Source organism: Tubulanus polymorphus, chromosome 4, assembly GCF_964204645.1.
Source record: "Tubulanus polymorphus chromosome 4, tnTubPoly1.2, whole genome shotgun sequence".
Taxonomy (NCBI): domain Eukaryota; kingdom Metazoa; phylum Nemertea; class Palaeonemertea; order Tubulaniformes; family Tubulanidae; genus Tubulanus; species Tubulanus polymorphus.
The window spans coordinates 10,017,079-10,089,167 of NC_134028.1; positions in this window are offsets into that span (position 1 = coordinate 10,017,079).

The window sequence follows — 72,089 nt, forward strand, 5'->3', positions numbered from 1 at the left end:
TGACATTCTGTGCTTTAGTTTCTGATGATTTTGATCTTAACTCTTTTATTGACTTCATTCATCAACTCTCAATATCCATCTTTGAAATTCACATTTGAATGGGAACAAAATGACCAAATCCCGTTTTTAGATGTTCTAATTCACAATAAATACTCTCATTTGTTTTTTTCAAGGCCTCTTTCTCCGTGCACTGCGGATTTGCGATGAAACCTTCCTTTCGGATGAATTTGACCACATATACAACTCTCTTAAAAAATTGGCTTACCCTGATCACATTTTGAAAATCGCTATTTCTAAGGCTAAACGTACTTTCTTTAATTCTAAACCTCAAGAAAATAAAAAAAAAACACATTTCAGAATTCATTGTAGTTCCGTATGTACCTGTTTTGGAAAAGTTTCGACTCTCTCTCTTTATTGGATAGACAAATCATTTTCACGTATGAAAACCAAATTAGCAAGACTTTGGTAAAAAACAATCAATCTAAACCTTTGGAATGCGGAGTTTACAAAATTCCTCGTTTTGGCTGTGATAAAATGTACTTTGGAGAAACTGGTCGTGATTTAAAAACTCGATTTTCGGAACACAAAAAGGATATAATAAATCAAAAACCGGCTAGTGGTGTAGCCAATCATGTTTGGAACACTGGTCATCGTTTTAATTTTGATAAAGCCGAAATTATTTATACTTCCAGCAATTACACTAAACGCCACACAGTTGAGTCTGTCCTAATTACTCGTCACTCAGATAGTTCCAATTTAAATAATGGCTTTTCTCCTCATAATTCCCTTCTTTCTAAGTATATTACTTCATGCCTTGCCAAACACTAATTAGTTACTCACTCACCAATTTACTCAAATAACCTTAATTCTCCTCTTTATATATACCCTTGTTTTTAGTCAATATCTCACACCTGACGATGGTCTCTAGTGTGAGATCGAAACGCCATGTTCTTACATTTTAGATTATTTCAATAAATAATTCTCGATTTTAGATTTCTTTTAATTTTTAAATAGTGGGTTTTATCTTACATCTGATAATATCATCATTTTTTATGCATGTTGCTTGCTAAAAGTCACGAATTATGTCATCTTAAATGTAGGTACGCAGCTTAGTAAAAGTCACAGATTATTCAAGATGAATATTGGGAAAGACAACACGGAAAATTTGAAATTTTTGAAACGATTTAAGCTTTATATATAGCAGAATATTGAAGTATTTTATTAAATGTTGCTGTTAGCAAGGGGGACATTTACCTAGAGGAGATTTTTATATATTCATATATTTCACATCCTCAAAGAGCATATTCAGAATATTTTAACTGCCCTGAAAACTATATAGCGTTTGCATACAGTTTTGCACTACTGTTTATACGCTGTTTATATTGTCACGTATCACTGCAAATCTGAAGCATATGTCGCTATTTATAACAGGGAATCTGGCAAGCGAATCCAAACTGAAAAGAAGACGCTTTTGGAGAGTGGCATGATCGCGGGGGGGGGGCAGACTTGAAATAAATGCCATTGAGTAATTCAGTAAAATGTTCCAGAATCTAGCTTTTGGAGAAAGGGCCACAGGTGCATAAGGCACAAAAGGGGTGTGGTCTTTGAAGAATGAGATGCGTTTAGGTGCTTTCTGAGCACTTTCTTAGTTGAAATTAGGAATGGTATATGCTCACAATTTCAGGCATGTTTTATGTGAAAAAGGATAATAACGATTACAATAGATTCAATGAGGCTAAGATTATCTAAAGTATAAAATGAAGGTTAAAATCTATAAGCCCACGAACCGTTGAGGAATTTCAGAATGTAACGCTATGCAGAAATACGACAATAACGGTTATACACTGGTATCCTTTAACAGCAGGCGATGAAAAAAATTATGTTCAAGCGTCAGAAAAATGGATGAGGGCCTGGCCCCATGTCTATGTATTGTTCTCTGAATCCAAGAACGTCTATCGCACATTTGAGCCTAAACGTCTACTTTTATTTAGTAGCCACTTAAGATTTGCGGTGATACGTGACAACATGAACACATTGAGAAACTAGTGGAAAATTCTATACCCACGCTATAGTTTGGGATATAGTAGTATTTTGAGTGTCTCAGTTAAGCTCTGAAGATAGTCTAACCAATAAAAATCGAGATTGGAGTAAATTAGTTTACAAATTGTCATTGGTTATGGCGTTTTACGATGAATCGAAACTTCCTTCTTTTTATGGCGATATTAGTGTAATGCAGAATTCGATTTTAACAAATGCAGCTATTTTCAAGCATGTCTGCATTCATATTTTGATTAAATTAGAAGCGTAATCATAAATTCAGGCTAACCTCTCATTATTGAAATGGTGGTTTATTTTCAACGGGGGTATGGATGTCTTTGCATCATAAATTTAGATGTGCATTTTGGAGTGTTCGAACCTCCCATGATTTTATATTAATTTCGCTGAGATGTTGATTTAAAAAAATAAAATATGCTGTATCTTTAATAGATTTTTGTGGATCTATCAATGCATTCTAAAGAAATCTTCCGAACTGAGGCCGAATTTAATAGAAATAAGAAATTTCGTATAGTATTCAAGATTTCATTTGGATTACAGTTACGGCCTATGGTGATCTTCACCGTGAGGTCATGAATGAAGAAATACCGTAATAGAACTCTTAATATGATAACATGTATTGAGATGAAACCGCAACGTTTTGACTGTTGACTAACAGCCATCATCAGGTGGAATGTAGACATTCCAGTGATTTGAGCTTTAAGTCAGATGGCAGTCACTGAAAATCCGAAAGTTGTTGCGGTTTAATTTTGATAATTAAATGTCATCGTATAAAATTTTATTGCAGAATTTCTTCATTTATCGGATTAGTGTTCTATTCGACTACTTCGGGTCATGTAGTCGTTTAGATAGAAAATTATTACTTGTCGCCACGGAAGGTATATGCAACCGTGTCAGTCGCTACGGGAGAGATTCTCTGTATATCGGCATCTTAAATCGGCACCTTTGTTGGTCCTAGCCTACATTCACTTCCAATCTAACGAATTGGTAATTTTATTCTTACCATGAATGCCTTTTTGTCGTAGAATATGGTGCCACTGATATAAAAGTAGTTTTTATTCTACGATAATTTGAGAAAATGAGTTATATTGGAAAAAAAACTGATAAAGTACCTTAAAATTCAGCGATTCATTGGGATTTTATTTCATTGGCATCTTCAAATAGAGTTTTGAGGTGCTAAGTTTATTACTATTAAGAGGTCATTATTTTTGGTGGTCAGTGCAGTTTGTTTATTCGTTCATCAATCACTGTCTCGTTAGCCAGTGTAATTCACCTGTTGACTGATAGCTGCTGCTGGGCTTTTGATAACCTATACAAACAATTTACTCAACAAAGTAGGAAAGCATGTGAAACTGAAATTTCAGCCTTGCATTCTTTTACTTAGACCAGAAGCGTTTTTTATCAAATTGGAATAACTGATTTCAAAACTACGTGAACACCTCAACTGAATTTATTTCAGTATTTATTCAATCAATAATGACAATTGTTAGGCTTATTCTCACTAGCATACCCTCAGTGAGTAATGGGTATTAGATTATAATATAATGCATTATTATTTTGATCTTATATTAGAAGTTGTAATATCATTTCAACCAAACTGTATAACTATGAAATGAAATTTCGGTTAAGGTATCAATTCTAACAAGCATTAAAGGGTTCAATATTCATAAACGAACATTAAGCAGAGAACAGCGTGACAAAGTGAACATCACATGGATTACTTAAAAATTGATTGTATCGAAATAAACAATAATTGTAGGTTAATTCTAAGTATTTTAGATACATTTTTTGGGAAAATTTTTTGTAGTCTTTCATCCAAGTAAAGAGATCTAAAGACATAATCCATTTCATGAACATATGATTTTATTTGTATTTTCGTCTCTCATATATCCTTGAAGACAAATGAAGCCAAATTCAAAAAAGACAAATTCATTTCTACAGAATCAAAGATTTATGACAGTATGAATGCACCAGCATGTTTTATAATCGCAAATATAAAACAAAAATCATAAAATTCTAAATTAGATCTGGCACAATACTTGTTTTAACGGATTGAATCCATAATGATGTTACATAAATCAATAGTTTTCCTATTGGTTATTCCCATTTTGTTGAGCGTGATATAATTTAGGGGGTTCTTAGCAACTCGGAAACTAGGATTTCTATTGACAGAACTGTATTCAAAGCATACAGAGTTCTGTATACAAAGCATATGGGGTTTAACAGTACCTTTGACCCTGTCACGTATCACTGCAAATCTTTAACAGATGTGGCTATTTTGAACAAGAAATTACTGTGCCATCTCAAAATGGTCAATTTTTCACTAGCTGACTTTTAGAAACGATGTGTTTTGAGAGTAGCTATTGTGGTAGGAGTTACTATCACTAAGTCGCTGTTTACAATCGGTTGGTTACAGTCACATCTACTGCCAGTGTGCACTATCAAAATGCTAGCACACTAGCACATCAGATGTTTTACAACAGCCACTTTTCAGCAGTAGACTCTTTCAAAAAGCTACTGTGGAAAACCAACTGAATTGAAAGGTAGACTATTTCGGCGTCATTTATTTGTTATTTGTGATTACATCCAGCAGTCAAATGAATTCATTTCAATCGTTGCCTCAACGTCACGATTTTTTGTATATTTTTCTGTCATATCTGAAACTCGGGTCCCCAGGGCGAATCACTATTAAAGCCGTGAGACTACATCGATGTACCAATGACGTAAGCCGAAAGCCGTTACCGCTCTCCGCAAAATACATTCGTTACCGTAATCCAACTGAATTTTTATATAATATATGTAATGAAATTTATCAATGAATCGGTCAAATGAAACATTTTCTTAAGAATATGTAAAATGTGCATGGATACAGCGTAAATTCAAATCAGCGAAATTAATATAATAATCAACGATTCAGTGATTCAGCGAAGTTCGGAACACCCCCAAAACAATGCACATCTGACTCCAATTCTATATAAATTGTCATCCGATTCTAGAAACGTTTTCGTATCAATCATGGCAATTGCGCAATATAAGTATAAGGCTCGCACTTAAACTTCTTTTAAACCCTTAATTTGGAATGTGTACGATGTACATTCCTAACTGTTCAAGTCATTCCTCAATGATAGGAGACGTTTGACTGAAACACTTTTGGATTCCTCGTTAGTCAAAACTACAAATCAACCGACTGATATCGGACCAGCAATAACTTCAAAAACTGATCAAGTTAACTGACTGATCTTAATCTTGGATTAGTGAATACTGCAAATATAATGCAGTAAACCGACCTAGGTTACAATATTGTAGCCTCGGTCAGTGTATGCAGATAAATCCGCGCAGGTCAACCGACCTAGGTTACAATATTGTAGCCTCGGTCAGTGTATGCAGATAAATCCGCGCAACTCAACCGACCTAGGTTACAATATTGTAGCCTCGGTCAGTGTTCCACTGATGAATCATACATTTGCCTCAACCTAGTCTGCCAGGTTACTTATTGCTTTGTCTTTATCCTGACCCAATCATAACCGTATTTCTTTTTTCAGCTTTACAACTGATTCCACGAATTTAATAATTCCATTTTCGAATAATAATGTGTTTAAACCCGAAAATCATATTCATACAGAAAAGTTAATGGTAACTCAAGAAGATAAATATAATTATGTAGTACATTATAGAATGTTAAAGTTTTATTTGAATCAAGGAATGATTCTAAAAAAGTACATAGATATATTTCATTCAGCCAATCTAAGTGGTTAGAAAAATATATAGATTTTAACACCAAACAGAGAACTGAAGCTAAAACTGATTTCGAGAAAGATTTCTTCAAGTTAATGAATAATGCATTCTATGGTAAGACTTGTGAAAATATTAGAAATAGAAATGATATTGAGTTAGTTAGTAATGGTAAAAGAATTAGACATTTACAAACATATCCTAAATTTATGGGTAACAGAATATTTGATGAAAATTTAGCCGCAGTTAAGATGAGAAGAACATCAATGAAATTAAATAAACCAATCTATGTTGGCGCTTCAGTTTTAGAATTATCAAAATTACTAATGTATGAATTCTATTATAATGTATTACAACCACTTTTTGGAGAAAAACATATAGAAATATTATATTTTGATTCTGTTACAGCTGACACCCCAATATTTTTAAAATATAATAATCAAATGTTAATTAGAAGAATTTCAGAAATAATTCCAAAACAAAATGAACTTTATATTTCGTATGGTGAAAAAGAATTAATACAAATAAATGGATTAATGGATGTTTGAACAAAAATGGATGGGTGAAATTAAAGAATATAATTAGACATAAAACGAATAAGAAAATCTATAGAGTTAGAACTAAATTAGGATTTGTTGATGTTACTGAAGATCATAGTTTAATTAAACAAAATGGTGATGAAATAAAACCAACTGATATAAAAATTGGAGACGAATTATTACATAAAAGATTTTTCCAAAGAATGAATCATATGTCATTTGATAAAATAATTGATAATGTTTATAATATAGAACCCGAAACATTGGAAGAAAAAGAATATTTTATCAAAGGATTTTTTATGGGCGATGGTTCAGCAGGTGTGTATAAATATGTTAGTGGAACTAAATATTGTTGGTATTTATGCAATCAAGATTTGAAATTATTAGAAAGAATTAAAAAATACTGTGAACAAGTTAATTCACATAAAACATTTAGAATCGGGGATTATATGAAATCATCACAATGTTATAGAATACATGTGAATAATCTAAAGATTTTGCAATTAAATATAATGATGAATTCTATATTCATGCAATAGTGAAAAGTAATACTTCAACTAAAGAAAAGATAGTTCCAGATTATGTAATAAATGCAAAAGATAATTTTAGAAAATGGTTCTTCATTGGATTTTATGCTGCAGATGGTTCAAAAAACTATACAAAACAGACAACTATATCTTTGACACAAAAAGGAAAAGTTGCTATATCAGGATTAAATATATTATGCAATTCATTAGGATTTAATATGTTAGTTAATATTAGAAAAGATAAACCAAATGTATTTCAATTAACGCATGTAGAAAATGAACTAACTGAAGAAGCTAGAGATTTATTTGAAATATCCAATCCTACAGAATATGTTTATGATTTAACAACTGAAGATGGTACATTTAATTGTGGATTTCCATTAATCATAAAAAATACAGATTCTTACATATTAAAGATAAAAACTGATAACATAACTGATGATTTAAAAAAATTAAAACATCATTTTGATTTTAGTAACTATCCTAAAGATCATGAATTGTTTAGCAATGATAATAAAAAAGTTCCTGGTAAATTCAAAGATGAATTAGGTGGTGAAGGAATGATTGAATTCATCGGTATTAGATCTAAAATGTATTCATATAAAACTAAAGAACATGAAGCTAAAAAGTTAAAAGGAATAACCAAAAGTGTAGTAGAAAAGAATATTCATTTCAAAGATTACATCAATTGATTATTCAATGAAGAAGTTAGAAAACATAAGATGAGATGTTTAAGATCTGAGTACCACGAAATGTTTATTGAAGAAATTGAAAAGATAAGTCTAAACCCATTTGATGATAAAAGATATATTCTGGATGATGGAATTCATACAGTTGCTTATGGTTGTAATTTAGATGAATACTTAAAATTTAAAAGAGAAGAAACAAAAGAGAACGAGATAATGAAAAGAATTCTAACGTGTTAATCAAATTTTAATAAAAATATGTATTATAAATGGAGAGTAAACAAACACACAGTGAGAAAAACAATTTATTTCTAGATAGAATTAAAGATATAACACATGGAAATCAGTAGATTATAAATTTAAGAAGTTAAAAGAATTAATAATCCATAAGAAATATCTAATTACAAATATTGATACAGTTACTAACAAATATGGAGATAAATTAGTTATACACTTAGAATATGAAGGATTAAAAGGAAATACATATAAATTCAGAACATATTTACCAGATAGATTTCATAGATTATCAAGTGAAGATCTAGAAGAATTATGTTCTGGTGATTTCTATTTCGTATACAAAGGTAAGAATGAAAAAGGGCACCATGAAATAGATTTCGAATAAGAAAATATGTAAAATAAATGGTAGAATTGAAAGAATACAGATTATTTGTTGATTCAAGAAAACTTACAAATTATAAATCTCATAATTTACTAGTTCAATTAGATAGAGAATTTAAGAATTGTGTAGATTTAAAATTAGTTAATATAACTTTATGTAATTCTTATTATAATATATCAGATAAAACTTTTGAAAATAGAGGGTTTATGATTTATATGAGAAATAAAGATAAATGGTTTCATATATTTTTAAAACCAGGATTATATAATTTAGAATCATTAGCGCAGGAAATTAATAGAAGAGCTCGGTTGAAAATCGGGGGCACTTCTGTATTCCAAATTAAATTTAATAAAATTGATAGTACTAATAAAATAAGAATAAAGATATCTAATGAACAACATAAATTTATGGTAAACAAACCACTGGCTAAAATGTTAGGAATTAAACCGCTTACAGTTACTGGAAACGCAGAGGGCAGCTCAAATATAATACCTTTTACACACTTTTATATTTATTGCAATTTAATCGAGCCTACAAAAACTTTCGAAGCAACTAAAGAAACAATTTGTAGTTCTAGTATACTAAATATTTTACCGCTAAAAAATGTTAAACAATTTGGAACTCAAATAAATTATAATTTAACTGAATGTGATTTCAAACCTTGTATTCCACATTTCAATAATTTTAAATTAGAAATAAGAAATCATAATGGTTATTTAATTGATTTGAATAACTTTCCTGTAATATATGAATTAGTTATAAGATGTAAAGAGAAATTTTTTCATTATATAAATGAATATAACTGTTGGGCCGAGTATATGTTTTGGGTTTGATTTTAAACATGAGAAAGAAATGAAATTTAACATTAATGATGTAATTACACATATCAAAAATATTACATTTTCTAATGAAACAACATTTGAGTATGAAAAAACAATAGATAAAGAAACTCTGAATGTAGAAAAGATTACTAATTTAATTAGAGAATCTTTAAGATTTTATGAATTAGATGAAGATTTTATCATCGATGATATTAAAAAAATAATAATTGAAATATATACAAATGAAACTAGTAATGAAATAAATGTTGATTTAATCATCACTAAGATAACTAAATATTTTGATGATAGTAATTTTTTTGATAAATAAATGAGTGATAATAAGTGGATAATAACTGGATTATATAATGGCGCATTACTATCAGTTGGAACTGTTGGTTATTCAATGGTATTAAAAAAAGTATTCAAGATGGGAAGTGCTAATGTTGATAGATTTGATATAAATGATATTTTAAAATTAACATTAGCAGTTACTTTATCTAATTTAACTATTGATTATTTGGAAAAACAAAAATATATTCCTCCCATATAAATGCATAATTTTTTTGCTAAATAAATGGCTTCTGCAATTATAACTATTATAGGATCGGCAATTGTTAACGCTTTAGCATTTACTGGTGGCGGTTTAAGCATATTGATGAAAATAGTTCATTAGGAGAACGAAGGAGACATAACTTAGCATTAGAGAAATACAATAAAGCAGCAGAAGAATATAGAGAAAAGAGACAAAACTATATGGATTACATCAATAAAGAATTATATGATCAGAAGATTTCACATAGAGATTTTTTATCAGTTGATGATGCAATGAGTTTATATAACGCAGTAACAAATAAAGAAAAATTACATCTATACAAACGTAAATTATCAGATTATTATACCCCAAGTAATGAACAACAGAAATATGAAATAATTTGGATTTTAGGTGGAACAGTTATTGTTATATTTGTTGCTTATAAGTTTACTAATTAGTATTTTTTTTTCTAAATAAATGGAAGATAAAGTTGATAAATATTGATATTATTCCTCATGATATAAATAAAACTAAATTAAAAACATATTTAGAAAAAACAAATATTAGAATTTGAAAGTGACTTAAAGATAAAAAAGAAAAAATATTTGAAAAGTAAAATTATATATTATCTTATTATCAGTGGTTCGGTTACAATTAGTTCTGTAATAACATTTCTAGCAATATTCAGTCCATTAACACCTTAGGCTATATCAATTGGTGTATTAGGATTAAGTTCAAGCGTTTTAACTGGTATAAGTTCAAAATTAAATATAAAAAGTAATAAAGAAAAAATTAAAACTAATATAAAAGAAATTAATAAATTGAAGAATACACTAGATTATATAATAAGTTTAAATGGTTATATAACAGTTGAAGAACAAGATAAATTATTAAAAGAATAAATAAATTATTAATTTTTTAATTAAATAAATGGTAGATAGTTTTCCAAAAGCTTTCCAATATAATAAATCAATTAAATATAATATTCCAGCAATAGATTTCAATAAAGATATTACATATAGAAATGAAGTTTTAGATTCATTAACTTATTTAGAAATTTATGTTACTGAAACTAATAATTTTAATGCAAAGATGGAAAATATATTTCATGTATATCTAATTAATTCTGAAAAATTGAAAGATGAAAACAATGGTTATTAAAATCTAATATGAAGTATTGGCAGAACCAATTAAATTTTGCTGTTTATTGCGCAACAACAGGATGCGGAATTAGTTGGAATGATCATTTGAATAATTCTAAATATAAATTAATTCAAAGTTTATTTAGATTTCATACATACTTTCAAATCAGAATAATATTAAATGAATTAGAGTGCGCTTTAACAGGATCTAGGTATTTTAAAGAATTAGATAATAATATTAATTTATCAAAGTTTTATAAAATTTGCAATGAATTTAATATAGATATAAATAATTCTGATTTTAGAACAAAAATTGGAACAATAAGATCACTTCCTTGCCCTAAAAAGATTGCAGAATATTGTGCACTTCCCATACCATCTAATAGTTTTTATAATATCTATAGTAATAAATTAGGTTATGGTAAAATAGAAACTAAGGATTTAGAAACATTAAATTTCAATAAATTACCGACATTTTATGATAATTTAAAACAAGAAAACAATAATGGTTGGGTTTATTTCATTTTAGAAAATAATGAAGGTTTTACAAAATCAGGTATACAAAGAATAAATCAATCTATTAGAACTTATTTGATATATATTTTAGGTGCGCAAGTTGAAACAAGATCCCCAATAATTGGAAATTTAAATACATCTTTTATATACATCAAAATTTGATACACAGAAACAATTCAAAGTATTATTTGAAGATTCTATTCATAATGATAAAAATAGATCGATTCCGGAAAACATTGTAAGATATCAAAATTATTTAGATAAATCACATATTAGATTAAATTATTGTATAGGCCCTAATCTATTAATTATTTCTAATGATTTAGTATTAAAGATGGGAAATATAATTGGTTATAATAATCTAATTAAAACTGCAACAATAAATAATTCATTTGGATTGAATGATATAAATAAAAAGATTATTACTGCTCCAAAATCAATGGAAGGTGAAAAAAATAAAACATATTCAATCAACAGAAACTAAAACTAATAATATTAAATTAAATAATGATTCTAAAATAAAAGATTACAATACATCAGAAGATACAAAAACTGATAATGGTGCCGTATGACACCCACACGGTGATATTCAACATGAAATAATTAAACTAAATGATGATAATAAATCCCATGAAAATACTAAATTAGCTATAACTTGTATAGGAATTGTAATCGGAGGAATATTATATTTTAAATTTTAATTTTTTTATTATGTAAATGGATGTAGAAGGTTGCGAAGATATTCCAATGGATCCTTTAGATGAACCTGGTATAAGTGATGAACAACCACCTGATTTTGATGAAACAAGTTTTAGTAATGATAATAAAACAGAATATAATACTAATTTAGGTGAAGATGATGATTATGATGATGAAACGCGTAAAGAATTTAAAGAATATATGACAGCTACCGAAAGGATAGTTATTTGAACCGCAACATCTAGAAAGGATTTAATGAAAAGATTAGTAAATACAACTGATCCTCTTATGAAATCTCAATTAAAATTAATGAAAAATAGAGTAATATATACAATTGTTAACGTATTATTACCAAAAGATGTAATAGATGAAATTGGTTCAGAAGGTGTTGTAGAACAAATTTTAAAAGATGACCCATTTTTCATGAATAATTTAGAATTTAAAAATGATTCATGGTATTATAATCTTGAATTAAATAGGAATACTGTATCAATTCAATTATCTAGAATGGGTCAAGAAAATATTTTTGAACCTGGAATGCGAGCATTATCTACAATTGAACGTTCAAAAGGTGGTAGAGAATTTCTCAGAATTATATGGAATGCAATCGATAGAATAAATGAAGAAGAACCAATTCCTAGAATTGATATTAACAAATATTCACCATTTAAAAATCCAAATTTAAATCCTAATGATGTTGATCCAGAAATGGAAGATCATAGAGATCGATTAGATAAATTAAGATCTTCAACGCCCGAAACATCGAGAAGAGACACTCAGCCAATTGATAATGATTCAAGTCAATTACAATTAGTATTAGAAAAACAAATTGATAGATTAAGAGATTCAGAAGAAGAGATGAATAGTACTGGAATAAATCGAATACAATCTTTACTAGAAAAAGGATTACTTGATTTAACTGATGATGAATTAGAAGCATTTCCTGAACAAACACGTAGAGAAATTAAAGGTATGCAAGAATCATCTGGTGAAATTGCTAATATAAAGATGAGATTTTCTAAAATAACCATGTTAGAAAAAGAATTAACTAATGCAAATGAAGAATTAAAACAATTAGAATTAAATAGAGATCTTCAATTAATCGAGGAAGCTGATTATGAAAGCAGAAAGTTAGCTTTAGAAAAAGAAATAGATGATTTAAAATATAACAAAGAATTACAGGAAAAAGAAAGAGATACATTATTAAAATCATATGATCTTAATCATATTAAAAAATTAAAAGTTATTTTTAAAGTTATTACTTAAATTAGAAGGAATAACAATTCTTTCAATTCTAACAGCTGTAACTATGTTATTTACAACAATTGGTTTAGCAATATCAAATGCTTTAAAATCTACTCCTACTCCAAATAAACCGGATAAACCCCCGAATGATAATAATTCTATACAAGATAAAGTTAAAGATGGTTTAAAGAAATTAGCAAAATATTTATGGGAACTATCTAAAAAATCTGCTGCAGCATTGCCAGGAATTATTGCATCAATTGTTGGTTTTATATTGAAATCTGCAGGAAACATTATTAACTTTGCTGCTGAACATATTATTTTATTTTTAATTACAGTTGTAAGTGCAATTATTTTTGGGTTAGTAAATATGATATCAAAAAATATCAAGCAAACATGATAAAAAATAAATAATTAATTTTTTTGTTAAATAAATGAGTGGGAGTTATATCAATCCTTCTAAGAATCATAGAATATCTAATGCTATTAAAGCAGAAAGATCACATCATATAATTACTCATAACCCTTCTAATATTAATCCCGATGAAACTTTATATGTTAGAATCCCTCGATTTACACAAAATACTTTTTATGTTCCAAATAGTATTTATTTATCAGCCGATATAAAAGTAATCGGTAATAATAATAATTATGTTGTTGATAATGTTGGAAGATATTTGATTAAAAAGTTAACAATAAAGATTGGTCCAGAAACAGTTTTCTCATTCGATGATTATAATTTATTTATGCATTATAAAGATTTATGGTTAACTAAAGAAAATAGAAATAATATGATATTTCAAGGAATCCAATCAGAAAACCAAAATAAATTAAGATCAGAAGCACATAATGCAATATTAACTAATTCTGTAGATAAATTGATAAAAAGTATATATGGACGCAAATATAAAATTCCATTAGACTTTGAATTGATAAATATTAATGCGCCTTTATATAAATACGCAATTCAAGAAGACGTTATATTCGAAATAACATTTGCTCCTGTTAATGAAATTGTAATAGCTAGCGTTAATAAAGATATGAGTTATAAATTATCGAATATATGTTTAGAATATGATACAGTAACTGATGAAAATATTTCAAGTATAATTCAAACTAAATACAATCAAGGATTTTCATTATTATATGATTATATTGATAAATTTAAAACTGTAACTATTGATGCAAATGATGAAATAATTAATGAGAATATTAACTTCCCAAGAAGATCTATTAAAGGTATATTAATATTTTTTACCATTGCAACATTTACTAATGGTGCAATAAATGTTGATAATTATTATAATCCTGAAATAACAAAAGTAGAAATAACTATCGAAGGAATAGCAAATAAAATATTTTGTCAAGGAATGAGAATGATTGATCAATGGCCAGAAATTAGAAAACATTTTATGAATGAAAAAGTGAAATCATCTGAAAATTGTAATATTAATCAAATTGATTATTATACCGGCAATAAATATGCATTATGGTTAGATTTTAGAACAACAGAGGATAATTCATTACATGGTTCTGGGAAAAAACTACAGAACACTAAAGATGGAATACAATTATTCATGACAAAGAATAAAGGAATCAAAAATTTTAAAATGCATATCTATATTATATCTGACGCACAATTAAATATTGTAAATTCTCTCTTGTAAATAGTGTTATGTATTAAAATTTTAACTTTAATAAAAATTTATATAATAAATGGAAGGAGGTAAAGTATATAAACATATTCCATACATCGATACACATGAAAATAATGATGGTTTATATTATGTAATACCTTGTAATATAGCTTTGATATTTGATCCTATTTTCAAAATTTATAAAACTAAACTAATAGAAATCGATAATAATAAAAGTGGTGTTGTTGATAATTTAATGTAATTGATAATAATGTAATACCTTCTACATCTAATAATGTAATACCTACTACATCTAATAATGTAATACCTTCTACATCTAATAATGAAATAATATTAAATGTTAGTGAAAATAGAAATTATTGTGGATATTGTAAAAGTGAATTTTCAAACGCTACATCAAATTGGAATAAACATATGAATACAAGGGTACATATAAATAATGTTATAGAACGTGTTGGTTTAAAAGAATTTATAGAACACCCATTTAGATATGTTACAAAGTTTGTTTCAAATCAAAAAATAAATGGTGAAAAAATATATGAAGATTTATTATTAGCAACACCTAATAAAGATGAATTAGATCTAACCGATGCTAATGAAATATTAGGATCAAACACTGTAAATGAAATATTAGGAGCAAACACTAATAAAGATTCTATGAAACATAAAGTAGAAAATAATGATAAATTTGATTGGATGAATAAGCATAACAATGAAACAACTATTGATGATGCGGTAAAAAAGGTGAAAAATAAGTATAAAAATAATAGAGAATTTGAAGAAGAAAATTCGGTGGAGAATTTGAATAAATTGTTAGGGTCTGATAGTGAATTGGAGAGTGATGATGAAATTGATTAAGATATTAATTATATTTAACTCAAATAATAATATTAGTTGAAAATTGTATAAAATAATAGTAAATAAAAAAGGGGGTTTTAAGTATTTAAGGTATCTAATAGGGTATCTAATACATATCTAATACATATCTAATACATATTATTTGAAAATACCTTAAATTATATTTCTTTTTTAAATTTATATTGAAACATCAGTAATAATAAATAACCTTTATTATTTTCAAACTTATTCATATATTAGTTGAAAAAATAAAAATAAATTAGTTGAAAATTGTATAAATAATATTTATTTTAAAAAAGGGGGTTTTAAGTATTTAAGGTATCTAATTTGGTATCAGGTATTAGGGTATCTAATACATAGGTATACAAATAGTTATTTTATAAATTTATATTCATAGGGAAATTGTAATCTCAGTAATAATTTTGAACTTTTATTATTCTTTAATTTATTCATATATTCATCATGTAATTCAGTAGGTATAATTTGATTTTCTTCCAATGATTGTTGCATAGATTTTTTATCTTTGTTATAAAATAAAACTAGAAATCTTATATTCTCCCTAAAGTCTTTAACAATTGAATTATATTTTTGATTTAAAACCCATGTTGTTATCCCAAAATGTCCTCCAGAGAAAGCTAGATAACATAACTCCCTTTCTCTAACTTTTGAATCATGTAGATTAGCACAATCATCTATGATAAATAATGTATTTGATCCTTTATAAGTATCAATTGCTATTTTTATACAATTATCTAAATTTTCTTTTACTGTTTTAGGATTTAATATAATAACCTTTTTCATCTTAACTATATCTCTATTATATGTTTTATTCATTTCATAAGTAGGACAAAATAATATTATATTATCAAAATGATTCTTATAAATAGTTTCTAACAAATCTAATATGAAATGTGTTTTACCACAATTGGTTACACCAGTAACTAACATATTATGCGGTTCGAATATAAATAAATCTTTATTCATTTATTCTTTTAATTTTACTAGATAAAATCCATTCACTAAATTTATCATCATATCCTTTATATTTCACCAAAGAATACTTTTTTCCTTTAAGAGTTTTTGTTTTCAATACTTTTTCTATTTTGTATTCTATTTCTTCTGGATTTGGTACAAATGATAATTCTTGTTCATAAAAATAACCTAATATTTCTTCATCTTTTAGATCTTCTAGTTTATAAACAAATGGTTTAGTTAATATTATCTTTTTAATCTTGAATAATTCTTCAGTAAAATTAGGGGTATAACCTTTATAAAATGTTTTTCGATATTTAGATATTCTAACGTGTTGTCGTATTTTAAATTTAGGTTCTCCGAAATCATGTGTGACAAATGCGCCATATAAATTATTCCAAACTATTTCTGAATTATCTTCTTTTCTAGCTTGTATAGGTTTCATATTTATAGAACTATGTTTAGAATTATTATAACCTTTCACTAAATCATCTAACACATCGATATATTTATATGTTTCATTAGCAGTAAAATATTTCCACATTCTAGTTTTCAATGTTTTATTAAACCTTTCTATAATAGATGCTTTTTTTATCTGAATGTGTTGAAAAATAATCTACATCGTTATCAGATAATAGTTTTTTGAAATGTTTGTTATAAAATTCCTTACCTTCATAAAATTGTATCTTATCTGGAATAGCTTCTTTAAATATTTTCTTAAAAGCATTTGTAACTTCTATTCCAGTTTTATTTTTGATTGGAATTGACCATGCGTATCTACTGAATATGTCTATAACATTCAGTATCCAGAAATATCCTTTGTTGTATTCCTCTAAGTTCTTCATGTCAATTAAATCAGCTTGCCGTTGTTGATCAATATATGAAACCATAACTTTTCTTGTTAAATAAGTTTTATCCATTTTCTTATGGATTTGGTATGTTGGTTGATTTTGTAACCATAATCTTAGTTCACTATATTTTATATCACCATTTTCATTATCAGATTTAATTTCATTCCATAATTCTGAAACGTTAGAATATGATACTTCACTCTCTGGGTTATGATACAACTCTCTTAAAAATTGTTCTTTTTTCATCTTCTTTTAATCCATTAATAATAATTTAGATTTAGTTATAATGACTTTATGATTTGACTTATTTTCTGGTATGATAGGTTTATTGTCATTGGAATCATCTTTATCATCAGATTTGAATTTTGATTTATATATTACACCGGATAATATAATAACTGTTACTAATCCAATTGTAATATATAATTTATAATTACTTCCAGCATTACAAGAATTAGATGGATTATTATTTGAATCAATATCAGGTGATTCATTTATATCAGTTAATTTCTTTTTCTTAGCTTTTTTTAATTCTGAAGATCTTTTACCTAATTCTCTTGCCCATTTAATTTGTTTTTCAGATCTAGCCTTTTTCTTAACGCTATCACTCATTTATTTTAGTTAATTTTTGTTCTGATTCATTTTCTGTTTCGCCGTTTGGTTGTAGTACATCTGTTTCGTTCTTACCTGATTTATATTCCATAGGCTTGATGTTCGAAAATGTTATGACGCCAGTAGAAATTAATGTCATAACCGATCCTAATTGAAATGAAGCATATCCAACCCATTTTTGTAATTCAGTCATAACTAAATAGTCATTTTTCAAATCACTATATAATTTATTTTCATCATCAATTGGTATTAACTGGTTACATAACTTAGAATAACATTTGACAATACCATCTGAAATAGAATCATTTATTCGGGCTAATCTAGCTTCTTCATAAATCTTAAAATATTTTATTACTTTATCTGGTTTCATAGCATCTAATTCTTGAAAAGTAATAATTCTATTTAAAAACTCTTTAGTTTTTCCACCGGCAATCAATAGTTCTAGATGATGCTTACAATATAAATAGTATTCATAATCTATATTACAATTAACTTGAGCACAATTAGTTACAACTGTATCTTTATTATCACTTATACCTAAATCATCTAATGTTTTTTCAATATCAATACTATTGCTATTAGATTTCTTTGACATTTATATTAGAGAAAAAAGCGAAAAAAAATATAAGTATTATAAAATGATACCAGTATCTCTTTAGATTAATACTAGCTTAGTTAAAGGTAAAGAATTTTAGTATTAGTTATTGTTTTTTTAGTATTTTTTATTTGTGATATAAAGTATTCTCTTTTGAAAAGAATTGTAAAAGAAAATATCAAAAATTAAAATAGAAATAATGGCTAGTTGAAGGTATGTAATTTTTATTATATTTTATTTGAGATATATTAATCTTTAACCACTCAATAAAGATTCAACATATTGTTCATTATTTGGATTATTGTTCCATAATTCAATGAATTTCTTTACTTTTGTTAACTGTTCTAAATATAACTGTAAATCTGGTTTGTCACCTTTAATCATATTTTCCTTCTTTTCAAGATGTCTCAGGTTTTTCCAATTCCAAATTAACTTTTTATCATATTCATCATTCATGTCAAATTTAGATATTGGTAACACATGATCAATATGAAAATAATTGCCATAATTATTTATATTCATTTTATCATCGAATTGATATATTATCCATGATTTAAAAAATTTATCTGAACAATCCAATAAATGTGCTAGTGTAACTGAGTGGTTTTCTTTACTGAATAATTTTGATACTTTAGATCTTAAACATTTTTTCAATTTGTAATTAAAATCTGTTTGATATCTTTCTTTCTTATAATTATTTTGATACGCATTATAATATTCTCTATTATTATCCCTCCATTCTCTCATATATTCTGTTATATAATCTGAGTGATTTTCTCTCCATTGTTTATTTCTAACTTTGAATTTTTCAATATTATCCATATAATATTGTGTTGAATAATTTGAATTATTTTCAAGAAATTTGTTATTGTATAGTTTAGTACAGCTTTTGCAATATTTTTGTTTGCCATCTTTTTTAGTTTTATTTTTTTGAAATTCTGTTAATGATTTATTCAATTCACACTCATTACATTTCTTATAGCATATATTTATTACACCATTATTGTTTATATTTATAGCTTGTGATTGTTCCTCCATTTATAATATATATTTTTATTAAAATTGATTAACATTTTAGAATCCTCTTCCATTTCTTCGACTAACGTCATCCTTTTTCATTCCTTAAAATATCATTATTCATATTTCTAATATGACTTTTAGATTTTAAATGTTCTTTATAATATCTTTTATCGCTGAATGATTGGTTACATGTATCACATTTATATGTTTCTTTTTCATTCTTTAATTCATCTAATTTAGCTTCTAATATATCATTTCTATACTAATTTCAATTTATTCTCTAAATGTTTTTTAGGTTTATTGTGTCTTGCTTTTTGGGATTTATCTATATTGATATTACATGTTGAACAGTAGTACTTATTTGCTTCCATTTTAATACTAATTTTTTTTTTTAAATTGATCTTAGAAGTTCAATGATTTATATCATGTATTATTTCAATCACACTTTACTAACACTTTTAATGTTTAAAAATCTAATCTAACTCATACAAATATGAATATTGAAATAATGTTTAAAATATATCTATATCTCTATTCTATAAGAGCTTACACTTTTATATTGAATAATCTGTCAATTTAAATGTTATTCATTTACATGATTATTTTAAGAGTAATAGGGGTAATAGGCTTTCAGGTTAAAGGTTGAAGGGGCGAGTGAGTAAAAAATGAAAATAACAATAATTTACAGTTGAATTAGGAGTGTGCGCGACTAATTCAACTGTAAATTATTGTTATTTTCATTTTTTACGAGCTCGACCCTTCGACCTTTGGTATGAATATATATAGGTATATATTCCTTCTCAACGAATACCCCGTATTTAGCCGGTGTTGTCATATCGCGGAAAGACGGAATCGCGGAATTTTCCAAAAACGCGGAATTTCTTCATTTTTACTTTAAATAGTAAACGGGTTTTCCCACGGGGATACCCACTGTCGGACAGGGCACCGGACCGATCGATGCAACGACTTAGGTTCGAATCCCATTATTTGCAGGCAGTTATGGAATTATTATATTACGATACCGTTGACTGGCTGCCACCTGTAGAAGAAGTCAGAATCAAGTGAGGTGAAAGAGACCAGGCACCTAATGTCTATTTCTATTAGGCAAACTTCGGTTATCGAAGTTCATCGACTTTTTGAGAACTTCAGAAACGAATATTATCAGATAAATATTGAGCACGTTCGCGGTGTCGGACCGTAGTTGTTGATGGTTGCAAACATGAAATCCTACGACCAAACAAGTACCGGTTCAAATTCCTTTGAAATTATTATAATTTTACGGCCGTCCAGTACCGGTACCAATAAGATTCTTTTGATCCAAATAATCAGCATAGGAACATATATGTTATAGCAGTCACAAAGTAAACATTAAAAAAAACGAAACCATTTTATAATCTTTCATATCATTTAATTCTAAAAGATAAACCACATTATTTCGCTTATAACAACAATGTAGACACACAACACGCATGAACAATCCTAAGCCAGAATGAAATATACATAATGTCTATTGATTTTCGTCTGACATCGATCCAGTTCCACAGTTGTGAGTTAACTATGAGTTACTTAGAATCAATTCATTTCCGATGTTTTAAATCCAGAGACCAGAGTCAAATCTTAACTCGGAAGTGAGTCCTGGAGAATGACCCATGGTGTCATCACAAATCTTACGTTTACGTACCATCGATTTGTATTCCTTCAGTTAATGCAGCGATACTCTGTATCACTGAATTCGCAAAGCACGTATTGCCTAGGTTCTCCATTATTTGGAACAGTATCGTTAAGTTGTTGACTGGCGATATGATAAATTATCAAATACTAATTCCCGGTGTTGAAAACCTGGGTCCGGTGCCCTGTCCGACAGTGGGTATCCCCGTGGGAAAACTCGTTTACTATCTATAGTAAAAATGAAGAAATTCCGCGTTTTTGGAAAATTCCGCGATTCCGTCTTTCCGCGATATGACAACATCGGTATTTAGCGCCCCGTATAGGCCGAAAGTGAAAAATCCCAGAGTGGCAGACAAGTGTTACAAGTTGGCGGGAGTCTCACCGTATTATAATTAGATCGCAAACCGCTGCTTGACATTGCGAATTGGAATTGCGAGGATCATTTATCCGTTAATTTTGCTGTATTATGATTAGATCTCAGACCGCTGCTTGACATTGCGAATTGGAATTGCGAGGATCATTTATTCGTTAATTTTGCTGTATTATGATTGAATTTCAAACCGCTGCTTGGCATTGCGAATTCGAGTTGCGAGGATCATTTATTCGTTAACTTTGTTGTAATTTGGGTTAGATCTCAAACCGCTGCTTCAGATGGCGATTTCATTTTTTTAAAATTTCATTTGTGCAATTTAAGACCTAGCTAGTTGTGGCTAGGTGGAGGAACTATTCCTATCATTTTAAAGTCGTTTAAGCTTTGTCAAAACCCTCAAAGCAGTTCTACAGTTGTGAGTTAAATTTTACCCAATGGCAATCGAACTCACAACAGTAAAACTGTTTGTTTTTTTATATTCAATAATAGTTTCTACTGGCGTGTTAGGTATAGGCCTAGACAATTGTACTGAAGCCAAATAAGTTGTTATTTCTTTCCGGTCAGTTGTAAAGTTGGGTTCTTTATGAATTATATTTTTGTATAGCTTTACTCAGTCCTGTTTACTCAGCTGCTTGAGATAATGTAAAACTATACAAAAATACAATTTATAAAGGACTCGACTCTATAAAGTTGACTCTCGACTCTTAAAGATTATGTGCTGCAGGCTTTGTTATTTTGAATAATTCAGTCTTAGGCCCAGTTTATACGTCGCACTTGGACAGGACGAGCTGAAATTTTCGTGTTACGTCAAACTCAGCTCGTCTCTAGAGCGTCGTATTAATCAGTTCGGGTCGTCTTCTGTTGCCCCAGTTCGTCTCAGACGTACTACCCGTCTGAACCAGACGATCCGACCGACCATAGCGCGTCGTCAAGTAATACGTCGTTCTACGGATGAACTTAGCCTGTGAAGTAAGTTCGAAATTCGTGGAACGCATGCGCACTACGCTACTTCTGAGCTCAAGGTTACGTGGAGACTCACTTGTCGGAGCTTTTCTTCACATTGAAAATGTCGGATTTAGAGTCAGATATTAGGTGAGATATGTTTTAAATATATGTTTAATGTCATGTGCCTGTATGGTGGCTGCTGCTTTGCCCTGGATAACATACAAACGCCTTGCTAGATATCCATTTTTTACTTCTTCTCACCACAACTTGCACAAGTCACATATGTCAGAATGCTGCTGGCAATTGTTTGCCCACAACAATTATCCTGGTTCCTGAATCCTTGCGTCTTCTGGTTTTATCGTTCTCGGTCTTCCCTAAATACGCCAGTCAAAAGTCAAATATATTTAATATACATTGGTATAGCTATAGTTCATGAAGCCGTTCTTGTTAATTGAATATAATGTGTTTTTTTTAATTTTCAGTTTGTTAATGCGTGAAAGTGAATCCAGTGATTCTGAATTAGAGGAAAATGGAGCAAATAATGAGACTAAGAAATCAGATATATGCCTAAGCGATGAAAGCGATGAAGTGACGTCTCCGCCTCCCTGTAAAAAACAGAAGAGGACGCACTGGTCGAATAACGATTTAGATGACATTGTGGATATAATCGTGAATGATGAGTACCTTAAAAAACGTTTAATATTCATGAATGCAAAAAAACACAGAATATTATGGAAAAGTTCGGGATGAAATGAAGAAGAGAAATAAGACATTTAAATATTCACCAGTTCAGATTCGTAATAAATTTAAAAAGATGGTTGCAGAATGTAAAAAAGTGAGTCTAAGGTTGAAGACGGCAACTGGAATTGATCGATTTATCGGGGAGCGCAATTATGGACAATGGTTCAAGCAACTGTTTCCCGTTGTTAAGACAAGACATGCATGTCAACCAGAAATGGCTATTGAACCAAGCACAGCTCCTAAGACAGAGTCCAAAATGAAGACACCTGAAGAAAAAGATTCAACAAATTTAACTGAATCTAATAAAACCAGGGCAACAAGCCCTAAGTGTGAAATAGCAAAGTTTGCCCCATCAGCGGAAATGAGCGCGAAAAAAAGGAAAGTCAAAGAGGAAAAAAACATGAAATGATTGAAATGATGAAAAAAATAGCAGACCCAAATGACCCAACTGAATCCTTATTGAAATTCTTTCAAAAGGATAAAGAAAAGGCACGGGAACATGAACTAAAATTATTTGCTCTGTTGCTTCAGGGTCCTGGTTCAGTTCAAGCTCATGCTCCAGATTCTAGAATCCCAATCCCTTCTGTTAATGTACCAGGTCCTAGTTCTGCTCCAATCTATCCTGGTCAAGGTAATTATTCCCTGCCAAATCCAATTCCTGGGCCAAGTGGGTATCAGCCCGAGGTATACCAACCCAATCTGAATACTTACCGGCATGCCTTTTCCCAAGGCCAACTTGGAGCTAGAAACTTCTTCGAAGATTTTCATAGGTCTGATTCCCAGGAAACTGAGAAACATTATGAATCTCTGTAATTTGTGAAAATGACGTGCAAGTACTTTCAAGTTACTTGTATTTGAAAAAAAAAACCCCGAAATATGCCTAAGTGGACTGTATGTGGAGTAAAGCCACTCCCGTGTGTAATTATGTTACTTTTTACCTTTAAAGGGGTAATTTACAGTACCTGCCTGCCACCCGGTCAGTTGCACTACACTAATTTTCTATTTGGTGAATCGATTAATTGTATTTATCTTGATCAAAAAAGTTAAATTTAATTTTTAACCCAATTTCTGATTAATAAAATTCAGCGAGATTATTTATCTGTTTAGTGTATTGTCATTTCACTGAGTGGCAGCACAAGTCGTGTACATCGTCCCCCCAGTATTTTGTATCATCATTTCCTACCTGGCAGAGGTGTTAATCACTAGTGAAAATTTTATTCACGTGTTGTTTCAAGTTTTTTAGATTTTTATTAATCAATTACTTTACTTTCTTTTACGACCCTAAACTAATGGGATTTAATAAAACGAATTGTTGAAATGTAATTGAAATTATTTTATTTTCATAATAATTTTACAAGAAAACTTTGTACTACAGAAGTAATTCATTTTAAACTCCACAATGAAAAATAAATTCTTAAACTTTCATTGTATACAACGAGTTCAGTTAGTTATTTGTAGAAATACGATTACGCATTCTCGTGTTCATCCCAGAGTTTATCAGTTAACTGTTGACGGATAAGACCTGCATTCCTTGATGAATCCCTGATAGGTGGGCCATTAATCAAATGGAGGATTTCTTCAATCTGTTCCCTAGGACGCCGCTCAATGGTGTTAACATCAAATGCAAGGTCAAGTTTTTTGGAAATTGTGTTCCCACGATCCATACAAATATTGTGTAGAATTATACAAGCAAGAGTTGTTATCCTGACGTTACAGGGTTCACATTCCGATTTCCTCATTAAAACCCTCCATCGTCCTTTAAGTTGGCCATAAGCCCCCTCGGTCACTATTCTACCGCGACTCAAACGAAAATTGAAGTTCCTCTGTTCAGGCGACAAAACAGCGTTAGTAAATGGTTTCATAAGCCAAGATTTAATGGGGAACGCAGAGTCACCCACAATAAGTGGGGGTATTCGCACACCATTCACATCAAAGTGGATATCAGGTAGAATGTCCCCATTAATAACATCATGCCAGAATTGAGTGGACTGAAATATTATCCCATCATGGGAATTTCCTGGGAACCCACATGAAGCCCACACAAACCGATACCTGGCATCTACTAGCGCCATGAGAATAACAGAATAAAAGTTTTTGAAGTTATGATAATCTTTCCTTGCAATGCCACCACCACGTGGGGACCTGATGGGGATGTGGCATCCATCAACGGCTGCCCAGGTGTAAGGAAACTGCCATAGTCCTCCATCTGTATTATTTTTTCTCTGAAGTCTTGCTCACTCTCAGGCATATGACGGCCAACACATTCTTCCCACATCTACAACATTTGTGACATCCCTGGTGATATTTCGGACGGTCGTTACACCCAATCCCGTCATCTCGGATATTGTATAGAAATAATCACCGCGTGAGAGTCTATATAAAGCGATAGCTAATCTATGTTCTGGACTTATCGGCATTTCAGTCACAATTTCCTTTTCAAGACGGTGTTTAATTCGTTCTAATATATATGAGAATGTCCCTTTAGAAATTCTAAATGTTTTCTTAAACCGCTTCTCACTGTACTCCTCTGAAGCTAGACTAAACCAGCCTCTATTTCTGGGCAACCTTCGACAGGAACGTCCTCTCGGAATCTGTTGATTTTCTGCATAATTCGCGGCAATTAAATTCAAAATCAATGCTCGTCGAATCCGGAACTGGTTTGCTTAAGCTATCATCATGCGTACCTTCAATGAACGTCTTCGACGTGCTTGGTCTAGAATAATCTTGAGCAGTAACAGTCGTCTGTTTATAGCCGCCATTTTGCATTGTATGGCGCGTGTGTAGCACATCCGTATAATTTGAATTACTCGGCTCGAGCTATAGTCGTGCTGAACGTGTCGTCGTCGGCTCGTCTATTGGCGCGACTTATAAACTGGGCCTTCGTGTAATACATTTGTTTCTACAGACATGCATGTATTCATTGCTCTATTTTAGATGTGGATTTTGTGCTGCTGTTAATTCATTCATTCTCGAAAAAGAATTTCTGATAAATGGATTTTAACGTTTTCTTCCCGAAAAATCTGGCAACTAATGAACCAGGATTATCGGTGGCAAAACGGGAAATATTCTGTTCCTAAACAGTCAAATATAGTTATTCAACGGGTTTTTAAAACAGAATATGCTGTTTTTCATACAGATTTTTTTTTGGTTCATTAGTTGCCAGAATTTTCTGTTTTTTACGGGATATATTTTTGACAGTGTAATGTCCATTTTTATTCAATCATTTCAGACGATTTCAACCCCTAGTGGAAATGAACAGGCGGAAGCAGAGGTAATTAAAGTTTCTTATCTGTCAATATTTTTCCGCAGTCGATATAAGCTGTGCTGCTAACGGGGTCGCTCCCAGTTGCGTCGGTGTATGTGTCGCGTCGCATGTCGACCTAAGCCAGGCTTAAAGGCTGCAGTCGTATCCCAGCTTATGTTTACTGCGCTCCGATTTCCAGCAACTGAACCCGACTAGCATGTGAGATACAGCCAGTTGCTGTATGGGAATATATAACAAGTAAGAAAGTTGGCCATTTCGTAAAAGCGAAGTGGTGAAGATGTATCAACTGTCAACGATGATGAAATTGCCATATGTCTTCCAAATTCATTATCAGTTGGTGGTACGAAACGGGCCTCGGGTATCCTAAATTTCCTTTTGTCAATTTGACAAGTTATTATTGCCAATCAATATATTATTAGGATAATTAGGATAATTCCGATAGGTTACCATCAATAAATCATTGCTTGCCAGGGTTTGATTGCCCCCGACCGAAGGTCACGCCTACACAAACTCTGGCTACAAACCTTGCATTGATCTATGCGATCGCCCTTGCGTGGATGAGTTCAACTCAGCTCTCTCCATTCTATGTATCTGGCCATTCAGATGAATGGTAATTGATAGAGCGAACCTTCCGATAAAAATCAACGCATCTATGTGACTTGATATAGGGGTCATTCATTTATTACGTACGCATCAAGGTAAGGGGGAGGGGTCAGTGCAATTGCGTACTGTAAAACTTAATGTATATGAAAAAATGGCCGATTTTGCGTACAGAGGGGGGGGGGGTGAAAATCCATATTTTCTGCGTACGTAATAAATGAATGATCCCATACAGAATAGTGGACGCTAAGTACGAACCGATCCGTCCAAGAAATCTTTTAGACCAATGCAGGGTTTGCAGCCAGGGTTTGTGAGGCTTGAGCTTAGGCGGGCCGCAATCTGGCAAGTGAAGGTACTACCCACCGTAAAATATGTTATGCGTTAATTGAATTTACCGTAGATTTTTAATCTCAAGCATGCAGCAATGTCATTGTTAATTATATAGATAGTTTATGTCAAGTCCTTCGCTTATGCATTATGAGATATCAAATATTTCTGAGCTTATAGATAGCGTTAATGCATAAATTATTAATTATGTTATGTGTGTAGTTGCGTTTTTAATTTTATGACATTTATGTATTCGTACACTACGTACAGTTGATAATTTTCTTTCGGTATTTAATTATATTGTGCATGGACCTAATAGAACAGCCTTCTAATTCAGTCTATTCTTCAAGGTGGTTCACCGTGCCCCGCAGTGTGGTTCAATTAACAAAGGGACGGTTCCTTTATTAACAACATTAAGATCAACCGGAGATGCTGACCTGTTAATAGCTGAATCTGCATGTGAAAACGCATCAGCGACATCTTTTGTAACCGTTTTAGGTGAAGATACTGATCTACTTATTTTGTAACTGCGCCACTACACTGTAGGCAGGGAACCAATACACTTGCAGATTGCAAAGCAGACCAACTCAGTTGATGCCATGAAAGGTTAAACTGATGCCAAGTTTTTTTAGTTATCTTTTCTTCGTTCATAGTAAGGCAGGATGTAATAGAGCGCCAAGGCGTATACGGCGTAAGCAAGCAGAAAGCAATATCCCGGTACGAACAAGTGGAACCTAGAAGTTCCTTGATCCTAAAGCAACATCATTAGATATTGAAACTGATGATCAAGATTCTACAGCAGAACTATGTAACGTTGAGACCAATTTAAGCATGGCCAGGTCATCTAAGTTCAGTGAAAAGGTTTCCAAATCAACTCAACACATTTCACTCGAGAAACCTCTACCTGCACCAACATCTGCAAAGTTTCATTACTATCGTCTACAGGCTTGGTTGGGCAATGATCTTGCGCCAGAAGAATCGTATGTGATGAACACCCATTGCCCATTTCAATCTATGTTGTATACACACCCTTCTCGTTAAGATGGCGACACCGATCAATAATTGAGCCGTGACGTCATACGGTGAAAAATACTTCCGTGCTATAATGGCGCTCTTTGCAAAAGTTGGTGAGTAAACAGGAGAAACATTTCATTGTTTTTCGTCATTAAAGCACTCAAATCATGGATGTAAACGAATGAGAGAATCGCTTAACCTGCCGTACCTATAATAGATATCGAATCCTTTCAAATGGACGAATAAGTTCAACAAAATCCGGCTGCCCTTTCCTAGAATTTTACTCGTGTCGTGGGTCGTCACCGTCCAGTCATCAGTATAGTATTCTCACTCCCTGTTGTGCGGAAATATTGCAGAAATAATATATACATATGGGAAAAACCGGGACCGCAGAATGCTCGCACAAAGGAGCGAGCACCTACAACGACTTTTGCCTTTTTTTTCAAAAATGACACCGCTGGACTAATGAACTCCACTCAACAGCACAGCTGGCCTAACCAACCCAACCAAAGCCAAACTGACTTCTTCTGTCTGTCCGCAGCGTCACGTAGTGAGAATAGCAACAATTAAGAAGCTCAACAGACATAAACAGGAGCAATGAAAATGCTAAACCACAACCGTAAAAGCACGTCCGACAGCGAGGAGAACCAAAGCCAAACTGACTTCTTCCGTCTGTCCGCAGCACCACGTAGTGAGAATAGTTAGCCTTGTCTAAGTCAGAGACAGACTGGTCAATTTAGAAATGTGCGCTTGGTTTTGACGGCCTCATTTCAAAATATGGCCTAGACTGGATTTATAAAACACCAATATTTAGAATCTTTAATTCCATCATAGGCGTATTGTATACCTACTTTCGAATCCCGAATTTTATTGACAGTCGGAGTCATCATAACATGAATCACATAAATCAATATACCTACTTCACTTTTTAGGGGATGCTGCCTCAAGAACAACTGTCACTGATCATGGATATGTTGCGGCCAGCACACTTGTTGACGTCTACGATCGAGGTTATGACACTTTCTGCACGTGCAATTTAAGAACATAAAATAGTGTGTCTTTTATATTCCGGGCTAATTCAAATACCAATATTCATTCGACCGTATTTTGGATGTATCTATTTTTACATGAAATAATAATTGTGAGAAATTTTCACCGCAGACTTAATTCTTTTATTTAATCGTGAATGTCCAGAGATAGTACTATTGCTCTACCGGTACTATGCATGTTGTTTTAATGCCCAAAAATCTACCCCCTCACCTTGTAGTTAATTCAAGTGACTAAACAGATTTTTCGATTTTACCTAGCGGCCATTGATATACCAGGAGCGCTTCTACAGAAACGGCTTAAGACTGCAAGAACGGTGAACTTCAATTCTGGTTGAAATGTCTTAAACCGCAGTAGAGAGCTGCTGACACAAAAGCTGTCTTGGCGATTAAGTACTGAATTGAATTCTATCATGTTAATGTTAAGTTTAATTTTTAATAAACTATATTGATTTATTTTAAGTCGTATTTTAGTTACCAGGATTTGCAGTCCTCTTCTTCTTTCGTGGAACTTCGTGAACAACAAGACGACTGCGAACGTAGCTTTTCATTTCGAAGATCACTTTGAAGATCTCGCATAAGATTGTTGACCCTGACCCTCTTAAGTGCTTATCTAATTTGAAGAAATTCAAATGCACCTCCTGCAGTAGTAGCACTAATCCAAGAAACTTTACTAATACTAGCAGTACTAGTAATTATGATATGAAAACATTCAGTTCCATCAGAGAACGGGGAAACTATGTAGAAAATATTCCAAACATATCATATGTTACAATCAGACAACACGTAGAGACATCAGGAAGGAGGATTACTGGAATACATATATTGAAAAGACCTTAAAAGGATATACATTTTTCCTCGGAAACAATATTAATAATGTATTTTCTGCTCGGGGTAATGAAAGGAATTTGTGCTTGATTAAATGTCAGAGTTTTGAATCTCAAAAGAAATATTAAGAGCCCCACAGATTACAGTGTACACAAAAAGATACCGTGTATGTAGCAAATCCAACATGTTCCTGTGTCGCTGGCTTAACGGTCACTGTAACCATATTGTTGGTTTACTTTTCTATCTAAACCATTGCAAATATATGGAACTGAAGGAATTCCGAAAACCTGGAACTTGTACTAACGAACCCCAGCAGTGGCATAGACCAGCTGGTGTCAGTGCTGAGCCTATCATAGGGCGATATGTGCTAAAACCTGAGTATGAAAAACAAAAGGAGTGAGCAGTACACTTTATGATGCTAGAGGCCTAGCAATTAGGAGTTATGATGGTGCTCAACTACTTTTAGAGGAAATGAAAAAACTAAATCCTCATTCAGGTTTTTTGGGGTAAAAACCTCAATCTCCTCATATCGGTTGGATACGTTCGAACAAGAATGGGCTTTGAAACTCCAGTTGGGTCTACATTAGGTCACCAATTAGCAATTACTGAAGGTGACATGACTGTATACTGCAGTCTGGAAATGGAAGCAGACAAATCTTACCCATATACCAAGCGAACATTTCCAGACCTACCGTTATCAAACCCAGATGGAAAACTTGCGTTTAATTGTGTTTTGCCAGACATTTTGTTACATGAACTCGAACTGGAAATCCAACTCAACTGACTTTGGATCATTACATTAGCTTAGAAAAATCTACAGTTGGACAAAATACAAAACCGCTCTGGTCGGATGCAAGAAAATGATCACTAGCAGTAATTTCGGTAGAATTCTCGGAAGAAAATCCTATTTTGTGGAATAGGATTTTCGTACGATAATGTACGATAAGAACGAATCGAAGGCTCTAGATAGGTATATTCAATATATGCAAAACATAGGTTATCCTGTCACTTGTTTCGAATCAGGAATGGTGGTACATCCACATGTCCCCTGGCTGGGTGCCTCTCCTGATCGCAGATGTATCGATCGTAAAGTAGGCTTAGGACTTCTCGAAATCAAATGTCACTATTCTTTTCGGGACATAAAGCCACACGGAGCCCGTTCCAATCCAACGTTTTGCTGAGCAGAAGTATAGGAAGCAAATATTTTCTTTGAAAAAGACCATGATTACTATGCCCAGATTCAAGGCCAGATGGCTGTGACTGGGTTAACTTGGTGTGACTTTCTGGTGTACACAAGTAAAGGCATGTTTATTATCCGTGTTCCATTTGATCTTGAATTTTGTAATGAGGCGGTTGCCAAATAAGCAAATTTCTTCATTAGGTATTTTCTTCCTGTCACGAATGAAAATTTAAAAAAATCCATGATACAGTATCTAATTGATTGAAACAATTTATTATTACACAGATAGAGTTAAACAACCTTAGGAATGTGCACATGTACTGTATATCTTTAATAAGATACAAGTAATAGGGATAATAGGCTTTTATACCAAAGGTCGAAAGGTCGAGAAATTTTCCAAATGTGAAAATAACAATAATTTCTACTTGAATTAGTCGCGTACACTCCTAGAAGTAGAAATTATTATTATTTTAACATTTGGAAAATTTCTCAACCTCTCAACCTTTGATATGAAAGCCCATTATCCCTATTACTCTTAAAATAATCATATACATGAATAAAATATAAATGAATAACATATATAAGTAATTAGAAAATCAGGCTTTCAAGCCAGAGTTAAAGAGTACGAGCTCTTTGAGAATAGATAGATAGATATATTTTAAACATTATTTCAATATTTATATTTGTATGAGTTAGATTTTTAAACATTGAAAGTGTTAGTTAAGTGTGATTGATTTAATACATAGCATTTGCTTATACTAGAACATGATTCTATTTGAGCCTATATACATTTCATGTAATGAACTATTGAATACATCTATAAACTCACAGCTGTCACAGCTGTTACTATGACGCCGAGACATATGAGTCATAATACTGCAAACGCGTAGAACATTCTAGAAGGTGTACCGGAACTGTGAATAGATGACATGTCATATTCAAAAACGTGTAGAACATTCTAGAAGGTGTACCGGAACTCTGAATAGAGATGACGTTTCATAATCCCAGACGTGTTCATTCTAGAAATCGCACCGGAACTGAATAGATGATGTAACATAACGCTTAGGATATTCTCTCTCGAAACGCAATTAGGAGTTTATAGTTTACAATTCTAAATCTAAATGTAAGTACTGTTTTTTGTAGTTATTAGGGCTATTAAATATGAAACCTTTAGATATATTTAAGTGTATTTAGTATATCTTTTAGATAGCTAGATTTACCGCTGATATCTTTTAGATTAATAAAACGTCATACACATCAAGAAGCGATAGAGAAACTCAAGATACTCTTTCTGACTGAGGAATCAACAGCAATGGATATCGAACCAATAGAAATTGACGTAGAAGCACAAGAATCACAAAAGATCGAAGAAGAAACTATATAAGAATTTCAAAAACATTAAGACTCCAATGATTAAGTTTAACATTTGTTGATGTAGTTAAATATTTACCAACAATTGAAAAAATGTTTGTAATTATAAATTGTATTTATAGAAATCAAATGATGTATTGGAAGAAACGACTGAACAACTTGTATAATGTATTGTGTAAATCTGCTTGGTGAATGTTCTTTGTTCGGTCGTTTCAATTATGATTAGCGCATGCGCATTGATCCAAACCGGGCCTGAATGCCCGGTCTTGCCTAGTGCGCATGCGTTTGAATTTTCTGTGTTCAGTTGTTTCTATTTTACAGAATTTACAGAATGAATATATAATTATGATTAGCGCATGCGCATTGATCCAAAACGGGCCTGAATGCCCGGTCTTGCCTAGTGCGCATGCGGCACGGATATTATAACTGGTATGATTTAGATATCAAGGAATAGAAACGACTTATCAAAAGCAGCGAGGAATGAAAAAGGATGACGTTGGTCGAAGAAATGGAAGAGGATTCTAAAATATTAACCAATTTAGTAAAAAAATATGTATAATAAATGGAATCAGAACAACCACAAACTATCAATATTACAAATAACACTGGTGTTATAAATATATACTACAAGAAGTGTTCTAAGTGTGAATTAGCTATAACAGAATTTAGTAAGCGTAAGATTAGCAAAGATGGTTTTCAATATTGCTGTAAAACTTGTTTTAAACTATATACCAAACAATATCGAGCAGATAATATAGAACATTATAATTATTATATGGCAGAATATATGAGAGAAAGATATCAAACAGATCTTAATTTTAGATTGAAACAATGCTTAAGGACTAGATTAACACAATTATTCAACAAAGAAACACATTCAGAAATATAATCTAATTTGTTGAGTTGTACAGATAAATTTCTTAAATCATGGATTATATTTCAATTCGATGGTCAAATGAATATAGATAATTATGGAGATTATTTTCATATTGATCATACGTTACAAATATCTAAATTTAACATGAATGATGAATACAATAAAAAACTTATTTGGAATTGGAAAAATTTAAGACCTCTTGAAAAGAAAGAAAATAAAATCAAATCTAATGAACTAGATTTACAGTTAGATTTAGAACAGTTAACAAAGGCAAAGAAATTTATTGATCAATGGAACAATGATCCGAATAATGAACAATAAGTTGAGTCTTTAATGAGTGGTTAAAGATTAATATATCTCAAATAAAATATAATAAAAAAACAATAACTATCCATTATTTCTATTTTAATTTTTAATATTTTCTTTTACAATTCTTTTCAAAAGAGAATACTTTATATCACAAATAAAAAATACTAAAAAAACAATAACTAATACTAAAATTCTTTACCTTTAACTAACTAGTATTAACCCAAAGAGATGCTGGTATCATTTTATAATACTTATAATACTTATAATACTTATAATATTTTTCTTATTAAATTTCTATAATATAAATGTCAAAGAAATCTAATAAGAATAGTATTAATATTGAAAAAACATTAGATGATTTGGGTATAAGTGATAATAAGGATCCAGTTGTTTCTAATTCTATTCAAGTTAATAACAATATTGATTATGAATACTACTTATATTGTAAACACCATCTTGAATTACTAATTGCTGGCGGGAAATCTAAAGAGTTTTTAACTAAGATAATTACTTTTCAAGAATTAGATGCTATGAAACCAGATAAAGTAATGAAATATTTTAAGATTTATGAAGAAGCTAGATTAGCTAGAATAAATGATTCTATTTCAGATGGTATTGTCAAATGTTATTCTAAGTTATGTAACCAGTTAATACCAATTGATGACGAAAATAAATTATATAGTGATTTGAAAAATGACTATTTAGTTATGACTGAATTACAAAAATGGGTTGGATATGCTTCATTCCAATTTCTTATGACATTAATTTCTACTGGTGTCATAACATTTTCGAACATCAAACCTATGGAATATAAATCAGGTAAGAACGAAACTGATGACGCTGTACTACAACCAAACGGTGAAACAGAAAATGAATCAGAACAAAAATTAACTAAAATAAATGAGTGATGGCGTTAAGAAAAAGGCTAGATCAGAGAAACAAATTAAATGGGCAAGAGCATTAGGTAAAAGATCTTCAGAATTAAAAAAGCTAAGAAAAAGAAATTAACTGATATAAATGAATCACAGAAATTATCTGATATTGATTCAAATAACAATCCATCTAATGCTTCTAATAGTGGAAGAAATAATTACTTATATATTACAATTGGATTAGTAACAGTTATTATATTCTCTGGTGTAATATATAAATCTAAATTCAATAATGATTCTGATGATAAAGATGATTCCAATGATAATAAACCTATTATACCAGAAAATAAGTCAAATCATAAAGGCATTGAAACTAAATCTAAATTATTATTGATAGATTAAAATAAGATGAAAAAAGAACAATATTTAAGAGATTTATATTACAACCCAGAAAGTGAAATATCATATTCTAGCGTTTCTGAATTATGGAATAAAATTAAATCTGATAATGAAAATGGTGCCGTATGGCACCCACATGGTGATATAAAATATAGTGAATTAAAAACAAAATCAACCAACATATCAAATCCACAAGAAAATGGATAAAACTTATTTGACAAGAAAAGTTATGGTTTCATATATCGATCAACAATGGCAAGCAGATTTAATTGACATGAAGAACTTAGAGGAATACAACAAAAGATATTTCTGGATACTGAATGTTATAGACATATTCAGTAGATACACATGGTCAATTCCAATCAAAAATAAAACTGGTATAGAAGTGACAAATGCTTTTAAATCAATATTTAAAGAAGCTATTCCAGATAATTTGATGAAGGTAAGGAATTTTATAACAAACATTTTAAAAAACTATTATCTGATAACGATGTAGATTATTTTTCAACACACGCAGATAAAAGAGCATCTATTATAGAAAGATTTAATAAAACATTGAAAACTAGAATGTGGAAATATTTACTGCTAATGAAACATATAAATATATCGATGTGTTAGATGATTTAGTGAAAGGTAGAAATAGGAAAAGTAGGCTTTCAGATCAGAGGTCGAGAGGTCGAGACACCACTCATCACCACAAGTAATTTTTTTCCCTTATAAATGGAGAATGAACAACAGCCAGAAAACAATAATGTCAATAAAATCAATATTATTGCCAATATTGTAAAAAATACATCGATAAATCCCAAAAATCACGACATGAAAAATCTGCAAATCATATAAAAAATGTAATAGATTTTGAAACTCCAGAAAATTCCAATGAAAGAAAAGAACGATTAGATGATATGAATGTGGATGAAATAAAATGTGAAGTTTGTAATGAATTTATAGTAAAAAGGAATTTTAATAGACTCGAATCACAAAAACACCACCAAAATTTGAGTAATAATGTTTTAGGAAAATATTATTTCGATGATAAACCTCAACAAGTAAAAAAACCAACTTCAAAAACTAAATCCATTTCAAATAAACCTTACATGGAAAATGTTAGAAATTATATTGATTCACTAGAAATAAAAGATACAATTGAAATATTAGAAACATTACGTAGTAAAATTGGTCCTGCAGCTATTATATTTAGATTTTTTAAAGGTACAACAATAGAAGATTATAGTGAATTTAATGAAATAATAGAAAAAATACTAGATTTGATAACAGATGTTGAATATCCAAAAATTAGTATCTCTGGGAAAGTAAGTTTTTTAAAGTCGGAAGATAAAATGGATTATAATATTCAAACACTCTCTGAAGAAATAATTTCAAAAACACAAATAAAAGAGAAGTTAGAAAAAATATTTAATGAATTTAAACGTCACATTGAAGAAAGATATTTTGAGGGTTCTGGCTTAACATTGAATGAAATTATATTTTTAGATTTAAATGTTTATAATACAAAAAAAAATAAAACATCAAAAAGTAATAAAATGTTTAAAAATGATTCAAACTTTACAACAGAAAAGGAGGATATTAAAGCATCATCTTATATTAAATTACCATTTACAACAAAAGCAGTAATAAATATTCAAAATGAAGATAATAAATGTTTTCTATGGTCAATTATTAGTTGCTTACATCCAACACAGGAAAATGTTTGTAGAATAACAGATTACCGGAAATATGAAACATTATATAAAATTTATCAATATCCAGTAACTATAAAAATGATTCCTAAAATAGAAAAAGTTAATAATTTAAAAATAAATGTATTCGAATTAATGCAATTACCAAAGACAAAAGGTGAAAATATTAAAGATTATACATTGGAAGCTTTATATTAAACAGAATATTATGATGATGAAAATGCTATAGATTTGTTATATTACAAAAAAGATGCAAATGAACATTATATGTGGTTAAAACAAATTGATTTATTCTTTAGAACAGAAAGTGATCATCATCATAAAATTTATCTATGTGGAAAATGTTTATCTAAATTTATGACTGAGAATACATTATTAAAACATAAAGAATTATGTGATTATAAAGATTTTTGTAAATTAATAATGCCAACAGAAAAAGATTATAAATTGAAATTTACTAATCATAAATTTAAGAATATTGTTCCATTTGTAATTTATGGGGATTTTGAATCGTTGAATAAAGAATTAACTGATCAAGATAGAAAAGAAATATATAACAAAAAGCAATTATTAAAATCAATGGAAAAAGGAAATGAATTAAATGAAGACACAACACAAGACCTGCCAATTATAAATACAATTAAAAAAGTTCATCAAAGAGCTGCTGCTTATGGAATTTATATAAAATCAAATTATCCTGAATTATATGAAAGTCAATATATTTCTTTTAGAGGTGAAAATGTAGTTAATGATTTTTGTAACAAAATAATTGAATTAGAAAGTGATTTTGCAGAATTATTAAACAATAATAAAAGAATAGTTATGACAAAAGAAGATGAAATTGATTTTAATTATGCAACTCATTGTTGTTATTGTGAAAAATGTTTTTATTCATTTGATAAAAAAGTTAGAGATCATGATCATTTAAATTCAAAATATCGTGGAGCTGCTCATGAAGATTGTAATTTACAAGCTAAAAAAGTAAATTTCGTTCCAATATTATTTCATAATTTATTAGGCTATGATACCCATCTATTTATAAAACAATTATCGGGAAAATTGGGCGCAATTAATCAAGAAATAGAAGAATATAATGCTGTGAATGGTGTAAATGTAAGAAAATATGATTTTAAAATATTAGCTAAAACATCTGAAAATTATATTTCATTTCAATTTGGTTGCATTAGATTTTTAGATTCTTATAGATTTCTAGCAAGTTCATTAGATAATTTATCAAAAAGTTTAGTTGATAATGATTTTAAAATAACTCGATATTATTTTCCAAATGAACAAGATTTTAAATTATTGAGATATAAAGGCGCAATTCCTTATTCATTTTATAAAACGCATGATGATTTCAAAGAAACAAAATTAATGAAAGAACAATTTTATGATCAATTAAAAAATGAGTACGTGAAAGATTAAGTTTTTGAAAGAACGATTAATATATGGAATCATTTTAGAATAAAAAACCATGGTGAATTAGTTGATCTTTACTTAAAATCAGATGTTATGATATTAGCCGATATATTTGAAAAATTTAGAGAAGTCAATTTGAATCATGTTAATGGTGATCCATGCTATTGCTACTCAAGTCCTGGTTTAACCTGGCAATGTCGATTAAAATTTACAGATATAAAAATGGATTTGTTAACAAATATAGATATGGTTTTATTATTTGAAAAATCAATTAGAGGTGGAATTAGTGGTGTTATGGGAGATAGATATTTTAAAGCAAATGATGAATATAAATTATTATATATTGACGCCAATAATTTATATGGCTGGGCAATGATGCAACCTCAACCATATAAAATTTTTATATTAACAGAAGTTGAAACAGATTGGGAAAGTGAAATTGCGAGTTTAAAAGATGAAGCACCCATTGGTTATTTCTTTGTAGTTGATTTAGAATATCTGAAAATATAAAGTTTAATACAAGAAACTTACCTTATTGCCCAGAACATTTAGTTGTAGGTGATAGTTATTTAAGTGAATACCAGAAGAAAATAAAACCGAAAGATCATGTTTTTACAGAAAAATTAATACTTACTCAAAATAATAAATACAATTATATTGTTCATTATAGAATGTTAAAATTTCATCTAAAACAAGGAATGAAATTAAAGAAAGTACATAGATATATTGAATTTAATCAATCGAAGTGGTTAGAAAAATACATAGATTTCAATACTCAACAAAGAACCATATCACAAACAGATTTCGAAAAAGATTTTTTTAAATTAATGAACAATAGTTTTTATGGTAAAACATGTGAAAATATTAGAAATAGAAATGATATTGAATTAGTAAATAATTCTGAAAGATTAAGACACCTACAATCAAGTCCTAGACATTTAGGAAAATAAAAGATTTGAAGATTATTTAACAGCAGTTAAATTAAAAAGAACATCAATGAAATTTAATAAACCTATATTTATTGGTTCAACTGTTTTAGAAGTATCAAAATTATTAATGTATGATTTTTATTATAATGTTTTACAACCACTTTTTGGGGAAAAGCATATTGAAATATTATATTTTGATTCTGTAACAGCTGACACCCCAATATTATTAAAATGTAATGATAAAATATTGATGAGAAGAATTTCAGAAATAAAAACAAAACAAAACGAATGTTATATTTCATATGGTGAAAAAGAATTAATACAAATAAATGGTTTAATGGATGTTTGGACAAGAAGTGGATGGAAAAAATTAAAGAATATTATTAGGCATAAAACAAATAAGAAAATCTATAGAGTTAGAACTAAATTAGGGTTTGTAGATGTTACAGAAGATCATAGTTTAATTAAACGAAATGGTGATGAAATAAAACCAACTGATATAAAAATTGGATATGAATTATTACATAAAAGATTTTTCCAAAGAATGAATCATATGTCATTTGATGAAATAATTGATAATATTTATAATATAGAACCTGATAATATGTTTGGGGTAATAAATATTGTTGGTATTTATGCAATCAAGATTTGATATTATTAGAAAGAATAAAGAAATATTGTGAAGAAGTTTATCCAAATAAAACATTTAAAATCATGGACGTTATCAAATCATCAGCAGTTTATAGAATACTTGTAAATAATCCTAAAGATTTTGCTATAAAATATAATGATGAATTCTATATTCATGCAATAGTGAAAAGTAATACTTCAACAAAAGAACAGATAGTACCAGATTATGTATTAAATGCAAAAGATAATTTAAGAAAATGGTTCTTCATTGGGTTCTACGCAGCAGATGGTGCTAAAAAATTTACGAGTTCTCCAGCAATATCTTTAGCTCAAAAAGGAAAAGTTGCTATATCAGGGTTAAATATATTATGTAATTCATTAGGCTTCAATATGAATATTGGATTAAATTAATGAACAATAGTTTTTATGGTAAAACATGTGAAAATATTAGAAATAGAAATGATATTGAATTAGTAAATAATTCTGAAAGATTAAGACACCTACAATCAAGTCCTAGACATTTAGGAAATAAAAGATTTGAAGATTATTTAACAGCAGTTAAATTAAAAAGAACATCAATGAAATTTAATAAACCTATATTTATTGGTTCAACTGTTTTAGAAGTATCAAAATTATTAATGTATGATTTTTATTATAATGTTTTACAACCACTTTTTGGGGAAAAGCATATTGAAATATTATATTTTGATTCTGTAACAGCTGACACCCCAATATTATTAAAATGTAATGATAAAATATTGATGAGAAGAATTTCAGAAATAAAAACAAAACAAAACGAATGTTATATTTCATATGGTGAAAAAGAATTAATACAAATAAATGGTTTAATGGATGTTTGGACAAGAAGTGGATGGAAAAAATTAAAGAATATTATTAGGCATAAAACAAATAAGAAAATCTATAGAGTTAGAACTAAATTAGGGTTTGTAGATGTTACAGAAGATCATAGTTTAATTAAACGAAATGGTGATGAAATAAAACCAACTGATATAAAAATTGGATATGAATTATTACATAAAAGATTTTTCCAAAGAATGAATCATATGTCATTTGATGAAATAATTGATAATATTTATAATATAGAACCTGATAATATGTTTGGGGTAATAAATATTGTTGGTATTTATGCAATCAAGATTTGATATTATTAGAAAGAATAAAGAAATATTGTGAAGAAGTTTATCCAAATAAAACATTTAAAATCATGGACGTTATCAAATCATCAGCAGTTTATAGAATACTTGTAAATAATCCTAAAGATTTTGCTATAAAATATAATGATGAATTCTATATTCATGCAATAGTGAAAAGTAATACTTCAACAAAAGAACAGATAGTACCAGATTATGTATTAAATGCAAAAGATAATTTAAGAAAATGGTTCTTCATTGGGTTCTACGCAGCAGATGGTGCTAAAAAATTTACGAGTTCTCCAGCAATATCTTTAGCTCAAAAAGGAAAAGTTGCTATATCAGGGTTAAATATATTATGTAATTCATTAGGCTTCAATATGAATATTGGATCGATTAAATCTAAACCAAATTGCTTTAATTTAAGCCACACAGAAAAAGATTTAACTGAAGAAGTTAAAGATTTATTTGAAATATATAACCCAACAGATTATGTTTATGATTTATCAACTGAAGATGGTACATTTAACTGTGGATTTCCATTAATTTGCTTCAATACTGACGCCTACATACTAAAAATCAAGACAAATGACATAACAAAAGACTTAAAAACATTAAAACATCATTTTGATTTTAGCAATTATCCCAAAGATCATGAACTATTTAGCAATAATTATAAAAAGATTGCTGGTAAATTTAAAGATGAATTAGGGGGTGATGAAATGATTGAATTTGTTGGGATAAGAAGTACAATGTATAGTTATAGAACAAAAGATCATGAAGCTAAAAAGTTAAAAGGAATAACAAAACATATAGTTGATAAACATATAGAATTTCAAGATTATATAAAGTGTTTATATAACTCAATTGTAATGAAACACAAAATGAATTGTTTAAGATCAGAAGATCACGAGATGTACATTAATGAAGTTGAAAAAACTAGTTTGAATCCATTTGATGATAAAAGGCATATTTTAGATGATAGTATAAAAACATTACCTTATGGTTATTAAATTATAAAATCAATGTCATCAAACTCGAAATCACTATTGGTTTCTTCTTTTTCATTTAATTGTTCTTGTATAATTTGTTTAGGTTCTTCCATTTCATTTTTTCTCATTTAAATAACGTGTTATATTGTGCCACATTTCATCTCGCTCTCCTTGTTTCTTTTTGTTTGTTAATTCATCAAATGGAATTATATTATCGATGTTTAAATAATTTACAATCTTATTTAAAAAGAATTCATAATTAATTGAATCTGTTATTCTATTTTCCAAATAATACATTAATATTTGTTTGAATGTTTTCTTTTATATTTTCCATATCTTCTTCTGTTAATTTAGGTTTTTCATAATAATCGTTAAATAATAAATATAAATACATTTTCTTTTCTTTTGTGTTACATGTTGATGGAATAATTGTGTTTATTATATCTTTCTTAGTTATTTCACCATTTTTATTTTCTATTATTTTCATTTTTTCAAGCCATTGCATATATTCTGGTGTATGATTTTCTATAGAAAATATTTTAAAAATTTCATCTAGATAATTTAATTTTGGTTCTATGAGAAAATCTCTAGTTTTTTCTTCGTCCCATAAATTCCTTTGCCATCCACATTCATTACAAAATAACACAGTACCTTCTTGTCTTAAGGTCGCATAACTACATTGTGGGCATTTTCGTTTATAATCTATTGGTAATAGATCTTCATTAAGCTCTTGGTATTTTCTTACGTTTTCTTTATGTTTTATTGTTCTATTATGTAGATTTGAATTACTTGTTGTGATAATCAATTTACAATATTTACAATAATATGTTTTTCTTGTTAATTCATTATATTGTTTTTCTAACTTTTCAACTGTTTCTTTATTATCTGGTAACGTTTTCTCATATTTTATTTTTTCTAATAAACTATTTTTTCTTTCATAGAATTCAGTTTCAAATTTATTAGAAATTTTATCTATATGTACTTTACGAAATTGATGATTCTCCCAATCCTCTTTATTTTCAGGGCTATACTTTATTCGACAAGGCTCACAGAAATGATCTTTCATTTTATCCTTGTCATAGAATAAGAAAGGTCTTTTCCAAATAATTTCAGGTTTAACTTCAACAGAATTACTATTACTTTCGTTACTATCAACATTAGCCGTTGCGCCATTAATTTTACACTTCTCTGAATGTTTTTTAACATAATTTCTTGAGAATAATTTACTACATTTTGGGCAGTTTATTTTAGGGGGTTTATAATTTTTCATCATGTTTTTTCATATGTCGAGCCATATTACTTTTTCTTAGAAGTTCACAAAAAATTTCGCATGGTATCTTCTCGTCCATTTATTTAGGAAAAATTTTATCAAAATTAATTTTTAGTGATGAGCGGTAATTTTTTTATGTTATAAATAATGGTAGAATTAAAAGAATATAGAATATTTGTTGATTCTAGAAAACTTACAAATTCTAAATCACATAATTTATTAGTACAATTAGAATTTAAGAATTGTGTTGATTTAAAATTAGTAAATATAAGTTTATGTAATTCTTTTTATAATGTATCGGATAAAAGTCTAGAACATTTAATTTTTTCAATCTTTTACAAAAAAAGGAATAAATGGTTTTTTACATATTTAAAACCAGGATTATATAATTTAGATACATTAGCACAAGAAATTAATAGAAAAGCTCGAGCTAAATTAGGAAGTGATTCCGGATTTAGTATTAGATTTTCAAAAAGTGATATTTCTAATAAAATAAAGATTAGGTTAGCTCATGAAGAACAATTTAAATTTACAGTAAGAAAACCTTTAGCTAAACTGTTAGGAATTAACCCAGATATTGTAACAGTAAACGCAGAATGTAGATCAAATTTAATGCTTTAACACACTTTTATATTTATTCCAATTTAATTGATCCTACAAAAACATTTGAAGCAACTAAAGATAAAACTTGCAATTCTAGTATACTAAATATTTTACCATTAAAAAATGTTTAACAATTTGGAACTCAAATAAATTATAATTTAACAGAATGTGATTTTAAACCTTGTATACCACATTTCAATAATTTCAAATTAGAAGTTAGAAATCACAATGGATACATAATTGATTTGAATAACTTTCCTGTAATTTATGAATTAGTTATAAGATGTAAAGATTAATTTTTTCACTATATAAATGAATATAACTGTTGGACCGAGTATGTGTTTTGGATTTGATTTTAAACGTGACAAAGAAATGAAATTCAACATTACTGATGTAAGTATACATATTAGAAATATTGCATTTTCTAATGAAACAACATTTGAGTATGAAACAACAATAGATAAAGAAACTTTAAATGTAGAAATGATTACTAATTTAATTAGAGAAACTTTAAGATTTTATGAATTAGATGAAGATTTTATTATAGATGATATTAAAAAAATAATAATTGAAATATATGCAAATGAAACTAGTAATGAAATAAATGTTGAAATAATCATAAATAAGTTAACTAAATATTTTGAAGATAGTAATTTTTTTGATTAATAAATGAGTGATAATAAGTGGATAATAACTGGATTATATAATGAAGCATTACTATCAGTTGGAACTGTTGGTTATTCAATGGTATTAAAAAAATTATTTAAAATGGGAAGTGTTAATGTTGATAGATTTGATATAAATGATATTTTAAAATTAACATTAGCAGTTACTTGATCTAATTTAACTATTGATTATTTGGAAAAACAAAAATATATTCCTCCCATATAAATACATAATTATTTTGCTAAATAAATGGCTTCTGCAGTTATAACTATTATAGGATCGGCAATTTTTAACGCTTTAGCATTTACTGGTGGTTGTTATTTATTTAAGCATATTGATAAAAATGGATCATTAACAGAACAAAAAAGGCATAACTTAGCATTAGAGAAATACAATAAAGCAGCAGAAGAATATAGAGAAAAAAGACAAAACTATATGAATTATATTAACAAGGAATTATATGAACAGAAGATTTCACATAGAGATTTTCAATCAGTTGATGATGCAATGAGTTTATATAACGCGGTAACCAATAAAGAAAAATTACATCTATACAAACCTAAATTATCAGATTATTATACCCCGAGTAAAGAACAACAGAAATATGAAAAAATATGGATTTTAGGTGGAACAGTTATTCTTATATAGTAACAGTTTGTCTTTCTTTTTACTACTGACTTTAAGTTTTATTTATATTTATACTCACTATTGTTGTTTATAATTACCCCTTAGTTTGCTTCCCTTTAATCTATTTTAGCGTGTAACTGTTTCTAAGTTAATTTTCCTTTAGTTTGTATCATCTCTGATTACTTGAATTAGTCTCTTTGTCTCTGGAGTGTATATATATCTCATAATTTCTGTAGTATCTCATTATTTCTGAAGATGACTATTACGATATAGTCGAAACGTTGAAATAAACTACTATCTCGAAGTTTCATTTTCGGACTTTTTATTATCATTGTGGGATTCTCTCCTCATCGCGTCAACACGGATATAGTGTTCTACCAATCGTGATCATGCTACCCACGGATCGAAATATCGTATTAAAATTCTTCTTCTTCACGTTTCCGTACCTCGTCGCTAGCTTCCGAAATTATGAGAAATGCTATATCAAATCCAGGATTGCCAAAAGTAAAGTCAAGTTCCTTCAGGAGTGTTATGCCGAAAAAGTGGTTCCGCGATCACTTTCTTGGATTTGGAAATACGACTTCAGCTCTGCGTTTCCATCCGAAGCTAACAAGCAACTCAAATTCGCTATAGATCGTGCTAAGGAAGACTTTAACTATCAGTTCTACAAATTCCGTCAATCTCAAAATTATTTGAAGTCACACGTACCGGACCTATTCCTCTGGAAATCGCTCTCCACAATTGTTCAAGGCTCTGGAAAATATCATCAGCACAGAAAGTCTTACCAACCAACTGAATAAACTCATTGATTCCAGCCCTTGGACTAGATTTAGCAACACCGAAAACATAGTAAATTTGTCTTCAACCACGTTATCTTCTACTCAGTGTCAACTTCTCGGATACGGTTTGAATTTTTCTCTTCCTCATCAAGATAAACATGTTTTAGACTTTGTCACCCAATTGGAATATCGCAAATCATCTCCGAACAGTTTGGACTATAACTTTATATTCATGAATCTACAGGCTATTTGCGATCAACTCAACAGGAACCTCTTTGAATATCTACCTCGTCGATTTCGGCTCGCCCTCCAAGAACTACTGAAGTTTAAGACTATTAAAATATCTAAGGCTGATAAAGGTGGCAAGATTGTGATTTTAGATCTGGATAATTATAATGTTAAAATGCAATCTCTCTTGGATAATCCTGGTGTTTATAAGAAACTTAAATCGAATCCTCTTCCTCGTATGCAAGCTAATTTCAACAGAAGTCTTTCGGATATTATTAAACGTTTCCCCTCCGCTAAAGAAACTCTGAATAAGTTCCATTCACGTCTTCCCTCTTTACCATATATCTATGGATTGCCTAAAATTCATAAAGATAATGTTCCACTGCGCCCTATAGTCTCCAATTGTAATTCTCCTACATACCGGTTATCTAAATTTCTCGCGAAACAGTTATCTCCGGTGCTCGGTTCGTTCTCTCCGTCGCACCTTCGCCATAATCAACACTTACTTGAACGTATTAAGAATATTATCCCTGGCAACGACAAATTTATATCATTTGATGTTACTTCCCTTTTTACCAATGTTCCTCTTGGACCTACTCTTGATTTCTTAAAACGCAGATTACCATCACTTAACATTAACTTCGGCATTCCTACGGATTGTATCATCGTCCTTATCTCTATTTGTACGACGGACTCCTTTTTTGAATTCAACAATTGTTTTTACGAACAGACATTCGGTATCGCTATGGGAAATCCTCTTAGTCCTATTCTAGCTAATTTATTCCTAGAACATGTTGAATCTGAAATATTGCCTCTTTACACTGATATTCACCCTAAAATCTGGCTCAGATATGTTGACGATGTTCTGGCTTTGGTTCCCTTTGACTTCAATGTTGATAACTTTCTTATATATTTAAACTCCCTTTACCCGTCTCTGGCTTTTACGTATGAATGGGAATCTAATAGTAAAATACCTTTTCTGGATGTTTTGATTTTTAACTGTGGATCCTTTTTGAAATTCGCGGTTTATAGGAAACCTACCAACGCTGAATCCTACCTCCATTACTTCTCTTTTACTTCTCCGGATATTAAACTCGGTTTAGCTCAAGGATTATTTCTTCGCGCTTTGAGAATTTGCGACCCCTCATTTCTACCCGATGAAATTCACCATATTAACCAATCTCTCAAAAAACTTGCCTACCCGGATTTCCTATTGAAAAAAGCTCTACTTAAAGCTCGTACTACGCATTTTAGAAATAACAACCCTAGAACTCCTACGTTGGCTACCGATAAACAGCCTATCATTGTACCGTATGTACCTTTCCTCGAGAATTCTTAAGTTTCTCTTCGGTCACTAAATAAACAACTTATCTTTAAATACAATAATAAACTTAGTAACATATTGATTAATAACAAACCGAAAACCGAATCCCTAAACTGTGGAATTTATAAAATACCTTGTAAAGTTTGCGACAAAGTATATATAGGAGAAACAGGTCGGAATCTTAATCAACGCATAAAAGAGCATAGATTAGATGTAAAAAACTTTAAACCTGAAAGCGGAGTTGCTAGTCATGTTTTTCAGACTTCACACAATTTTGATTTTGCTAATGCTGAATTAATTTACCCTTGCAGCGATAAAACTAGAAGACATATTTTGGAATCTGCATTAATTATTGAAAATTCGAACAACGTTGTAAACCTTAACAATGGTTTTTCACCCCATAATAAACTTATATCAAAATTCCTCTGTAAACTGGCTAAACTCAACACTTGATTTCCCCTTTGATTATTTGTTATTTGTTCTCTCATTCATTTCGTCTCTGACTTAACTTGTATTCACCTTTGTTTTAATTTAAGTGCCCCCCTAGTTTGTCTTTCTTTTTACTACTGACTTTAAGTTTCATTTATATTTATACTCACTATTGTTGTTTATAATTACCCCTTAGTTTGCTTCCCTTTAATCTATTTAAGCGTGTAACTGTTTCTAAGTTAATTTTCCTTTAGTTTGTATCATCTCTGATTACTTGAATTAGTCTCTTTGTCTCTGGAGTGTATATATATCTCATAATTTCTGTAGTATCTCATTATTCCTGAAGATGACTATTAGGATATAGTCGAAACGTTGAAATAAACTACTATCTCGAAGTTTCATTTTCGGAATTTTTATTATCATTGTGGGATTCTCTCCTCATCGCGTCAACACGGATATAGTGTTCTACCAATCGTAATAAATTATTAATTTTTTCATTATATAAATGGTAGATAGTTTTCCAAAAGCTTTCCAATATAATAAATCAATTAAATATAATATTCCTGCAATAGATTTTAATAAAGATATTACATATAGAAATGAAGTTTTAAATTCATTAATTGATTTATATATTTATGTTACTGAAAGTAATAATTTTCATGTAAAGATGGAAAATATATTTCATGTGTATACAATTAATTTTAAAAATTTAAATGAGGCAAAACAATGGTTATTAAAATCTAATATGAAGTATTGACAGAACCAATTAAATTTTGCTGTTTATTGCGCAACAACAGGATGTGGAATTAGTTGGAATGATCATTTAAATAAACCAAGTTTACCATTGATGTTATCACTTTTTAGATTTCATACTTATTTTCAAATAAAATTAATATTAAATGAATTGAATAATAATATTGATTTTTCTAAGTTTTATAAAATATGTAATGAATTTAATATTAATTCAAATAAAGATTTTAGAGCAAAAATTGGAACAATTGGAGGATTAGGAATATTATATACTAAAGAATTTGGAAAAATAATGACAAATTCAGATATAAGAACACTAAATTAGAATGAATTACCAAAATATTATAATAATATACAACAACAAAACAATAATGGTTGGGTTAATTTCATTTTAGAAAATAGTGAAGGTTTTACTAAAGCTGGAATACAAAGAATAAATCAATCTATTAGAACTTATTTAATTTGTATTTTAGGCGCGCAAGTTGAAACAAGATCCCCAATAATTGGAAATGATAACACTTTATTCGATGCGCAGAAACAATTCAAAGTATTATTTGAAGATTCAATCCATAATGATAAAAATAGATCGATTCCAGAAAACATTGTAAGATATCAAAATTATCTAGATAAATCACATATTAGATTAAATTATTGTATAGGCCCTAATCTATTAATTATTACTAATGATTTAGTATTAAAAATGGGAAATATAATTGGTTACAACAATCTAATTAAAACTGCAACAATAAATAATTCATTTGGATTGAATGATATAAATAAAAAGATTATTACTGCTCCAAAATTAATGGAAGGTGAAAAAAATAAAAAAACATATTCAATCAACAGAAACTAAACCTAAGAATATTAAATTAAATAATGATTCTAAAATAAAAGATTACAATACATCAGAAAATATCAAAACTGATAATATTCAACATGAAATAATTAAAACTGATAATGATAATAAATTCCATGAAAATACTAAATTAGCTTTAACTTGTATAGGAATTGTTATAGGAGGAATATTATATTTTAAATTTTAATTTTTTTATTATATAAATGGATGTAGAAGGTGGAGAAGATATTGGAATAAATAATTTTGGAGAACCTGGCATAACTGATGAACAACAACCTGATTTTAGTGAAACAAGTTTTAATGACGGTAATGAGCCAGGACATAATAATAATTTAAATATACCTGATTATATTAAAAACGCAGAATCAGAATTAAATCCCGAAAATTTAGACCCAGATTTAGTAAAACAAGATTTAGATAATTTAAACAAAATACCTAAATTAGAACATTTAATTGAAAATTCTGAACTTAATATAAATGATGAAGACGTTGGACCTTTAGCAGATTAAATAAACATTTTTAGATAATGGTAAATGGTATTATCATTTGAAAGGTGATTATTATATTGATATCATGTATAAAAATAATAAAAATAAAATATTAACAAAATCAACTTTGAGTAATCTAGATCCAGATAGAATTAAAAGAATTAGTAATAGTAATGTACTAACTGATATTATAAAACAAGAATAAACTGATAATGATATAGACATATTTAAACAAAGAATTAATGAATTATTTGAAATAATCAAAAAGAAATCAGAAACAGAAACAACTTCTGAACAGAATATAACTTCCAAAACTAGTAAACTTAAATCAAATAAAGTTCCAATCGAAAAACTTTTACCGAATGGATTAATTGATGCAACAGATCAACAATTAGAAGATTTAAATATATTTTCTGATGAAGCAATTAGAGAAACTATTAGTATAAGAAATGAAGCTGATAAAATTGCACATAATAAAAGTATGAGATATTATAATTAGAACTTTAGAAAAAGAATTAACTGATAAAAATAAAGAAATAGAACAATTAAAGTCGGATCTTGATCGTCAAGTAATTGATAAAATGGAATATAGGCAAAAAGAATTACGTTTAGAAAAAGAAATTAATAATTTAAAAGATAATTTAGAATTACAAAAAGAAGAAATTAAATCATTATTTAAATCATATGATTATAATATTAATAGATTAAAAGTTATTTTCAAAAATTTGTTGATAAAACAAAATTCTGAAATATCATTGAAAGATAGAATAGAATTATTATTTAAATTAGAAGGAATAACAATTCGTTCAATTCTAACAGCTGTAACTATGTTATTTACAACAATTGGTTTAGCTATATCAAATTAATTAAAATCTACTCCTACTCCAAATAAACCGGATAAACCCCCGAATGATAATAATTCTATACAAGATAAAGTTAAAGATGGTTTAAAGAAATTAGCAAAATATTTATGGGAACTATCTAAAAAATCTGCTGCAGCATTACCAGGAATTATTGCATCAATTGTTGGTTTTATATTGAAATCTGCAGGAAACATTATTAACTTTGCTGCTGAACATATTATTTTATTTTTAATTACAGTTGTAAGTGCTATTATTTTTGGGTTAGTAAACATGATATCAAAAAATATCAAGTAAACATGATAAAAAATAAATGATTAATTTTTTTGTTAAATAAATGAGTGGGCGTTATATCAATCCTTCTAAGAATCATAGAATATCTAATGCTTTTAAAGCAGAAAGATCACATCATATAATTACTCATAACCCTTCTAATATTAATCCTGATGAAACTTTATATGCTAGAATTCCTCGATTATCACAAAATACTTTTTATGTTCCAAATAGTATTTATTTATCAGCCGATATAAAAGTAACCGGTAATAATAATAATTATGTTGTTGATAATGTTGGAAGATATTTGATTAAAAAATTAACTATAAAGATTGGTCCAGAAACAGTTTTCTCATTAGATGATTATAATTTATTTATGCATTATAAAGATTTATGGTTAACTAAAGAAAATAGAAATAATATGATATTTCAAGGCATCCAATCAGAAAACCAAAATAAATTAAGATCTGAAACCAATAATGCGTTAGTAGCTAATGATGTAGATAATTTGATTAAAAAGATTTATGGAAGCAAATATAAAATTCCATTAGCCCTTTGAATTGATAAATAATAATGCACCTTTATATAAATATGTAATTCAAGAAGATATTATATTTGAGATAACATTTGCTCCTGTAAATGAAATTGTATTATCCAGCGTTGCTAAAGATATGGGTTATAAATTATCGAATATATGTTTAGAATATAATACAGTAACTAATGAAAATATTGCTAACACAATTCAAACTAAATACAATCAATGATTTTCATTATTATATGATTATATTGATAAATTTAAAACTGTAACTATTAATGCAAATGATGAAATAATTAATTAGAATATTAACTTCCCAAGAAGATCTATTAAAGGTATATTAATATTTTTTACCATTGCAACATATTCTAATGGCGCCATAAAGGTAGATAATTAATGATTAATTATTAATCCTGAAATAACAAAAGTAGAAATAACTATCGAAGGAATAGCAAATAAAATATTTTGTCAAGGAATGAGAATGATAGATCAATGGCCAGAAATTAGAAAACATTTTATGAATGAAAAAGTAAAATCATCTGAAAATTGTAATATTAATCAAATTGATTATTATATCGGTAATAAATATGCATTATGGTTAGATTTTAGAACAACAGAGGATAATTCATTACATGGTTCTGGGAAAAACTACAGAACACTAAAGATGGAATACAATCATTCATGAAAAAGAAAAAAGGAAGCTTAAATTTTAAAATCCACATTTATATTATATCTAACGCACAATTAAATATTGTAAATTCACAATTAGATAGTATTCAATATTAGAAATATAAAGTTAAAATTAAGGATATATAAATGGGTGGTAAAAAAACTCCTAATACTAAAGAACAATATTTAAGAAATGTATATTACAACCTTGAGTTGCTTATTCTTTTACCAAAAATATATGGCGTCAAGTAAAACAAGATAAATTAGATAAGATAATCCCACAAAATTTAGTTAAATATAAAGATATAAATGAATTTATGTTAGAACAACCAACATATACAACATAAAAAAATTGTTAGAAAATATAAAACTCGTAAAACTATGGTAAGTTATGTAGATCAACAGTGGCAAGGAGATTTAATTGATATGAAAAATGTTAAGAAAGATAATGATGATTATTGGTGGTTATTGAATATAATTGATATTTTTAGTCGTTATGTATGGAGCTTCCCACTTTATAGAAAAGATGCTGTACAAATATCAAATGTTTTAAGAAAATTTCTTTCGGATGATAAACTAAAACCAGAAAAAATACAATTTGATGATGGAAAAGAATTTGATAATTCACTTGTTCATGAACAATCATCTATAATGAATAATGTATTTGATCCTTTATAAATATCAATTGCTATTTTTATACAATTATCTAAATTTTCTTTTACTGTTTTAGGATCTAATATAATAAATTTATTATTTCTAGTAATATTTCTATCATAAGTTTGATTAAATTCATATGTTGGACAAAATAATACTATATTATCAAAATAGTTTTTATAAACAGTTTCTAATAAATTTAATATAAAATAAGTTTTTCCACAATTTGTTACGCCAGAAATTAACATATTATGAGGCTCAAATATAAATAATTTCTTATTCATTTATATATTTTTAATTTTACTTGATAATATCCATTCATTAAATTTATCTGGCCATCCAACCCATTTTACTAAAGAATATTTTTTTCTTTTAACAGTTTTTGTTTTTAATACTTTTTCAATTTTTTATTCTTGTTCTAGATTTTCAGTAGTTAAACTTAATTCTTCTTCGTAAAAGTAGCCATCAACTTCTTCACCATCTAAATCTTCTAATTTATAGACATATGGTTTTGTTGTTATTACCTTTTTTATTTTATATATTTCCCTAGTAAAATTTCGATCGTATCCTTTGTCAAATATCTTTTTATACTTAGAAATTCTAACATTTTGACCAACTTTAAATTTAGGTTCACCAAATTCATCTACAAGAAATGCTCCATATAAATTATTCCAAACAATTTCAGCATTTTCAGGTTTTCTAGCATCAATAGGTTTCATTCCAATAGAAGAATGATAAGAATTATTATATCCTTCTATCAATTTTGGTAAAACATCAATCCATTTAGTAGTATTATTTGCTGTAAAATATTTCCACATTCTTGTTCTTAATGTTCTATTAAATCGTTCAACAACTGCTGCTTTTTTATTTGATTTTGTTGAAAAATATTTAATATTATGATTATCTAAGAGTTCATGAACAAGTGAATTATCAAATTCTTTTCCATCATCAAATTGTATTTTTTCTGGTTTTAGTTTATCATCCGAAAGAAATTTTCTTAAAACATTTGATGTTTGTACAGCATCTTTTCTATAAAGTGCGAAACTCCATACGTAACGACTAAAATTATCAATTATATTCAATATCCACCAATAATCATCATTATCTTTCTTAACATTTTTCATATCAATTAAATCTCCTTGCCACTGTTGATCTACATAACTTACCATAGTTTTACGAGTTTTATATTTTCTAACAATTTTTTTATGTGTTGTGTATGTTGGTTGTTCTAACATAAATTCATTTATATCTTTATATTTAACTAAATTTTGTGGGATTATCTTATCTAATTTATCTTGTTTTACTTGACGCCATATATTTTTGTTAGCAGGATAAGCAACCGAACTATCAGGGTTGTAATATAAATTTCTTAAATATTGTTCTTTAGTATTAGGAGTTTTTTTACCACCCATTTATATATCCTTAATTTTAACTTTATATTTCTAATATTGAATACTATCTAATTGTGAATTTACAATATTTAATTGTGCGTCAGATATAATATAAAAGTGCATTTTGAAATTTTTGTCTCCTCTTTTCTTTACCATGAATAATTGTATTCCATCTTTAGTGTTCTGTAGTTTTTTCCCAGAACCATGTAGTGAATTATCCTCTGTTGTTCTAAAATCTAACCATAGTGCGTATTTATTGCCGGTATAATAATCAATTTGATTAATATTACAATTTTCAAATGATTTCACTTCTTCATATATAAAATGTTTTCTAATTTCTGGCCATTGATCTATCATTCTCATTCCTTGACAAAATATTCTATTTGCTATTCCTTCGATAGTTATTTCTACTTTTGTTATTTCAGGATTATAATAATTATCAACATTTATTGCGCCATTAGAATATGTTGCAATGGTAAAAAATATATACCTTTAATAGATCTTCTTGGGAAGTTAATATTCTCATTAATTATTTCATCATTTGCATTAATAGTTACAGTTTTAAATTTATCAATATAATCATATAATAATGAAAATCCTTGATTGTATTGGGTTTAAATTGTGCTAGCAATATTTTCATTAGTTACTGTATTTTATTCTAAACATATATTCGATAATTTATATCCCATATCTTTAACAACGCTAGATAATACAATTTCATTTACAGGAGCAAATGTTATCTCAAATATAATATCTTCTTGAATTACATATCTATATAAAGGTGCATTATTATTCATCAATTCAAAGTCTAATGGAATTTTATATTTGCTTCCATAAATCTTTTTAATCAAATTATCTACATCATTAGCTACTATTGCATTATTGGTTTCAGATCTTAATTTATTTTGGTTTTCTGATTGGATGCCTTGAAATATCATATCATTTCTATTTTCTTTAGTTAACCATAAATCTTCATAATGCATAAATAAATTATAATCATCTAATGAGAAAACTGTTTCTGGACCAATCTTTATAGTTAATTTTTTAATCAAATATCTCCCAACATTATCGACAACATAATTATTATCATGACCAGTTACTTTTATATCGGCTGATAAATAAATACTATTTGGAACATAAAAAGTATTTTGTGTTAATCTAGGAATTCTAACATATAAAGTTTCATCGGGATTAATATTTGAAGGATTATGAGTAATTATATGATGTGATCTTTCTGCTTTAATAGCATTAGATATTCTAGAATTCTTAGAAGGACTTATATAACTCCCACTCATTTATTTAGCAAAAAAATTAATTACTTATTTTTTATTATTTTTTCTTGATATCTTTTTGATATCATATTCACTAACCCAAAAATAATAGCACTTACAACTGTAATTAAAAATAAAATAATATGTTCAGCAGCGAAGTTAAGAATATTACCTGCAGATTTCAATATAAAACCAACAATTGATGCAATAAATCCGGGTAAAGCTGCAGCAGATTTTTTAGATAGTTCCCATAAATATTTTGCTAATTTTTTTAAACCATCTTTAACTTTATCTTGTATAGAATTATTACCTGGGGGTTTATCTGGTTTATTTGGAGTAGAAGTAGATTTTAAAGCATTTGATATTGCTAAACCAATTGTTGTAAATAACATAGTTAGAGCTGTTAGAATTGAAAGAATTGTTATTCCTTCTAATTTAAATGATAACTTTATTCTATCTTTTGATGATATTTCAGAATTTGGTTTTATCAACAAATCTTTAAAAATAACTTTTAATCTATTAATATTATAATCATATGATTTTAATAACAATTTAATTTCTTCTTTTTGTAATTCTATGTTATATTCTAAATCATCTTTTTCTTTTTCTAAACGTAATTCTTTTTGCCTATATTCTATTTCATCAATTACTTGATGATCTAAATCAGACTTTAATTGTTCTATTTCTTTATTTTTATCAGTTAATTCTTTTTCTAAAGTTCTAATTTTAAAATCTCTTATACTTTTATCATGCGCAATTTTATCAGATGCAAGTCTTATACTTTTAATTTCTCTAATTGCTTCAACAGAAAATATATTACTTAAATCTTCTAATTGTTGATCTGTTGCATCAATTAATCCATTCGGTAAAAGTTTTTCAATTGTCAATTGGAACTTTATTTGATTTAAGTTTACTAGTTTTGGAAGTTATATTCTGTTCAGAAGTTGTTTCTGTTTCTGATTTCTTTTTGATTATTTCAAATAATTCATTAATTCTTTGTTTAAATACGTCTATATCATTAACAGTTAATTCTTGTTCTATAACATCAGTTATTACATTACTATTACTAATTCTTTTAATTCTACCTGGTTCTAATTTTTCTAAAGTTGATTTTGCTAATATTTTGTTTTCATTTTTAAAAGTGATATCAATATAATAATCATCTTTCAAATGATAATACCATTTACCATTATCTAAAAAGTTTAATTTATCTGCTAAAGGTCCAACGTCTTCATCATTTATGTTAAATTTAGAATTTTCAATTATACGTTCTAATTTAGGTATTTTGTTTAAATTATCTAAATCTTGTTTTACTAAATCTGGGTCTAAATTTTCAGGATTTAATTGTAATTCTGCATTTTTAATATAATAAGTCATATTTAAATTATTATTATATTCTGGCTCATTACCGTCATTAAAACTTGTTTCACTAAAATCAGGTTGTTGTTCATCAGTTATGCCAGGTTCATCTAAAGGATCCATTCCAATATCTTCTCCACCTTCTACATCCATTTATATAATAAAAAAATTAAAATTTAAAATATAATATTCCTCTTATAACAATTCCTATACAAGTTAAAGCTAATTTAGTATTTTCATGGGATTTATTATCATTATCAGTTTTAATTATATCATGTTGAATATTATCAGTTTTAATATTTTCTGTAGTATTGTAATCTTTTATTTTGGAATCATTATCCAATTTAATATTCTTAGTTTTAGTTTCTGTTGATTGAATGTGTTTTCTATTTTTTTCACCTTCCATTAATTTTGGAGCAGTAATAATCTTTTACATTTATATCTTTATATTTAACTAAATTTTGTGGGATTATCTTATCTAATTTATCTTGTTTTACTTGACGCCATATATTTTTGTTAGAAGGATAAGCAACCGAACTATCAGGGTTGTAATATAAATTTCTTAAATATTGTTCTTTAGTATTAGGAGTTTTTTTACCACCCATTTATATATCCTTAATTTTAACTTTATATTTCTAATATTGAATACTATCTAATTATGAATTTACAATATTTAATTGTGCGTCAGATATAATATAAAAGTGCATTTTGAAATTTTTGTCTCCTCTTTTCTTTACCATGAATAATTGTATTCCATCTTAAGTGTTCTGTAGTTTTTTCCCAGAACCATGTAATGAATTATCCTCTGTTGTTCTAAAATCTAACCATAGTGCGTATTTATTGCCGGTATAATAATCAATTTGATTAATATTACAATTTTCAAATGATTTCACTTCTTCATATATAAAATGTTTTCCAATTTCTGGCCATTGATCTATCATTCTCATTCCTTGACAAAATATTTTATTTGCTATTCCTTCGATAGTTATTTCTACTTTTGTTATTTCAGGATAATAATAGTTATCAACCTTTATTGCGCCATTAGAATATGTTGCAATGGTAAAAAATATTAATATACCTTTAATAGATCTTCTTGGGAAGTTAATATTTAGGGTTTTCTGTTATTTCACAGAAAACCCTATTGATATCCGCGTGATTATTATTACTATTATTTTCTTCCACACTATTTTTACCAAAAGAACATAGGCTTTGTTACCTTACCGCTGTTTCATATACAATCCATATAATATCGTTCAGCTCACTGAGATCTACAAATAGCCCGCGTGTTTTTTCACGAATCATCGTTACAAAAGCGCTGTCGGGCCGTAAACATCGAAAATTTAGCCCCATTCAATGGGGCGACATGTTTTTCGAGTCGTCATCCCGAAATCAACCCGCAGGCCGACTGTCACTTCGATTATCAATTCAAGTATAATTGAACTAATTTTTTGCCGCAGACTTCACATTCAGTCGCGGTCTTCAAACAGTGATTTTAACAATAGCCCATTTTCCTCATCAAATCATATTACCGATACACTAGAAATTTACTACTTTAGATTTTAAAAGCACTGTCGAGCCGAAAACATCGACGAATCGACGTGTGTTACTACATCGTCGTTCCGGGGATCAGCTGCGAGTTTCTCCTCATCATGAGAATCAAATCGAGTACAAATTAATTTATAACTACCAGTGATTTGGCTGCAGGCGTCAAGCAGTTAGTTTAGCAATACCTATTTTTCTTTACCAAATTAACCGTGTATTTACTAAGATAAATCATAAGTGTACCGGGGAGTCGTAGGCCAAAACTAAACACGCCGAAGAGATATAGCGGAGAAAAGGTGTTATGTCGACGAGGTATCAAAATAAAGAAATATATTTATCCGGCCGCGGGCTTCAACCTCTATATCAATACTATCAATACTCTATATTTCCTACTGTACATACCGATCATTGTCAAATCCACAAGGTATTTACTAAATACAAGTATACAACACACTCCTATCCGTATGCTGGACTCACACTTGACATTCGGAGTAAGCGTTCGCTGTGGAGGAAAGGAGATCGTTCGCTGTGTCGCTTGAAGTGTTTATCGAGTTTTACGCGACCTTAAGGCTTTAGTATGGTGGCTGATACGATAAAAAAACACGAATATGCAAATGAGGGCGACATTACGACAAAACGACAAAACTAAAATAACGCGAGAAAACAATGATTTTGATTTTGTCGCCCGCGACAATTCAATATTTTGGTTTTATCGCCCGCGACAATTCATTATTTTGGTTTTATCACTTGCGACAATTCATTATTTTGGTTTTGTTGCCCGCGAAAATTCAATATTTTGGTTTTAACGCCCACGACAATTAACTACTTTGGTTTTACCGCCAGCGACAATTCAGTATTTTGGTTTTATCACTTGCGACAATTCATTATTTTGGTTTTGTTGCCCGCGAAAATTCAAAATTTTTTTGTTTTATCGCCCACGACAATTCACTACTTTGGTTTTATCGCCAGCGACAATTCATTATTTTGGTTTTATCGCCCGCGACAATTCTTCTTTATGGTTTTGTCGCACGCAACAATTCATTATTTTGGTTTTATATTTTGTTTTTGTCGCCCGCGACAATTCAATATTTTGGTTTTATCGCCTGCGAAAATTCAATATTTTGGTTTTATCGCCCGAGACAATTCATTATTTTGGTTTTATCGCCGGCGACAATTCATTATTACGGTTTTATCGCCCGCGACAATTCATTATTTTGGTTTTGTCGCCCGCGACAATTCACCATTTTGGTTTTGTAACCCGCGACAATTCATTATTTTGGTTTTATCGCCCGCGACAATTCATTATTTTGGTTTTATCGCCCGCGACAATTCATTATTTTGGTTTTGTCGCCCCGACAATTCTTTTTTGGTTTTGTTGCCCGCGACAAATCATTAGTTTGGTTTTGTCGCCCGCGACAATTCAATATTTTGGTTTTGTCGCCCGCAACAATTCAATATTTTGGTTTTATCGCCCGCGACAATTCATTACTTTGGTTTTATCTCCAGCGACAATTCATTATTTTGGTTTTGTCGCCCGCGACAATTCTTCTTTTTGGTTTTGTCGCCCGCGACAATTCATTAGTTTGGTTTTGTCGCCCGCGACAATTCAATATTTTGGTTTTGTTGCCCGCAACAATTCAATATTTTGGTTTTATCGACCGCGACAATTCATTACTTTGGTTTTATCTCCAGCGACAATTCATTATTTTGGTTTTGTCGCCCGCGACAATTCTTCTTTTTGGTTTTGTCGCCCGCGACAATTCATTATTTTGGTTTTATATTTTGTTTTAGTCGCCCGCGACAATTTTTTTTTTGGTTTTGTCGCCCGCGACAATTCAATATTTTGGTTTTGTCGCTTGCGACAATTCATTATTTTGGTTTAATCGCCCGTGACAATTCAATATTTTGGTTTTATCGCCTGGACAATTCACCATTTTGGTTTTGTCGCCCGCGACAATTTATTATTTTGGTTTTGTCGCCCCAACAATTCTTTTTTTGGTTTTGTCGCCCGCGACAATTCAATGTTTTGGTTTTATCGCCCATGACAATTCATTACTTTGGTTTTATCTCCAGTGACAATTCATTATTTTGGTTTTGTCACCCGCGACAATTCTTCTTTTGGTTTTGACGCCCGCGAAAATTCATTATTTTGGTTTTATATTTTGTTTTTGTCGCCCGCGACAATCTTTTTTTTTGGTTTTGTCGCCCGCGACAATTCATTATTTTGGTTTTATCGCCCGCGACAATTCAATATTTTGGTTTTATCGCCCGCGATAATTCATTATTTTGGTTTGATTGCTTGCGACAATTCATTATTTTGGTTTTGTCGCACGAGACAATTCATTATTTTGGTTTTATCGCCCGCGACAATTCCTTATTTTGGTTTTGTCACCCGAAGAAAATTTTGAAGACGCTTTGATCAATTACCTTGATCTTTCGTTTATATTTGAATCTACCAAAGGCCCATCAGCATAAGAAAATTGGGTCGATCTGACTCAAGATGGCCGTCCTATGACCTTTTTAGTGCCCAAAAATGTCAATTTTGGCCAGAATTCTAGGTCCTGTAGCTTCCTACTGGTTTGCCATTTCTCATTGCAATTGCTGATGGGTATTCTTTAGAGAGGGATGTTTTATACCTGGGACAGGTATTTTGATCAGCCAATTATGACGCAATTTGCGGCCATCTTGGTGTCATCAGTACTCATTCGTAGGTGGGAAAAAGTTTTTCCACATTAAATTGATACCTAAGCATATTGTGTTACTATATTCAATTGGAAAGTTGTAGCCCATAACGTGTTCTATGATTTTGGTGAGTTTCAAGGTCATGGGTTTTTGTATGTGGCCATCAGGGGGCGTTGAATAATACAATAACTTAGCATCGCTATATTATATTTGTACCAAGGCATATTTTGTTACCACAACCAATTGCAAAGTTATATCTCATGACATCGTCTATGATTGTGGTGAGTTTTTAAGAACATTAGTTATTCCATATAGTCACCAGGGGGCGTTGAATAGTAGAAAAGCTTAGTTTTTCCTTATTAGATTGGTACCTAGGCATAGTTTGTTACCATGATCCATTGCAAAGTTGTAGTTCATGACATCGTCTATGATTGTGGTGAGTTTTTAAGGACATTAGTTATTCCATATAGTCACCAGGGGGCGCTGAATAGTAGAATGGCTTAGTATTTCCTTATTAGATTGGTGCCTAGGCATATTTTGTTACTATGATCAATTGCAAAGTTGTATTTCATGACATGTACTACGATTGTGGTGAGTTTTAAGGTCATTGGGTTTTGCATATGGTCACCAGGGGGCGTTGAATAGTAGAATAACTTAGTATTTTCATATTAAATTGGTAACGAGGCATATTTTGTTATCACAATCAATTACAAAATCAAAGCTTCTCACATGTTCTATGATTGTGGTGGGTTTCAATGTCATTGGTTTTTGTATATGGTCACTAGAGGGCGTTATGTATTGAAATTGTTAGATTGTTGAGCATTTGAAACCACTTCCCAAGTGAGCATGGTGTCCCTGGACCCCTATTTTGGTTTTGTCACCCGCGACAATTCAATATTTTGTTTTGCCGTCTGCAACAATTCATTATTTGGTTTTATCGCCCGCTACAATTCAATATTTTGGTTTTAACGCCCGCGTCAATTCATATTGCGGTTTTATCGCCCGCGAAAATTCATTATTGCGGTTTTATCGCCCGCGACAATTCATTATTTTGGTTTTGTCGCACGCAACAATTCAATATTTTGTTTTGCCGTCTGCGACAATTCATTGTTTGGTTTTATCGCCCGCGACAATTCAATATTTTGGTTTTAACGCCCGCGTCAATTCATTATTGCGGTTTTATCGCCCGCGAAAATTCATTATTTTGGTTTTATCGCCCGCGACAATTCATTATTTTTGTTTTGTCGCCCGTGACAAATCAATATTTTGGTTTTGTCACCCGCGACAATTCATAATTTTGGTTTTGTCGCCCGTGGTTTTGTCAGAACATTAAGTTTTTTGGTCGAACAGTGTGTTAAGGTCGTTTTGGAAATTTACTCGGTCTGGTATATTTTGGATTACTGTGTATGTCATTTGTCAGGACATTAAACAGAAGACGACTTAGGATACTACCTTGCGTTACTCCAATAGTTAGACCGTCTCATTCCAAGATGAGGCGTTCCGTTGATTTCGGTTACAAGTTTCCGTTCAGAGATAACTGCTGAGCCATTTGGGTGACCTATCATTGATACTGTTTCCTAATAGCCTGTTTAGTAATGGCTGATGCTGAGCCTTATCAAATGCTTTGTTGAAATCCACCGTTGGACATGATTCTAAGACTGTGCAGAAAACCCGTTATCGCTGCTTTGCAGCTATATTCATTATTATTTTCTTCCACACTATTTTTACTAAAAGAACAAAGGCTTTGTTACCTTGACGCTGTTGTCGATACAATCCATCTGATATCATTCAGCTCACTTCGATCTACAAATACCCCGTGCGTATTTCGAAGAATCATCGTTACAAAAGCACTGTCGGACCGTAAACATCGAAAATTGAGCCCCATTCAAAGAGCCGACATGTTTTTCTAAGTCCTCTTTCCGAAATCTACCGCACGTTTCTTGTCACATCAATTATCAATTCAAGCATAAATTAACAAATTTATTACCCAAAGATTGCCCATTCTGTCGCGGTTTTTAAAAACTAATTTTAACAATAGCCCATTTTCCTCATCAAATCGTATTACCGATATACAGGAAATTTACTACTTTAGATTTTAAAAGCACTGTCGAGCCGTAAACATCGACGAATCGACGTGTGTCACTACATCGTCGTTCGGGGGGATCAGCTGCGAGTTTCACCTCATGGGAATCAAATCGAGTACAAATTAATTTATTACTACCAGTGATTTGGCTGCGGGCGTCATGCAGTTAGTTTAGCAATACCTATTTTTCTTTATCAAATTAACCGTGTATTTACTAAGATAAATAATAAGTGTACCGGGGAGTCGTAGACCTAAACGAAACACGCCGAAGAGATATAGCGGAGAAAAGCTGTTATGTCGACGAGGTATCAAAATAAAAGAATATATTACTTTATTTGGCCGCGGGCTTCAACCTCTATATCAATACCATCAATACTCTATATTTCCTACAGTACATACCGATCATTGTCAAATGCACAAGGTATTTACTAAATACAAGTATATAACACAATCCTTTCCGTATGCTGGACTCACACTTGACATTCGGAGTAAGCGTTCGCTGTGGGGGAAAGGGATCGTTCGCTGTGTCGCTTCATTGAAGTGTTTATCGAGTTTGACGCGGCTGTAGGCCTACCGGTACTGAGCTTTACTGTCTCAAACGAACACAGTATAATTGTTGCAGTAATTGGAAAAGTGGGCTTTCATACCAGAGGGCGAGACACCACTCATCACCAAGTAATTTGTTTTCCTTATAAATGGGGGAGAATGAACACCAACCAGAAAACAATAATGTCAATAAAAATCAATATTATTGTCAATATTGTAAAAAATACATCGATACATCTCATAAAACACGACATGAAAAATCTGCAAATCATATAAAAAATGTAATAGATTTTGAAACTCCAGAAAATTCCAATGAAAGAAAAGAACGATTAGAAAATATGAATGTGGATGAAATAAAATGTGAAGTTTGTAATGAATTTATAGTAAAAAGGAATTATAATAGACATCTCGAATCACAAAACATTATAAAAATTTAAATAAAAATGTTTTAGGATTAGAATATTTTGATAATAAACCTCAACAAGTAAAAGAATCAACTTCAAAAACTAAATCCATTTCAAATAAACCTTACACGGAAAATGTTAGAAATTATATTGATTCACTAGAAATAAAAGATACAATTGAAATTTTAGAAACATTACATAGTAAAATTGGTCCTGCAGCTATTATATTTAGATTTTTTAAAGGTACAACAATAGAAGATTATAGTAAATTTAATGAAATAATAGAAAAAATACTTGATTTGATAACAGATGTTGAATATCCAAAAATTAGTATCTCTGGGAAAGTAAGTTTTATAAAGTCAGAAGAAAAAATGAATTATAATATTCAAACACTCTCTGAAGAAATAATTTCAAAAACACAAATAAAAGAGAAGTTAGAAAAAATATTTAATGAATTTAAACGTCATATTGAAGAAAGATATTTTGAGGGTTCTGGCTTAAAATTGAATGAAATTATATATTTAGATTTAAATGTTTATAATACAAAAAGAAATAAAACATCAAAAAGTAATAAAATGTTTAAAAATGATTCAAACTTTACAACAGAAAAGGATATTAAAGCATCATCTTATATTAAATTACCATTTACAACAAAAGCAGTAATAAATATTCAAAATGAAGATAATAAATGTTTTCTATGGTCAATTATTAGTTGTTTACACCAAACAGAAGATATGACGCATAGTTTTAGAATAACAAATTACCGGAAATATGAAACATTATATAAAATTGATCAATATCCAGTAACTATAAAAATGATTCCTAAAATAGAAAAAGTTAATAATTTAAAAATAAATGTATTCGAATTAATGCAATTACCAAAGACAAAAGGTGAAAATATTAAAGATTATACATTGGAAGCTTTATATTTAACAGAATATTATGATGATGAAAATGCTATAGATTTGTTATATTACAAAAAAGATGAAAATGAACATTATATGTGGTTAAAACAAATTGATTTATTCTTTAGAACAGAAAGTGATCATCATCATAAAATTTATCTATGTAGAAAATGTTTATCTAAATTTATGACTGGGAATACATTACTAAAACATAAAGAATTATGTGATAATAAAGATTTTTGTAAATTAATAATGCCAACAGAAAAAGATTATAAATTGAAATTTACTAATCATAAATTTAAAAATATTGTTCCATTTGTAATTTATGGGGATTTTGAATCGTTGAATAAAGAATTAACTGATCAAGATAGAAAAGAAATATATAACAAAAAGCAATTATTAAAATCAATGGATAAAGGAAGTGAATTAAATGAAGATATAATTCAAGACCCAACAATTATAAATACAATTAAAAAAGTTCATCAAAGAGCTGCTGCTTATGGAATTTATATAAAATCAAATTATCCCGAATTATATGAAAGTCAATATATTTCTTTTAGAGGTGAAAATGTAGTTAATGATTTTTGTGATAAAATGATTGAATTAGAAAGTGATTCTGTAAAATTATTAAACAAAAATAAAAGAATAGTTATGACAAAAGAAGATGAAATTGATTTTAATTATGCAACATATTGTTGTTATTGTGAAAAACGTTTTTATTCATTTGATAAAAGAGTTAGAGATCATGATCATTTAAATTCAAAATATCGTGGAGCTGCTCATGAAGATTGCAATTTACAAGCTAAAAAAGTAAATTTCGTACCAATATTATTTCATAATTTATCAGGATATGATACCCATCTATTTATAAAACAATTATCGGGAAAATTGGATGCAATTAATCAAGAAATAGAAGAATATAATGCTATGAATGAAGCAAATGTAAGAAAATATGATTTTAAACTATCAGCTAAAACATCTGAAAATTATATTTCATTTCAATTTGGTTGCATTAGATTTTTAGATTCTTATAGATTTCTAGCAAATTCATTAGATATTTTATCAAAAAGTTTAGTTGATAATGATTTTGTTATAACTCGATATTATTATCCAAATGACCAAGATTTTAAATTATTGAGATATAAAGGCGCAATACCTTACTCATTTTATAAAACGCATGATGATTTCAAAGAAACAAAATTATTAAAAGATCAATTTTATGATAAATTAAAAGAGGAGTATGTGAAAGATGAAGTGTTTAATAGAACATAAATATTTTAAATATTTGGAACCATTTTAAGATGAAAAATCATGGTGAATTAGTTGATTTATATTTAAAATCAGATGTTATGATATTGGCTGATATATTTGAAAAATTTAGAGAAGTTAATTTGAATCATTTTAATGTTGATCCTTGTTATTGCTACTCTAGTCCTGGTTTAACCTGGCAATGTGGTTTAAAATATACAAATGTAGAATTAGATTTATTAAAAGAACCAGATATGGTTTTATTATTTGAAAAATCAATTAGAGGTGGAATTAGTGGTGTTATGGGAGATAGGTATTTTAAAGCAAATGATGAATATAAATTATTATATATTGACGCCAATAATTTATATGGTTGGGCAATGATGCAACCTCAACCACATAAAAATTTTATATTAACAGACGTTGAAAATGGTGATAAAACTGATTGGGAAAGCGCAATTGCGAGTTTAAAAGATGAAGCACCAATTGGTTATTTCTTTGTAGTTGATTTAGAATATCCTGAAAATATAAAGTTTAAAACAAGAAACTTACCTTATTGCCCAAAACATTTAACTGTAGATGATAGTTATTTAAGTGAATACCAGAAGAAAATAAAACCGAAAGATCATGTTTTTACAGAAAAATTAATACTTACTCAAAATAATAAATACAATTATATTGTTCATTATAGAATGTTAAAATTTTATCTAAAACAAGGAATGAAATTAAAGAAAGTACATAGATATATTGAATTTAATCAATCGAAGTGGTTAGAAAAATATATAGATTTCAATACTCAACAGAGAACCATATCAAAAACAGATTTTGAAAAAGATTTTTTCAAATTGATGAACAATAGTTTTTATGGAAAAACATGTGAAAATATTAGAAATAGAAATGATATTGAATTAGTAAATAATTCTGAAAGATTAAGACATTTACAATCAAGTCCTAGACATTTAGGAAATAAAAGGTTTGAAGATTATTTAACCACGGTAAAATTAAAAAGAACGTCCATGAAATTTAATAAACCAATATTTATAGGTTCAACTGTTTTAGAAATATCAAAATTATTAATGTATGATTTTTATTATAATGTTTTGCAACCACTTTTTGGGGAAAAGCATATTGAAATATTATATTTTGATTCTGTAACAGCTGACACCCCAATATTATTAAAATGTAATAATAAAATATTGGTAAGAAGAATTTCAGAAATAATTCCAAAACAAAATGAACTTTATATTTCATATGGTGAAAAAGAATTAATACAAATAAATGGTTTAATAGATGTTTGGACAAGAAATGGATGGAAAAAATTAAAGAATATTATTAGACATAAAACAAATAAGAAAATCTATAGAGTTAGAACTAAATTAGGATTTGTAGATGTTACAGAAGATCATAGTTTAATTAAACGAAATGGTGATGAAATAAAACCAACTTATATAAAAATTGGAGATGAATTATTACATAAAAGATTTTTCCAAAGAATGAATCATATGTCATTTGATGAAATAATTGATAATATTTATAATATAGAACCCGAAACATTAGAACAAAAAGAATATTTTATCAAAGGATTTTTCATGGGCGATGGTTCAGCAGGTGTGTATAATTATGTTTGGGGTAATAAATATTGTTGGTATTTATGCAATCAAGACTTAAAATTATTAGAAAGAATTAAGAAATTCTGTAAAGAAGTTTATCCAAATAAAACATTTAGAATCATGGATGTTATGAAATCAACAGCAGTTTATAGAATACTTGTAAATAATCCTAAAGATTTTGCTATGAAATATAATGATGAATTCTATATTCATGCAATAGTGAAAAGTAATACTTCAACTAAAGAAAGAATAGTACCAGATTATGTATTAAATACAAAAAATAATTTAAGAAAGTGGTTCTTCATTGGATTCTATGCCGCAGATGGTTCAAAAAGTTTCCAAAACCGCAAAACAATATCCTTTGCTCAAAAAGGAAAAGTTGCTATATCAGGATTGAATATATTATGTAGTTCATTAGGATTTAATATGAATATAGAATTAATTAAATCTAAACCAAATTGTTTTAATTTAAGGCATGTAGAAAATGAGTTAACAGAAGAAGTTAAAGATTTATTTGAAATATATAACCCAACTGACTATGTTTATGATTTATCAACAGATGATGGAACATTCAATTCTGGGTTCCCATTAATCCAAAAAAATACCGACAGTTACATACTAAAAATCAAGACAAATGATATAACAAAAGACTTAAAAACATTAAAACATTATTTTGATTTCAGCAATTACCCCAAAGATCATGAACTATTTAGCAATGATAATAAAAAGATTCCTGGTAAGTTTAAAGATGAATTAGGAGGTGATGAAATGATTGAATTTGTTGGGATAAGAAGTAAAATGTATAGTTACAGAACAAAAGATCATGAAGCTAAAAAGTTAAAAGGAATAACAAAACATGTGGTTGATAAACATATAGAATTTCAAGATTATATAAAGTGTTTATATAACTCAATTGTAATGAAACACAAAATGAATTGTTTAAGATCAGAAGATCACGAGATGTACATTAATGAAGTTGAAAAAACTAGTTTAAATCCATTTGATGATAAAAGGCATATTTCAGATGATGGTATAAAAACATTACCTTATGGCTATTAAAACATAAAATCAATATCATCAAACTCGAAATCACTATTGTCTTCTTCATTTTCATTTAATTGTTTAGGTTCTTCTTCTATTCCATTTTTTTCATTTAAATAAAGTTCTATCTTGTTCCACATTTCATCTCGCTCTCTTTGTTTCTTTTTGTTTGTTAATTCATCAAATGGAATTATAATATCTAGGTTTAAATAATTTACAATCTTATTTAAAAAGAATTCATAATATATTGAATCTGTTATTCTATTTTCTAAATGATATATTAATATTTGTTTGAATATTTTTTTTATATTTTCTATATCTTCTTCTGTTAATTTAGGTTTTTCATAATAATCGTTAAATAATAAATATAAATACATTTTCTTTTCTTTTGTGTTGAATGTTGACGGAATAATTGTATTTATAATATCTTTTTTAGTTATTTCACCATTTTCATTTTCTATTATTTTCATTTCTTCAAGCCATTGCATATATTCTAATGTATGATCTTCCATAGAAAATATCTTAAAAATTTCATCAAGATAATTTAATTTTGGTTCTATGAGAAAATCTCTAGTTTTTTCTTCGCCCCATAAATTCCTTTGCCATCCACAATCAACACAAAATAACACAGGACCTTCTTGTCTTAAGGTCGTATAATAACATTGTGGGCATTTTTGTTTATAAATTATTGGTAATAGATCTTCATTAAGCTCTTGGTATTTTCTTACGTTTTCTTTATGTTTTATTGTTCTATCATGTAGATTTGAATTACTTGCTGTAATAATCAATTTACAATATTTACAATAATATGTTTTTCTTGTTAATTCATTATATTGTTTTTCTAAATTTTCAACTGTTTCTTCATTATCTGGTAACGTTTTCTCATATTTTATTTTTTCTAATAAATTATTTTTTCTTGCATTGAATTCGGTTTCAAATTTATTAGAAATTTTATCTATATGTGCTTTACGAAATTGATGATTCTCCCAATCTTCTATATTTTCAGGGCTATATTTTATTCGACAAGGCTCACAGAAATGATCTTTTATATTATCCTTGTCATAGAATAAGAAAGGTCTTTTCCAAATAATTTCAGGTTCAACTTCAACAGAATTATTATCAACATTAGCCATTGCGCCATTAATTCTACACTTCTCTGAATGTTTTTTAACATAATTTCTTGAGAATGATTTATTACATTTTGGACAGTTCATTCTGGGGGGTTTATAATTTTCTTCATGTTTTTTCATATGTCGAGCCATATTACTTTTTCTGATAAGTTCACCACAAATTTCACAAGCTATCTTCTCATCCATTTATTAAGGAAAAATTTTATTAAAATTAATTTTTAGTGATGAGCGGTAATTTTTTTATGTTATAAATAATGGTAGAATTAAAAGAATACAGAATATTTGTTGATTCAAGAAAACTTACAAATTATAAATCTCATAATTTATTAGTACAATTAGATAGAGAATTTAAGAATTGTGTAGATTTAAAATTAGTAAATATAAGTTTATGTAACTCATTTTATAATATAACGGCTAAAAGTCTTGAACATTAATTTTTTTCAATCAGGAGTAAGAATAAATGGAATTATCTATTTTTAAAACCAGGATTATATAATTTAGATACATTAGCGCAGGAAATTAATAAAAAAGCTCGGATCAAATTAGGTAGTGATGCTGAATTTAACATTAGATTTTTGAAAAGTGATAATTCTAATAAAATGAAGATAAGGTTAGCTCATAATGAAAAATATCAATTTTCAGTTAAAAAACCTATAGCTAAACTATTAGGAATTACACCAGATAAATTTTATTCAAATGTTGATACTACGCCAAATATAATACCTTTTACGCACTTCTATATTTATTGCAATTTAATCGATCCTATAAAAACATTTGAAGCAACTAAAGATACAACATGTAATTCTAGTATATTAAATATTTTACCAATGAAGAACGTTAAACAATTTGGAACGCAAATAAATTATAATTTAGCTGAATGTGATTTCAAACCTTGTATTCCTCAATTTAATAATTTTAAATTAGAAATAAGAAATCATAATGGATACTTAATTGATTTGAATAACTTTCCTGTAATTTATGAATTAGTTATAAGATGTAAAGAGTAATTTTTCGCCTATATAAATGAATATAACTGTTGGACCGAGTATATGTTTTGGGTTTGATTTTAAACGTGAGAAAGAAATAAAATTTAACATGAATGATGTAATTACACATATCAAAAATATTGCATTTTCTAATGAAACAACATTTGAGTATGAAACAACAATAGATAAAGAAACTTTTAATGCAGAAAAGATTACTAATTTAATTAGAGAATCTTTAAGATTTTATGAATTAGATGAAGATTTTATCATCGATGATATTAAAAAAATAATAATTGAAATATACACAAATGAAACTAGTAATAAAATAAATGTTGAATTAATCATCACTAAGATAACAAAATATTTTAAAGATAGTAATTTTTTTGATTAATAAATGAGTGATAATAAGTGGATAATAACTGGATTATATAATGGCGCATTACTATCAGTTGGAACTGTTGGTTATTCAATGGTATTAAAAAAAGTATTCAAAATGGGAAGTGTTAATGTTGATAGATTTGATATAAATGATATTTTAAAGTTAACATTAGCAGTTACTTTATCTAAT